This window comes from Drosophila miranda, chromosome 2 (assembly GCF_003369915.1).
Source record: "Drosophila miranda strain MSH22 chromosome 2, D.miranda_PacBio2.1, whole genome shotgun sequence".
NCBI lineage: Eukaryota > Metazoa > Arthropoda > Insecta > Diptera > Drosophilidae > Drosophila > Drosophila miranda.
In genome coordinates this window covers 33465553-33527823 of record NC_046675.1, presented here as the reverse complement: position 1 = coordinate 33527823, position 62271 = coordinate 33465553, and the positions used below count along the sequence as shown (strand labels likewise).

The window sequence follows — 62271 nt, the reverse complement described above, 5'->3', positions numbered from 1 at the left end:
TGTGCTCAAAGTCGCGAGTGGCGCCACTAAAGTGGCCACCACGATCTCCGTATTTTGGAGGGTTGTGGGAAGCGGCCGTGAAGACCGCAAAAATCACCTGTACCGCACAGTTGGACCATCTGTGCTTAGCTTCGACGAGCTGCGCACCCTGATCTGTCAGATCAGGGCGATTGTCAACTCTCGCCCTTTAGTCTCGCTTTCAGAAAATCCTGTTGACTTAGATGTTTTGACTCCTGCTGAGCAAATCCTCGAGCCTGTCCTGACGAAACTGACCGTCTGGATGGCTGGCAGCGGGTCATCCAACTACAACAAATATTTTGGAGGCGTGGGCGCGAAGAATAATAAGAATATTATTTACACTGGATCGGAAGCTGAACGCAGGAGTTAGCTCGGATCAAATTAAACCTTTGGAGAAGTAGGAGGCCACAACCGTTGGCAAAACGAGGTATGGTTTAATTTGGAGCTAGAGCGAGAAATAAATACATATGTATATACATATGTATGAACATATGCCACGGGAACTCGGACTGGGATGGAAAACTCGCACAAAATCACTGCACTGTTGTTAGGCACAATCGAAGAGTACTTATCTTGAACTTGGAGCGATCCGCCGATGCTGGCTGGGGTGAGCTTCTCCTTATGGGGAAGGCGAAGATCCGGCTCGAAGGACCAATGTCTGTAGTGGGGCGGATCGAGGTTCAATTATCCAACGGCGAGGTATATGTTCCAGTTTAAACTCCTAGCAGTCGTCACAGAAAGGAAAGGCCGATGGGTTTCGTTGTGTATATATATATATATTGTTCATGTAGTTATTGGGTATTCGCACGGTATGTCGACAGGTTGAAGCGGGGGTAAAAACGTAAACGTAATGCATTATGATGCTTTTGCTGCCGTGAGCTCCGAGTGGATCGTGGATTGTGGATCCGAGCGCCCCTCCGAGCGCGCGAGAGCGAGTTGGGACCGGGGCGCACGGAGTTGGCCTGAACACCATGAGACCCTATGGTGCGTGCGTCTATATACGTAGCAGAACTGCAGAAGGTTTAAAAAAATCGTTGTTGACTTCCAAATTCAAAGCTCAAGAACAAAACGCTCTAAAGCTTAATTTATGTGCCGCTCAGCTTCTCGCAGATCTCTGTCACAGAATAAAGCCCCTATTAAACGTGCCCATTGAACGAGTCGTTTATTGATCCGGTCTCATCCATCGTCGTTGTCGACTTTCGTTTCAAATAGAGTGGCTGAGATTCAAGAGTGGTCAGATGATGCTACGTGGCGGCATGTACCCACGAAACAGAACCCAGCAGATATTGTCTCAAGAGGTTGTGACGTCGACGAAATCGTTCAGTCAATTTGGTTCGAGGCAGCATAATTTCTGAAGGAGGAAGAAGAAAACTGGCCCAAGAACGCTAATTTCGAGCACTCCGATAATCTTCAGCTGGAAAAGAGGAAGACTGCGGTCGGTCTGATCGCTGCTGTGCGAAGTTCGGAGCTGTTAGATGTAATCGAGGGATTTTCGTCACAGCTCAAACTTTATAAGAAAATGTAAAGACCCAAGTCTAAATTTCTAAAAAGCTGAATCACTGACCGAATATAATGAAGCCATTTATAAAGTTATCGAGATCGTCCAGCATAATGAGAATCAAGGAGAAATCTAAAAGGTTAAGAAAGCATCTACAATTGGTCCTAGTCGTCAGCGGTTAAACCCATGCATCCATAAAGACACAGGGACTTTATGTAACTTTTCGTTGTTGGGGAGGCGACTAGCCAAAGCTCCTATATCATACGATGCCAAATTTCCTCAGCTTTTGACCAATCGCTCGCAGTTTGTGCGAAGCTATGTTCATCATCTGCAACATTCGAATTTTTATGTTGGCCTACGAGCACTTGTGAGCATCCTTTTGACAGAGTGTTTGGATACTGAACGGCCACAAGGTTTGCAGTCAAACAGAACGATCGTGTATGCACTGTTTTAAATGTGTTCGGGCCAGCCGGCGAAGAATGAATTGGGAAGTAAATTTAAGCATTGTAATTGTTATTGTATGAGCAGAGCCTATGTTTTGCAAACGTTGACTTTTTGCAGAGCTGCTGCGCTCTCCCACTAAAAGGGCTCTCTGCCGCCGCCTCTTCTGCAATCACTTTGATCTGCCGCCGTCGTTTATTTACTTCTATGCTAACCCATTTGCGCATTGGTTGCATATCGACCTCTCATAAAATTATCTGGCCATAGCAAGCAATCGGCTTCCGCTCAGCCATCAACAAAAGGTACCTATTATAAAGTTAAACCAAGTTCACTTTTTATTTTGGAACAAATAGGTGCCAAAAAGCTTAGCGTCTCAAATATTGGAGTCCCCTGACGTGATATAAAAACATTGCTTAATCGGGTTACGTTTAAAACTCTTATTAATTGTACAATATTTTACCTCTTTTATTATTAAAGGCTTTCAAGGTAACTTACAGACGGATGTTATTTACACCGACTTCGACCCTTCTAGCACATAAACTTGACCTTTTAGGGTTTCCGCCCAACCTCCTGAGATGGATTTCTAGCTATCTTTGATCCAGGTCTCAAAGAGTACTCTTCAAAAACTCCCTCTCTTCACCAGTAAAGGTTTCTTCGGGAGTACCACAGGGCAGCCATCTAAGCCCCCTACTCTTTACACTCTTTATTAATGACTTGCCTTCAGTATTAATATATTCTCGAGTACTTATGTATGCGGAGGATGTTAAACTCTGTGTCCAGTACAAGGACATTTCATTTCATCCTCGCTTGCAATCCGATCTCAATAACTTTCAGTCATGGTGGTAATGCCTCGAAATGCAAAGTTATGACATTTCATCGTTTTAGCCCTTTGTTGGCTCCCTACACCCTATTTGGTGGTTCTCTTGGGAGAATTACCCTAGTGGATGATCTGGGTGTTATGTTAGACCCCAAGTTAAAGTTTTCCGAACAAATTTGTACCACGGTAAATAAGGCCATGGGCGTGCTTGGGTTTATAAAGAGGTGGTCAAAGGAATTTGACGACCCCCTATATAACAAAGACTCTCTATACCTCGCTTGTTCGTCCGATCTTAGAATACGGCTCCTGTGTATGGTGCCCTCAGTACAAAGTACACCAGGACCGTATAGAATCTCTACCATATTATATCCAACACTAATTCTCTTCCTCTTATTAAATTATTAATCCTTACTCACCTTTCTATTAATTAGTAACTGTAGTGGTATTTGTATTTTGATTGCATGCTTAGTTTCTTAGTAAGTTTTGTGCTAATTTTTCTCGAATGTTAGTCTAATAGCTATCTTTCTTGCATGTTCGCGTTCGGTTCGGCTACGCACCGCGCGTCATGCGGCAGCGCCCCTCGGTCGGTTGGGCGGGAGGAGGGCTGCGTTTTGCCTGGGATCCGCGCGTAACAGCCTTCTGCTGGTGTCACACGGGCCACTTGACGGTGCAGTAACTGCATCGCCTCTTGAAAGATGCAGTCATTGCATGTCAACGTCCACAATTAAAAAAAAAAAAAAGAAAAAAGGGCTAGAACGATGAAATGTCATAACTTTGCATTTCGAGGCATTAAGGTGTAACAAGTTTGCACAACACCATGACTGAAAGCTATTGAGGTCGGATTGCAAAGCGAGAATAAAATGAAATTTCCTTATACTGGACACAGAGTTTAACATTCATCCGCATACATAAGTACTCGAGAGTATTTTTATACCGAAGGCAAGGCATTAATAAAGAATGTGAAGAGTAAGGGGCCTAGATGGCTGCCCTGTGGTACTCCCGAAGAAACCTTTACTGGTAAAGAGAGGGAGTTTTTGAAGAGGACTCTTTGAGACCTAGAACAAAGATAGCTAGAAATCCATCTCAGGAGGTTGGGCGGAAACCCTAAAAGGTCAAGTTTATGCGCTAAAAGGGAATGGTTTACAGAGTCGAATGCTTTACTAAAGTCGGTGTAAATAACATCCGTCTGTAAGTTACTTTGAAAGCCTTTAATAATGAAAGACGTAAACTCTAACAAGTTCGTGGTGGTTGTTCGCTGCCTTATAAATCCATGCTGAGTTGGAGATATAAGTGACTTGCAGAGATGTTGCAAGTGCGGAGTTAAAACCTTCTCAAACATTTTAGGAATAGCGGGTAACTTTGCTATACCTCTATAATTTTTTGCATCAGACTTGCTACCTTTTTTATGGAGAGGAATTATAAACGATTCCTTCCAGATCGGGGGGAAGCAAGAAGAATCAATGGATAGGGTGAATAGTTTAAGCAAGGGTCCACACAGAGCCTCGGCGCAGTACCTGAGTACACAACCTGGAACCCCGTCTGGACCCGGTGAAAACACCGGCTTAACTAGTCGAAGATCATGAAGTTTGTAACATTCATTTAACAAGGGAAACCGTATGGGTACGGATGACCAGAGTAGCTTTCCTCAGAATAGGTGGTTTGGAAGAATTGGGCAAAAAGATCGGCAATTGCCTGATCATTATTTGCCGACGTATTACAAAATGATAGCGAGGATGGGTGTGCGGACGTTCTACGCTTACTGTTTACGAAGCTGTAAAACTGTTTAGGGTCCAGAGAAAAACGTATCCTGCATCGAGATAGGTAGTTCTTATAGCATTGAGCATTAAGAACTGAAAAGTTTGACCGAGCTAATACATAGCGAGAGTGAGAAGTAGGAGAACCCACTTCTTGAAATTTTTTATAAAGTCTTGATTTTAAGTTTTTTAGACTGGATAACTCTTTGGTAAACCAAGGTGGTTTTCCAGATCTAGTCGGACAAGAAAGCGGGACACAAGAATCAAAAAATGTGCCAAGAGCATTGTAAAAAAGTTTGTGCCTTTTATGACATCAGTGCACAAGTACAAAGCGGACGAATCAAAATCCCTAATGAGGTTATTAAGCTTCGCAAACTCGGCTTTACGAAAGCAGCGGACACGTTCAGGTAGTCTACTCGACCGATCCAATACAGTTGGTCCTATATCTAGCAGCACCTCGAAAGTAGGGTGGTAGGCGTCTTCAGGTATAGTGAGCGGAAGGGCTCGGGTTAACAACACTATGGTCGGATCCGATACAAAGCACAGATCAAGCAATCGACCCAAGAAATGTTTCACATGGTTGACTTGAGACAGGGACAGGTCAAGCAAACCGTCAACAAAGTCATGTCGTGACATGGGCACTAGGATACTAGACTCGTTTACCGAAGACCAAACAGTTCCTGGCAAGTTGAAGTCACCACGAACTATCATACGATCTTTATCAGATAGCGAGGAAGAAACAGCGGTTAAAGCGGACAAGTGCTGCTCATAAATTGAAATATCCGAAGAAGGTGGGATATACGAGCAAGTAATGCATATAGCGAAAGCGGGAAGAATCAGTTTTACACACAGGAATTCCAGTTCCTGTTGAACTTGGACTGTGAAGTGTTCCGACATGAAGTAAGAGTCCACTGCAATTAGAAGCAATTAGCTTACTACGCAAGATTCTTACATACATACTAAGAGGTTACTAAGAGAAGTTAGTTTTTTGGAAGGGTGGAAGCAGGACGGGAAGATGAGGATGGCGCATTGGGATGATTTGTAAGTGTTATGGGGGGCCTATTTTTCTTCTTGGCCTTGAACTCCTTCGCCACCATATGCTCTGGCCAAAATTTTGGCAGAGCAAATGGTGTCAAAGTGAGTTGGGGAGACACTTATCTTGAACGAAGATAACTCCATGCCATAAGAGAAATTAAACTTCTCCACCTTTAAGCCAACGGCTTTCATTCTGCTTTGAATAAAAGCAATTACATAATTCGATGTGAGGTCAGGGGCCAGCCGTGAAACAAAAACTTGTCGTTTTGGTGGGACTCCCACCAGTGGTTTAGTCACCACAGGCCTAGTACCTGTGGTGGCAATATCCGGAGGTCCGGAACGTCTATTTACTGGTGGGATCGGGATAGACGGGATAACTAGCGAACTTGCGGACACGGACGCTGCAGACGTACTTGGCTGCACATTCTCCGAAGCGATGAATTCGGCAACCGAATCTGCATCGCCAGCAGCTGTCTTTGCCCTTGGGGTGGCAAACGAAATCAGCTGCTGTAGACTTTGAGTGGTCGGAGTCCGATTTTCGGCATCGAGCGGCTGAGCGACTATTGGCACTTGCAGATCCCGCGGAGTGACCTTTTTGCGCCTCGGAGACTCATTCAGCAGTTTTAAACCGCTAAACTGAGCCTCCAAGGCTAGGAGCCGATCGTATTGGTTTTTAAAACCAACGGTCAGCTCCTTAAAGCCACTCCGCGTCTGCCACATAAAAGCTACCATGTCTTTCTCCACCGCACGGCATGCCTCGCAACTGTAGTGTAAACCATTACGCTTTGAAATGGCATCACTCACAAGGCCAGAAAATCCAGCGCATTTTGCGTGCACTACGCTGTCGCAGAGCCAGCAGGGGATAATCGGCTGATCGTGGGTGATCTGCTTATTGCATGATTTTTTGGCACATACAACAGGAAACTCCATAATACAAATTTTGAACAAAATTAAAATCAAATAATATTTCAAAACAAATGGCTATCAAACCAGTGTGACAGACAAACGCTTATAGGAGGAGAGGAGAACAGTTGCAGCAGCAGCTAATGAGAGAGAGAGAGAGAGCTACTGAACAGAAAGTTACGAGAGCGAGAGAGAGAGAACAGTTATTTAAGTTTAGGTGATAGGGAGAGAGTGATAACACAACAAAAGCTACCAGACGAGAGCGGACTGCAATGCAATGTTATGCGTACTCACTCACTGCAACAACACCAACACGACAAGCCGACGCCGAAAAATAAAAAGTTAAATAATGTTTCAACACAAATCAAAAGACATGCACTCGCGGAATAAAACAGGTTTCCAGATTGTTGGCTGGTTAGGAAGTTAATTAATGTTCAAATATGAACATATTATCGTCAATACAATGCCACTTTCGGCCCCTTGCAGAATGTTTAAATATAAATAGATTATTGTACACATAAACTCATGTAACAACACCGATCTCTAAAGAAATAACATAAAGTAGACAAGTTATGACTGCACTGGTGTAAACAGAGATCTGTAACCCATTAATACGACAACAAAACACAAGTGGAGAAAACACTTAACAAATGCGGTCCTAAAATAAAACTAATGTAAGCATGTACTCAAAAAGACACCCTCAGTAAAGTGTATCCTCTGCGTAGGTCTAACGATAATTATAGACTACCAAATTGTACCTCCTACCTCATTGTCAAATCACATTTAAGGCTCTGATTTTAAGAATAAAATTCAGTTTGAATTTTCAACTCAACTCGCAAATGTCTAGACTTTTCTTTTAAGGTCTTAACATTTTGGTCCTTCGAGACTCTCCGTTGTTTCCCCCCTGTGGTAAGAGCACGGAGTTAAACCAGCTTCCTTGAGACTGAACAAGTGTCTAGTTCACTGACAGCTAAAGGTAGCAAAATAAAAAACTTTGATTTCCCTCCTATAGGAAGGAACAGAGTATAAAATAAATTAATGAAACGAGAGTTTCAATTAATAATTTGGAAAAATACGAGCTAAACAGGCTGTATTTTTAATAGATAACTGGGTATATCTATTGTGATCGGAGAATAAAACAAAAAAAAATAAATAAAAATAAATGAAACGGAAGTTTCAATTAATAATTTGGAAAATACGAGCTGGACAGGCTGTATTTTAATAGATAACGAAATATGTTTATCTATTGTAATTGAAAAATAAAAATTTTTCGCGACGGTGGCGTTTTCGAGGCCGGAACATCGAAAGAGAAAAAAATAATAATCCGAAACATCGAAAGTGCTTAATGGCTAGAATTGAAAAAAAAAAAAAAGTGGCAAATAACTGTGACTGTGAAAAAGAAATATATAAATGGGTTTGTGTGTGCCCACTGTGCCAGCAACAATAACTGCAGCGACAGGAAGATCAGCGACAGCGACTTAAGCAGAGGCAACACCAGCAGCAGCGACAGCGATATCAGCAGCAGCGACGTAAGCAGAGGCAACACCAGCAGCAGCAACAGCGGTATCAGCAGCAGCGACTTCAGAGGAAGCAGTAACAACAACAGCAGAAGCAGAATTCATTAGCTAAGTCTCATATTTCAAATTGTTTCTAAGCCTAATTAAGTAAAAGTAAAAAAAATTAAATTTTTAAACTAAGATGTTGTCGGAACAAATAATTAAGCTATTAGAGGCTCAAGCAGCGATAGCAAGGGAGATTAAAAAGATTGAAGCTGGTCATTTGACCAGCGATGTAATCCAAAGGTTAGGAGACCTTAAAAACAAAGTTACAGGCAATAATTCTGCACTGTTAACATATGGAGTAGTCGATCATGACTACTTTAAGAGACAGCAGTACGAAAAAATGATTAAAAATATAGAGGACATACATAAAAAGTATGTAGAGTCAAAAAATAAGGAAACATTAACGAAAGGGAAGGTAGAAAAAACAAAGTTACAGTCAGTGGAGACTGGAACTTTGAAGGAAGACATAGAGCCCAAAATTGACAATAGCATAGAAAAAGTATCTGAGGAAATCATCAGAATAGTGGAAAACCTAAGGACATATGCAGAGGTTTGATCAGGCTAAAATGGGAGAGTGTAGAATGAGAAAGGAAAAAATTGAGTTCCTCAGTAAAAAACTGAGCTAAAAAATTGAGTTTAATCATAGCTATGAAACAAACGACAGCTTCAACGAGCAGATCGTCGAGTTGGACTTTGATATTTAAAGCATGTTGAGCAACCTAGAAGTTAGGATGCAAGCCATAGCTGAAGAAAACAGCATGGATACTAAAGGGGCAACGGTAAAAAAAGAAGATATCGATTTGCCTGATCTTCCGAAAGTGGAAGTACCCACATTCTCGGGCGAAGAAAAAGAGTGGGACGGCTTTTCACAAATATTTTGTGAATTAATTCATAACAGAGATAGTCTGAGTACATCTCTAAAATTCAATTATTTGAAAATCGCGATAAAGGGTGAGGCACGGAGTATGGTAGCTCACCTTTTAACTGGGCCGCTGGAGAATTATAATGCCGCTTGGGAATTGCTGACCAAGCGGTATGAAAATAAGCGAAAAATTTTTTCGGATCAGCTGAATCGTTTACTAGACTTACCAATGCTAGATCACGATTCAGCGAAACATATTAAATGGTTTTCTGATTCTATAAACGAGTCAATACATTTAATTAAATTAAAGTCACACTTAACAGAAGAAGTTGATGTGATTTTCGCGCACATTGTGTTGAAAAAATTCAACAAAGATACCTTACAATTATATGAAAGTCATATAAAAAGGACAAAAGATATCCAAGCATTGCCAGATGTGATGGAATTTTTAGAACAACGGTACAGTTCTCTTTACACGTCGCAGGATAAAGAGTGGAAACCGTTGAAAAAAGGAGTACAATATGGTAAAATAAAAGAAAATTGTCCGTTATGTAAAATGGCAGGACATACCATAATTCACTGCTATAAGTTTAAGGGAATGAGTCCGATAGATAGAGGCCAGTTTATTAAAAAACAGCGCCTTTGCACAAAATGCTGTAGGCATGATATGTATAAGAAATGCTTTTCTGAAATTTTATGTGGGATTTGTAAAAAACCTCATCATACGATGCTCCATATTCCCTACGAAAAGAGGGAAAATGTTAACACTTGCTTGACAAAAGAACAAGCGTTCTTAGCTACAGCACTTATAAAAGTAAGGGCAAGGAATGGTGGCTATCAAAACCTTAGAGCTCTCATTGATTTTGGGTCGCAATGTACCATAATTTCAGAAGAAGCTGCGCAAATATTAAACTTAGTACGAAAAAGAGCGAACACCGAGGTAAGTGGAGTGTCTTCTACAGACTCTTGCACTTCAAAGTACAAAGTTACTTTATCGGTAAAAACTCGTGATTATAATAAAGGTCCTCTAAATATTGAAGCAATTATTCTTCCGAAACTGATGAAAGCTTTACCATTAAAGTCTTTCAATATTGATAAAACTAAGTGGCAAGATTATGTGTTGGCAGACCCAAACTTTAACAAACCAAGTAGGGTAGATGTAATAATTGGGATAGATTTGTATACCCATATTTTAAAAGACGGAGTAGTAAAAATAGACGGACTACTTGGACAAAATACAGAATTCGGATGGATTATATCCGGTTGCACCAAATCAAAAGGTGATAAATTTATTGTGGCGACAACAATTGAAGTTGGGGACTTAGAGCGGTTCTGGGAATTGGAAAGTGAAAAGAATGACGTAGAAGAAGATGTGTGCGAGGAGCATTTCTTGGAAACAACAAGAAGAGATGAGAATGGTAGGTATGTGGTTAAAATACCATTTAAAAAAGAAAATGATTTAGGAGATTCAAAACACCAAGCTATAGCGCGATTTTATAGTTTAGAAAGAAAGCTCAGCAATAATAAAACATTAAAAGAAAATTATGTAAAGTTCATGCATGAATATAAAAACTTAGGACATATGGTAGAGTCCAAAGAAGATGGGAAATATTATTTACCCCATCAAGGAGTCATAAGAGATTCCAGTCTAACGACAAAGCTGAGAGTGGTTTTCGATGCTTCAGCAAAAACCACAAACAATAAAAGTTTAAATGATATCATGTGGGTTGGACCAAGGGTCCAAAAAGATATCTTCGATATTATGGTGAAATGGCGTAAATGGCCATTTGTAATATCTGCGGACATTGAAAAAATGTACCGGCAAATTAATGTTGATAAAGACGATCAACAATATTTGCATATAATTTGGAGAGATAATCCAAACGAAAAGTTAAAAGATAATAAACTTACAACCGTTACGTACGGTACAGCTTCAGCACCCTACTTAGCAACCAGGGTGCTTGTTGCAATAGCAGATAATTGCAAAAATCAAGCAATTAGGGAAATCATAAAGAATGATTTTTATATGGACGACCTGATGACAGGTGCCGACACGATACTGGATGCTAAAAAGCATGTAAAGGAAGTTACCCGGGAGTTTAATAAGGTTGGGTTTAACTTAAGAAAGTGGATAACAAATATCCCAGAAATTATAGAAGGCATTAGAGATGACCAAGAAAATAAAGTATTAACCATTGAGGAGAATGAATCCGTCAAAACATTAGGACTACAATGGGAACCGGTTAAAGACGAGTTTAGGTTCAGTTTCCACTATGAACCAATTAGGAAAAATAACAAAAGAATAGTATTATCTACCTTAGCCAAGATATATGACCTCTTAGGCTGGTTGTCTCCAGTGACACTTGTCGGAAAATTGTTTATTCAAAAACTTTGGCTAGCAGAAAAAAATTGGGATGAAGAATTATTAGAACAGGATACTCGAGAATGGAATTCGTTTAAAAATAGTTTAACAGAGTTAGAGAGCATTCGGATACCGAGATGGCTAAATTCTCAGCACAATAAGACGATGCAAATTCATGGGTTTGCCGATGCATCCGAAAAGGCTTATGCTGCCGTAGTGTATGCCAAGGTAGATAGTTCTACAATTATAATAGCCAGCAAAACCAAAGTTAATCCAAAGAAGAATCGGAAAACTATTCCAAAATTATAACTTTGTGCAGCACATCTTCTGGCAAAATTAATTCAACGGGTGAAAGTAGCGGTTGGAAGTAATGTAGAGTGTTATGCCTGGAGTGATTCTACTATTACTCTAGCCTGGATAAAGAATGGAGACAATAAAGACAAGTTTATCAGGCTGTACGATTTCAACTAAAGTACAAAATCGTATGATTAGACCTAGACAAATAGCTAGCCATAAAAAAGGTTAAGATTTCCCAGCCACCTAAAGAAATAAACGATAATATGCTCTAAATATAAATATGTGACATGCACTACTGACCTAAATAAATATACAACGGACAGCTGCATGCATTTGTGTACATACACTGTTAAGATATTTACGGCACTATCATAAAACACATTCTGGATGACCTGCATGTGGTCAAATCTCACACCATCTGCATGATAACCATTGTGACCGTCATAAATATGACCCTTGGAATATTCCACTGTTGGATTTGTAGTAATTGCTTAGTCCTAAATAGATATAACACATTTCCCTAGCAATATTATACTCAGAACTAATTAAACATACCTAAGATCCTAAGTAAACAATCATACTCATAGAAATTGTATATAAACCTTGCATTTTACCAAATAAAATCAGTACGAAAGAAAACTCTGACGTATTCACATCTCCGAAGCCCAATGAACCGGTAGCATACAAATTTACATTTTCAGCATACGATTGTCATATTGACAATCACCAGAATCAAGTGAATCTACATCAACAGATTCATTTGATTTGTTCATTTGGTGACCCCGACGTGATGAATTGACATTCACCACAAAATCAAGTGAATCTACATCAACAGATTCATTTGATTTACTCATTTGGTGACCCCCGACTTTTTGGACACTTTACCGTTCATCTGGATTGTTGTTCCCGATTTGGAACTTGGATTTATTTGGAAAATCCTACATAATTGGTCAACTTGGCGACCAATTTACATACATACAACAACACTCACAGTTGTGATTTAAAACCTTCGGTGAAGGAAAACGTAATTGGAGTTATTTGGATCTAACTCAACCATCACAGTCAACTTGGCGACTAAGGTTGAATTGGAAATAAGAATTCCAGTGTCATAAATATTTATTGAGATACTTTGACCATCTTCGTGGTTACCTCCAAAAAACAAATTACCTCCATCGGGTCAAAGTATTAAAATAAATAAAATAAAATGGCATCATCAAGCATTAATGTTATGCTAGACAGGCAGCTTGCCACAGGCGAAGAGATTCAGAGCCTGGTACGAAATTATAAAAAGGATTCTGTTGAAAGGAAGCAGAAACCAGAATATTTTAAATCCCGCATTGAGAACCTATCAAAGCTCTGGGACGCATTTTCAAAGGAGGAATGTAACATCAAAAAAATAACTCAAAGCTCAAAAATTGAGCACAGTTATTTCTCTAACGAATATTTCAAACACACAAAAGAGTTGGTCGTCAGATATAAAGACGAATTTACAAAGCAGTTAGCTGCACTAGAAATGGATATAGATACAGGATCCATTACATCTATGGAGAGTGAGCCTGAAATAGAGCCCATGATCCGAGAACAAAAGGTGCTGCTTGAAAGTCTAGAGCGCATCATGAACAGAATGACGAATGAGACGCGAAAGGACTTCAAACCAATAATAATCAAATATTGGGATGAGATTAGAGCGATCCACGTTCAAATTTATAAAAAATGCATTGATCCTGTGAAAATGGGATATAACATTAACAGTTACATTGCAGCTGAAGATGCAGTAGTAACAGTCCAAACAATGACTGAAGCAGACGCTGTTCAACAAATTATCGCTGCTCCACATATGCATAATGCATTACCCCTGCCTAAGGTTGCTATCCCTAAATTTGATGGTGACTACTTAAAATGGCTATAATTTCATGACATTTTTAAACAAATGATTCATGAAGCATCGGTACCCGTCATTCAGAAGATGTGGTATTTAAAAACCAATGTTACGGGAGAAGCGGAAAATTTAATACGCCACCTTTCGCTAACAGAAAATAATTACACAACGGCATGGAACATGCTTCAAGAGCGTTTCAGCAACAAAAGAGTGCTTAGTAACGCATTAATTCAAAAATTATTGGATCAACCAAGCACTTCCAATGATGCAAAGTCCATTAAGGCTTTGCACGATAATGTAAAGGAAACATTATCAGCACTCAATAACATAAATATAGAGACAGCTGGATGGGATCCGATTCTTCTATGTGTTTTGACAAAAAAGTTAGATCGTCAGACTCACACTTTGTATGAACAATCCATACAAAGTACAAAGAAATTACAGCCTTTGAGCGAATTAATGAAATGTCTCGAACAAAGGTTCCTTACCTTGGAAGCCATTGGATGGGAAAAAACAAAGAAACCCATCACATGTGCCTCAGCAGGAACTGAAAGTCAGTATGTCTGCAACTTTTGTGAAAAGCCAAATCACGCTATTTACAAATGCACGCAGTTTTTAAAAAAAACTGTCGCAGAGCGGTTAAATTGGGTTCAAAAGAACCAACTTTGCGTCAAATGTTTCAAACGCGATCACACTGCAAAGAATTGCCAAAGAAGAGATTGTGTTAAGTGCAATAAAGGACACAACACTCTACTACATTTGGAAATCAAGTCTGAAGCCAAAACTGCAGCATCAGCAAATAGTAGTTGTGGAGATAATGTTTTTTATCCCCAATCGGCCGACTAATTATTTCGAATTAAATAAAACTCGGCGCAGAAATAAAATTACGATATGTTCTTTAATGCGTGACATCCAAATTGCAAGTGTGGCTTGCCTGCGCTTTACATTGCCGCTCCGATCGCTAAGCGCAGCTTCGCTCGGCCGACGTCGGTAGGCAGACGCAAAGCGGAGATAGCGAAGAGCGAGCAGGCAGAGAGCGTTTAGCAGGGCAAGCAAGCGCAAAGCTTTAACAAACAAATGAGTGACATAGGCATAAGTAACAAACAAAATAAGCGGCTGAGGGCCAAGAATTAGGTGCTATTTGGCAAGCAGCTAATCGGCTGGGCTCTGCTCCGAACATTCACCCCCCGTTGGAAGGCAAAGGCTTTCAACAGATCCATCCTGAAGGGGCAGAACCGCTATTTTTCCAACAGCCCTCTTGAAGATTCTTGCTTGGGCGCAGCTGGCGGCTACGCTGGGATGATCGTCGAACGCAGAAATCGGCGCTTCTTTACGAAGGCGGCTTGTCGTGATTACGTCTTGATCATCGGGAACCTCTGTAATTGCATAGAATGGCAGGAAATTTGGCAATGTAGAAACTGTTGAAAGTTGAATTTCATTTGGCGTGGATATGTAGGTTTTTAATATATGGAAAAGTTCGCGCTGCAGTTCCTGATTCTCCGATCGCAGTTTTTCCACTTGCACCTGGCACTCGAGCAGCTGCTTCCTGCATTGCTGCTCTAAGTTTTGGTACTCCAGCGTTGTGGGTCGAAAATCGTCAATAGAGATGCACGAGGAATTTTCAAAAGCGGCTAAAGCTGCACGCTTATTCTCCGAGCTATCAATGCTTCCTGATACTATCCAACCAAGTTTTGTCTCCTGCAATGTTGGCAATTGGGCTGATAGTCGAATCTGTCCGACGCACATTAAATCGAAGAACAAACCAGAACCTATCAACAGATCGATACGTTGGGGCTTGGAGAAATTAGGATCAGCTAGTTTTAGATTATTCGGCATTGGCCAATCCTTTGCGTCTACGCCGAAGTTAGGCTGCATTTCCGTAATTGAGTTGGTGACAATTGCAGCGAAGGAAGCTCGATAGCTTGCGTCCTGGGATTGTACAACTATATGTACAGACTTGCTCGAAGGTAGAATGGAATCTCCGATTCCAGAGATGTGAACATAAGACGAGCGATGATCCAACTGCAACTGATCAGCAAGTCTAGATGTTACAAAGTTTGCCTGTGATGCAGAATCCAAAATGGCACGACATGGGATAAGTGCTCCATAACGATCTGTTACATGGACGAGGGCAGTAGGTAGCAACACGTTCTGGCTAGGCTGAGATTTCTGGATCGAGGGGGGAGGGCTGGAACACCCGCTTGCTAGAAGCACAGTCGCGGCCTCTTGCTGGATCGATTCCTCGGCCGGTGAAGAGGAAGATGAAGCACCAGTTCCCGATGGAATGTGGAGTAGCGTGTGATGTTTGGCCTGGCAATGCCTGCAAAGTCCTGACCTGCACCTCTGCAATTCATGGCCTTTGTTGAGGCAGTTCAAACACAAGCGGCTCTTCTTTGCTTCTTTGTATCGTTCAAACGCAGAGAGATTCAGGAATGCCTGACATCTAGATATGTAATGCTCGGAGGAATTGCAATGGTTACATATGGGGTTAGGATGGTCGTTACTGGAGGTGATAAGGGTGACAGGTTTGTCTTCTCCCACCTGTTGACTAGGACTTGTTGCCATGGCTGATCCCAAATTCTCCAGCATCCGACATCTCGCTTCCAAAAATGAGGCCATGCTTGACCACCGAGGCAATCCTGACGTCGGCAAGTTCTCTTCCCATTTCTCCTTTGTTTTGTGGTCCAGTTTCGTGCCTATGATGAAAATCAGCAACCCATCCGAAATCTCCTGCGGGGTCGCCAAGGTCTGAAGTGCACGCAAGTGCGAATTGATTTTGTCGCTGAGCGCGCGCAAGCCGATAGCTGAGCCCTTCTCCACCCCTTGCAGCCCGAAAATAGCCTTGACGTGTGCCTGAAAATGTAACAGTTTATTATCGAATCGCAACATTAGCAAATTCAACGCCTTGTCGTAATTCTCCTTAGAAAGTTCCAAGGAACGAATCGTATCCAGCGCAGCACCATCTAGACATCCACGAAGATATTGGAATTTTTCGATGATTGGTATACGATGGTCTTTGTGCACCATTGTCGAGAACATCGAGTGGAATTCTGGCCAATCCATGTAGTTCCCCCCGAATCGCGGAAGCTGCAACTCGGGCATTCGAGAACGGCCTATACTATTATAGGCGAACAACGACGAATTCCCCTCGAGAGTATGCCGAGCCGTTGAATTGGCAACATTTACCGTGCGAGCAGCCATCAACTCCCGCGACAGCCTGGACCTAACCTTCACATAAACATTCGAAAAGTCCAGTCGGGCATCATGGGCTAACTGCAGGAAATCCAGCCTTTCAAGGCTCGTTTGAGCGGCATCGAAATCCGCATTCATTCGTTCGATTTGCTCTAAGCGAGCTTGAAGTTCTGCCTCATCTAACTCGGCAAGCTCTTCCTTGGTGAGAAAGCGATCCATGGCCTTTAGTTGGCGCGCGATGGACTCGGCCTTGTGCTTGTAGAAATCTACATCACTCGGCATTGCTGCGTTCGCGACATTGGTAGGCTCAGGTGCTGCCATGTTGAGGTTTTAAAAGAGTCACTCAGCACGACCGAAAAAGACACCCTGTATACGTATAAACGTGGGAACCGAAAGCAAAGGGATTACAGCTAATGCCTTTAGCTGTGCGGCTGTGCGAGCTGTCCGATTCCGCTTTGTACTCCGCTTGTGTGTATTAGTGAGTTCGCTGCACTGCCTACCGCACTGCACTGACCGAATTGTCGCGACAGAGAAATTAATAGCCAGCAATGCGTGTATGTAGGTGTATGTAAGTGTGTTTTAGCACCGAATTGTGCTTAACCGCCGAAAATTTGCTAGGGCTAACGAATGTCGATCGCGAATGATTATTAATTGACACTGCAACTCAGAGATCACGTCGGGGTCACCAAATTTTATGTGGAGATAATGTTTTTTATCCCCAATCGGCCGACTAATTATTTCGAATTAAATAAAACTCGGCGCAGAAATAAAATTACGATATGTTCTTTAATGCGTGACATCCAAATTGCAAGTGTGGCTTGCCTGCGCTTTACATTGCCGCTCCGATCGCTAAGCGCAGCTTCGCTCGGCCGACGTCGGTAGGCAGACGCAAAGCGGAGATAGCGAAGAGCGAGCAGGCAGAGAGCGTTTAGCAGGGCAAGCAAGCGCAAAGCTTTAACAAACAAATGAGTGACATAGGCATAAGTAACAAACAAAATAAGCGGCTGAGGGCCAAGAATTAGGTGCTATTTGGCAAGCAGCTAATCGGCTGGGCTCTGCTCCGAACAGTAGTCAAAACACTTATGTATTACTAGCTACTGCTCTTGTTACAATAAAAGGCAACAATGGACAAATGGGTGAATTTAGAGCCCTACTTGATTCAGGCTCTCAAGTCAATGTGATTTCTGAAAGAGCATTGAAAATATTAGATCTGAAAGTCACAAAATCAGAACTACAAATAAATGGAATTGGCGGACGAACACAAACGTCAAAAGCAAGAGTCAATGTTATGCTTACTTCACAAGATAACAAGTTTAATACAAGACTAGAAGCAATAGTATTGACACACATAGTGGCAGATCAACCAGCACAGTCAATTGATACGTCTCGTTGGAAGCTTCCGAAAAATATCACTTTGGCGGATCCCAACTTTGACAAGACTGGAAGAATAGACATACTGTTGGGAGCAGAACATTACTTCGAAATCATGCAAGACAAGCATGTATCAATTGGAAAAGGATTGCCCAGGCTACAGGAAACAAAACTAGGCTGGATAGTGGCTGGCAAGTTAAGACAGGAGTCAAAGAGCCAAAGCACGTGTGCAGTTTTGACTGAGGAGGACAAGGTGGATCAGCAAATCTCCAAGTTTTGGGAATTGGATTCATTCCCGAGCAACACACCATGCTTATCCCCTCTAGAGAAGCGATGTGAGCAATATTTTGTTCAAAATATTCAAATGGCATGTGACAAGAAATTCATTGTCAGAATCCCATTTTTGGAAGATGCTTCTTCCCTAGGGGAGAGCCGTGATTTGGCTACACGTCGACTTTTTTGCCTGGAAAAACGACTGTCACGAGATCCGGAAACCAAGGCAAGCTATGTGCAATTCATGAAAGAATATGAGGCACTTGGGCATATGAAGGAAATGCACACTAAGGAAATAGCACGATCACGTTATTTTATTCCACATCACTGTGTGATGAAACCTGACAGCTCTACAACAAAATTGAGAGTTGTCTTTGATGCTTCTGCTGTTACGTCGTCCGGCAAATCACTCAACGATTTGATGCATAAAGGTCCGACTGTGCAAAGTTCGATATTTTCAATATTGCTTCGATTCCGGATGCACAAATATGTATTTACGGCAGACATCGAAAAAATGTATCGTCAGATCTGGGTCAATCCTGAGGACCAGTACTATCAAACAATTGTATGGCGAAATGATCCATCAGAAGATCTGAGAAATTACAGACTCAAAACTGTAACATACGGAGCTAAGGCAGCTCCATATTTAGCCACAAAATGCCTACAATATCTTGCTCAAAAGGGCAAGAGAGAATACCCGGCTGGAGCTGATGCCGAAGGAAGACATGATTCCAAATGTACAACTGGAGGATACCACTTATGAAGACTGCAGCGTGAAGACCCTGGGAATAACGTGGATGCCTAAATCCGACCATTTCTGTGGAAAAACGGAGATTGCCACTAAGGAAACAATATCCAGAAGAGATGTCGTATCCGAAATTTTTAGGATCTTCGATCCGCTTGGATTGTTTTCACCCGTTGTTATGAAAGCAAAAATCTTTATGCAGCATCTCACAAAGGAAGGTTTTGACTACAAAGAAGCGCTTCCAGTTCATCTCCAGGAGGAATGGAAAAGAACAGGGAGGAGTTAAAATTATTAAACTCCATACAAGTACCACGTCATATATTCCAAGGACAAATTCCGATATCATCGGAGATACATACCTTTGTTGACGCATCGGAGAAAGCATTTGGAGCTGCAGTATATATCCGAGCCATACATAAGGATAAGCGGGCAACGATTCAATTGTTATGTGCCAAATCACATTTAGCGCCCATCAATGCATTAACATTACCCCGTTTGGAACTAAAAGCGGCGGTGTTAGGTGCTCAATTGACAGCAAAAGTAAAGGAAGAGTTATCAATGGAAGATGCATCAACCTTCTTTTGGTCTGACTCAAGGATCGTATTGTCATGGATTAACTGCTCGTCATCCATCCGAGACAAATTCGTAGCTACAAGAATAGCTACGATTCAAGAATTGACGATACAAAGACAGTGGAGGCATGTCTCATCCGAAAATAATGCAGCAGATGTACTCTCCAGCGTTTCAGCAACAAAAGAGTGCTTAGTAACGCATTAATTCAAAAATTATTGGATCAACCAAGCACTTCCAATGATGCAAAGTCCATTAAGGCTTTGCACGATAATGTAAAGGAAACATTATCAGCACTCAATAACATAAATATAGAGACAGCTGGATGGGATCCGATTCTTCTATGTGTTTTGACAAAAAAGTTAGATCGTCAGACTCACACTTTGTATGAACAATCCATACAAAGTACAAAGAAATTACAGCCTTTGAGCGAATTAATGAAATGTCTCGAACAAAGGTTCCTTACCTTGGAAGCCATTGGATGGGAAAAAACAAAGAAACCCATCACATGTGCCTCAGCAGGAACTGAAAGTCAGTATGTCTGCAACTTTTGTGAAAAGCCAAATCACGCTATTTACAAATGCACGCAGTTTTTAAAAAAAACTGTCGCAGAGCGGTTAAATTGGGTTCAAAAGAACCAACTTTGCGTCAAATGTTTCAAACGCGATCACACTGCAAAGAATTGCCAAAGAAGAGATTGTGTTAAGTGCAATAAAGGACACAACACTCTACTACATTTGGAAATCAAGTCTGAAGCCAAAACTGCAGCATCAGCAAATAGTAGTTGTGGAGATAATGTTTTTTATCCCCAATCGGCCGACTAATTATTTCGAATTAAATAAAACTCGGCGCAGAAATAAAATTACGATATGTTCTTTAATGCGTGACATCCAAATTGCAAGTGTGGCTTGCCTGCGCTTTACATTGCCGCTCCGATCGCTAAGCGCAGCTTCGCTCGGCCGACGTCGGTAGGCAGACGCAAAGCGGAGATAGCGAAGAGCGAGCAGGCAGAGAGCGTTTAGCAGGGCAAGCAAGCGCAAAGCTTTAACAAACAAATGAGTGACATAGGCATAAGTAACAAACAAAATAAGCGGCTGAGGGCCAAGAATTAGGTGCTATTTGGCAAGCAGCTAATCGGCTGGGCTCTGCTCCGAACATTCACCCCCCGTTGGAAGGCAAAGGCTTTCAACAGATCCATCCTGAAGGGGCAGAACCGCTATTTTTCCAACAGCCCTCTTGAAGATTCTTGCTTGGGCGCAGCTGGCGGCTACGCTGGGATGATCGTCGAACGCAGAAATCGGCGCTTCTTTACGAAGGCGGCTTGTCGTGATTACGTCTTGATCATCGGGAACCTCTGTAATTGCATAGAATGGCAGGAAATTTGGCAATGTAGAAACTGTTGAAAGTTGAATTTCATTTGGCGTGGATATGTAGGTTTTTAATATATGGAAAAGTTCGCGCTGCAGTTCCTGATTCTCCGATCGCAGTTTTTCCACTTGCACCTGGCACTCGAGCAGCTGCTTCCTGCATTGCTGCTCTAAGTTTTGGTACTCCAGCGTTGTGGGTCGAAAATCGTCAATAGAGATGCACGAGGAATTTTCAAAAGCGGCTAAAGCTGCACGCTTATTCTCCGAGCTATCAATGCTTCCTGATACTATCCAACCAAGTTTTGTCTCCTGCAATGTTGGCAATTGGGCTGATAGTCGAATCTGTCCGACGCACATTAAATCGAAGAACAAACCAGAACCTATCAACAGATCGATACGTTGGGGCTTGGAGAAATTAGGATCAGCTAGTTTTAGATTATTCGGCATTGGCCAATCCTTTGCGTCTACGCCGAAGTTAGGCTGCATTTCCGTAATTGAGTTGGTGACAATTGCAGCGAAGGAAGCTCGATAGCTTGCGTCCTGGGATTGTACAACTATATGTACAGACTTGCTCGAAGGTAGAATGGAATCTCCGATTCCAGAGATGTGAACATAAGACGAGCGATGATCCAACTGCAACTGATCAGCAAGTCTAGATGTTACAAAGTTTGCCTGTGATGCAGAATCCAAAATGGCACGACATGGGATAAGTGCTCCATAACGATCTGTTACATGGACGAGGGCAGTAGGTAGCAACACGTTCTGGCTAGGCTGAGATTTCTGGATCGAGGGGGAGGGCTGGAACACCCGCTTGCTAGAAGCACAGTCGCGGCCTCTTGCTGGATCGATTCCTCGGCCGGTGAAGAGGAAGATGAAGCACCAGTTCCCGATGGAATGTGGAGTAGCGTGTGATGTTTGGCCTGGCAATGCCTGCAAAGTCCTGACCTGCACCTCTGCAATTCATGGCCTTTGTTGAGGCAGTTCAAACACAAGCGGCTCTTCTTTGCTTCTTTGTATCGTTCAAACGCAGAGAGATTCAGGAATGCCTGACATCTAGATATGTAATGCTCGGAGGAATTGCAATGGTTACATATGGGGTTAGGATGGTCGTTACTGGAGGTGATAAGGGTGACAGGTTTGTCTTCTCCCACCTGTTGACTAGGACTTGTTGCCATGGCTGATCCCAAATTCTCCAGCATCCGACATCTCGCTTCCAAAAATGAGGCCATGCTTGACCACCGAGGCAATCCTGACGTCGGCAAGTTCTCTTCCCATTTCTCCTTTGTTTTGTGGTCCAGTTTCGTGCCTATGATGAAAATCAGCAACCCATCCGAAATCTCCTGCGGGGTCGCCAAGGTCTGAAGTGCACGCAAGTGCGAATTGATTTTGTCGCTGAGCGCGCGCAAGCCGATAGCTGAGCCCTTCTCCACCCCTTGCAGCCCGAAAATAGCCTTGACGTGTGCCTGAAAATGTAACAGTTTATTATCGAATCGCAACATTAGCAAATTCAACGCCTTGTCGTAATTCTCCTTAGAAAGTTCCAAGGAACGAATCGTATCCAGCGCAGCACCATCTAGACATCCACGAAGATATTGGAATTTTTCGATGATTGGTATACGATGGTCTTTGTGCACCATTGTCGAGAACATCGAGTGGAATTCTGGCCAATCCATGTAGTTCCCCCCTAATCGCGGAAGCTGCAACTCGGGCATTCGAGAACGGCCTATACTATTATAGGCGAACAACGACGAATTCCCCTCGAGAGTATGCCGAGCCGTTGAATTGGCAACATTTACCGTGCGAGCAGCCATCAACTCCCGCGACAGCCTGGACCTAACCTTCACATAAACATTCGAAAAGTCCAGTCGGGCATCATGGGCTAACTGCAGGAAATCCAGCCTTTCAAGGCTCGTTTGAGCGGCATCGAAATCCGCATTCATTCGTTCGATTTGCTCTAAGCGAGCTTGAAGTTCTGCCTCATCTAACTCGGCAAGCTCTTCCTTGGTGAGAAAGCGATCCATGGCCTTTAGTTGGCGCGCGATGGACTCGGCCTTGTGCTTGTAGAAATCTACATCACTCGGCATTGCTGCGTTCGCGACATTGGTAGGCTCAGGTGCTGCCATGTTGAGGTTTTAAAAGAGTCACTCAGCACGACCGAAAAAGACACCCTGTATACGTATAAACGTGGGAACCGAAAGCAAAGGGATTACAGCTAATGCCTTTAGCTGTGCGGCTGTGCGAGCTGTCCGATTCCGCTTTGTACTCCGCTTGTGTGTATTAGTGAGTTCGCTGCACTGCCTACCGCACTGCACTGACCGAATTGTCGCGACAGAGAAATTAATAGCCAGCAATGCGTGTATGTAGGTGTATGTAAGTGTGTTTTAGCACCGAATTGTGCTTAACCGCCGAAAATTTGCTAGGGCTAACGAATGTCGATCGCGAATGATTATTAATTGACACTGCAACTCAGAGATCACGTCGGGGTCACCAAATTTTATGTGGAGATAATGTTTTTTATCCCCAATCGGCCGACTAATTATTTCGAATTAAATAAAACTCGGCGCAGAAATAAAATTACGATATGTTCTTTAATGCGTGACATCCAAATTGCAAGTGTGGCTTGCCTGCGCTTTACATTGCCGCTCCGATCGCTAAGCGCAGCTTCGCTCGGCCGACGTCGGTAGGCAGACGCAAAGCGGAGATAGCGAAGAGCGAGCAGGCAGAGAGCGTTTAGCAGGGCAAGCAAGCGCAAAGCTTTAACAAACAAATGAGTGACATAGGCATAAGTAACAAACAAAATAAGCGGCTGAGGGCCAAGAATTAGGTGCTATTTGGCAAGCAGCTAATCGGCTGGGCTCTGCTCCGAACAGTAGTCAAAACACTTATGTATTACTAGCTACTGCTCTTGTTACAATAAAAGGCAACAATGGACAAATGGGTGAATTTAGAGCCCTACTTGATTCAGGCTCTCAAGTCAATGTGATTTCTGAAAGAGCATTGAAAATATTAGATCTGAAAGTCACAAAATCAGAACTACAAATAAATGGAATTGGCGGACGAACACAAACGTCAAAAGCAAGAGTCAATGTTATGCTTACTTCACAAGATAACAAGTTTAATACAAGACTAGAAGCAATAGTATTGACACACATAGTGGCAGATCAACCAGCACAGTCAATTGATACGTCTCGTTGGAAGCTTCCGAAAAATATCACTTTGGCGGATCCCAACTTTGACAAGACTGGAAGAATAGACATACTGTTGGGAGCAGAACATTACTTCGAAATCATGCAAGACAAGCATGTATCAATTGGAAAAGGATTGCCCAGGCTACAGGAAACAAAACTAGGCTGGATAGTGGCTGGCAAGTTAAGACAGGAGTCAAAGAGCCAAAGCACGTGTGCAGTTTTGACTGAGGAGGACAAGGTGGATCAGCAAATCTCCAAGTTTTGGGAATTGGATTCATTCCCGAGCAACACACCATGCTTATCCCCTCTAGAGAAGCGATGTGAGCAATATTTTGTTCAAAATATTCAAATGGCATGTGACAAGAAATTCATTGTCAGAATCCCATTTTTGGAAGATGCTTCTTCCCTAGGGGAGAGCCGTGATTTGGCTACACGTCGACTTTTTTGCCTGGAAAAACGACTGTCACGAGATCCGGAAACCAAGGCAAGCTATGTGCAATTCATGAAAGAATATGAGGCACTTGGGCATATGAAGGAAATGCACACTAAGGAAATAGCACGATCACGTTATTTTATTCCACATCACTGTGTGATGAAACCTGACAGCTCTACAACAAAATTGAGAGTTGTCTTTGATGCTTCTGCTGTTACGTCGTCCGGCAAATCACTCAACGATTTGATGCATAAAGGTCCGACTGTGCAAAGTTCGATATTTTCAATATTGCTTCGATTCCGGATGCACAAATATGTATTTACGGCAGACATCGAAAAAATGTATCGTCAGATCTGGGTCAATCCTGAGGACCAGTACTATCAAACAATTGTATGGCGAAATGATCCATCAGAAGATCTGAGAAATTACAGACTCAAAACTGTAACATACGGAGCTAAGGCAGCTCCATATTTAGCCACAAAATGCCTACAATATCTTGCTCAAAAGGGCAAGAGAGAATACCCGGCTGGAGCTGATGCCGAAGGAAGACATGATTCCAAATGTACAACTGGAGGATACCACTTATGAAGACTGCAGCGTGAAGACCCTGGGAATAACGTGGATGCCTAAATCCGACCATTTCTGTGGAAAAACGGAGATTGCCACTAAGGAAACAATATCCAGAAGAGATGTCGTATCCGAAATTTTTAGGATCTTCGATCCGCTTGGATTGTTTTCACCCGTTGTTATGAAAGCAAAAATCTTTATGCAGAATCTCACAAAGGAAGGTTTTGACTACAAAGAAGCGCTTCCAGTTCATCTCCAGGAGGAATGGAAAAGAACAGGGAGGAGTTAAAATTATTAAACTCCATACAAGTACCACGTCATATATTCCAAGGACAAATTCCGATATCATCGGAGATACATACCTTTGTTGACGCATCGGAGAAAGCATTTGGAGCTGCAGTATATATCCGAGCCATACATAAGGATAAGCGGGCAACGATTCAATTGTTATGTGCCAAATCACATTTAGCGCCCATCAATGCATTAACATTACCCCGTTTGGAACTAAAAGCGGCGGTGTTAGGTGCTCAATTGACAGCAAAAGTAAAGGAAGAGTTATCAATGGAAGATGCATCAACCTTCTTTTGGTCTGACTCAAGGATCGTATTGTCATGGATTAACTGCTCGTCATCCATCCGAGACAAATTCGTAGCTACAAGAATAGCTACGATTCAAGAATTGACGATACAAAGACAGTGGAGGCATGTCTCATCCGAAAATAATGCAGCAGATGTACTCTCCAGAGGAATGACGGCGACGACGTTCATAAAACATAGCATGTGGTTTTATGGACCACTGTTTTTACACGGCCCAACATCTACATGGCCACCACCATTTGTGGCTACAAAAGAGGATTTGATCAGTGCAAATCCCCAAAAGATTGGTCAGTCATCAATTATGACTATCACTCTGGAGGATGACCTAATCTACAAAATAAAGCACAACAACTCATACAACAAGCTATTGAGAATAGTAGCTTACATGATGCGTTTTCGAGGAAAGAAAACGCACAATTCAATTCAATGAGATGAAAGAAGCTCAGAAAATTGTCATTCGTTACATACAACAGAATGACTTCAAAGAAGACATACGTCACTTAACAAAACATAAGGAAACACAAAAGGGAAGTTCGATTAACTCTCTAACACCATTCATGGATCAGGAGGGAATCTTACGAGTAGGTGGTCGACTGGAAGCGGCAAACATTTCATTTGACGCCAAACACCCAATGCTCCTGCCCTACAACGATCCAATTGTGAAGTTGATCCTTGGTAAGATACACAAGGAAAACATGCATTGCGGCCCCCAGGCATTGCTGACAGCATCACGACAACAGTACTGGATACTCAAAGGAAAAAACATGGCCAGAAGTATTGTGCAGAACTGCGTGAAATGCACTAGAGCCAAGCCTAAACTACTAGAACAAATCATGGGAAATCTGCCACCTCTTCGAGTCACCCAAGCACGGCCATTCCTCAATTCTGGTGTTGACTACTGTGGACCATTCAAAATCCACTATAAAATTCGAGGAAGGAAGCCTAATACAGCGTACATAGCTATATTTTGTTGTTTCGCGACTAAAGCAGTACATCTGGAGCTTGTCAGTGATCTCACCACAGAAGCATTTTTAGCGGCACTTCGGCGGTTCATCTCTCGTCGAGGAAAATGTCAAGTGCTCTATTGCGACAATGCTACGAATTTCGTAGGAGCCAGGAACAAACTTCAAGAGTTAGAAGAGGCCATATTCTCGGAAAAGGCAAAAGAACACATTGTACGAGAGTGCAACAACAAAGGGGTACAGTTTAAATTTATACCTCCTCGCGCACCACACTTCGGCGGCTTATGGGAAGCTGCAGTAAAATCTGCCAAACATCTCCTCTTAAAAAATGTGACGACGGCAAATCTAACTTATGAGGAGTTAGAAACGGTTATAGTCGAAATAGAGGCCATACTAAACTCTCGACCATTAACACCGATATCTGACAACCCAAACGACGTAACAGCACTAACGCCAGGGCATTTCCTGATAGGAGAGCCGTTAACCGCACAAGCTGACAGTGAGCCATCCCAGCAGCCAAAGACGCTAGGAAATCGATGGCAAGCAGTTTCAAAGTTGAAGCACTCATTCTGGACACAATGGTCCAATGAATATCTTCAGCAGTTGCAACAGCGTCAAAAGTGGAGGAAGTCTTCGGCTAACATTAAGGAAGGAACATTAGTAATACTAAAGGAAGACAATACACCAGTATTACAATGGCCACTAGGAAGAATCATTCGATTGTTTCATGGCAAGGACAATTTTGTAAGAGTGGTGGAAGTAAAAACGGCAAGGGGGATTTTCAAACGAGAGATCCAACATGTAGCTCCACTATTCAACGAAGAGGAACCCACACATAAACATCCGATAGATGATCCATCAGAAAACGAAGAATCATCCGAGGACAGACAGCCTAGGAAAAGGACACAGCCGAATAAATTGTCGTTAACCATGACAATGCTTGTAATGTTGTTGCTGGTACCGTTAGCGATGGCACAGTCAATCAACATAACCCAGTTTGGATCAAAACCGGGTATATACTTTGAAAGAGTAGGAACCAGCCAACTTGCGACAACTGACTGGACCATCATTGTCTACTACAATTTAAAGCCCTATTGGAAAGACATGAACACATTCACCATGGGGACTACAAAAATTGGACATCTATGCACACAACTTCAACTAGTAGACGCATGCACCAGTATGTATCAGCACTTCAAACATATAGAAGAGGACCTGCAAGCTGAAAATACACTAATAGCAAGAACACGGAGGCAAAGGGCACCGCTGGACATCATTGGAAACATCGCAAGCAGTCTATTTGGCGTATTAGATTCAACATATGCCCGAGAAATGTCGGAAACTATAGCAAAGGTTAAGGATAACGAAGATCACCTATTAACCTTGCTTAAAAATCAAACATCATTGGTTGACTCTACAATCAATGTGATAAAACGAATTGAGGATTTTATCACCGAGTCAAAGGGAAGGGCTGATCATTTTAGCGCCTTTCAATGGTACACTACGTTGTCTACTCAGTTGACTCTATTATCTGCAAATCTTCAACGAATGCAAGCAGAGATCATCAATGTCTTGACAGATATCCGACACAATACAATTAGCCCTATGCTAATATCCCCCCGACAACTTAAGGAACAACTGGAGCAGATACGGGATCATTTAAGGCCAGGACAAGCACTTCCAGTAACTCCCGACAATATGCTCATGGTGTACCAGATGATGAAAGCAGAAGGCACTATAATAGAGGATCATGCAATTATCAAGGTTACATTTCCATTAGTCTCAGTAAACGAACTGGAAATATACAAATTGACAGCGATTCCGGTGCCAAATAAAAATGGGATAAGCATGTTTGAAATAAAAACACCATATATGGCAATCAATAGTCACCGAGACGAATTCGTTGAACTATCAGAGACTGAATTCAAAAACTGTCATCAAAGAGCAAACAATGACTTTGTTTGCTATAATAAACAAACAATGTTCTCAGCCGAAACAAGTTGTGAATTACAAATGTTTCACAATAAAACGGACTCATCATGTCACCTAGTCAACACAAAAAAATCATTTTTATGGTTGAGCATGCATAAAAGAATTCGATGGATTTTTGCAACAAAGTCATCATTAAAGCTATCAGCGGTATGTGCAGATGGCATTTCGGATATTAAGCTACAACACTCAGGAATATTGATCGCCGAACCTGGATGCATCATTCGGAGTTCGCTAATGACTGTCACAAGTCAGAGCACATTGGAAACTACTCTGCAGTTATCATACGCTCGTTTCGGAGATAGTGACCTCAACGAAACATCAACTGAACGGTCTACAAATAAAGTTTCAAGGAACGATGAAAAGCTGAACTACGAGGAGCTGTATCAAATGGAAACGAATCTGCTACCACCTAAAAATTTCAAGTTACCCCACAATCTTGAAACCATTGATCATCATCATATTGCCATATACATTGCACTGCTCTTCATCATGATCATTGTAATGATTCATCTGGTTAAAAGGTGGTACACAACAAGACTCCCTTCTCAGCAGAGACATACACTTAGCTCATCAGCTAGTGAAGAAAACGCACCAAGGCATCCGTTCACAATCAATATTGATGATGGTTGAGCATACTATGTTCAACGGCCGGGAGGATGTACGATTTCAACTAAAGTACAAAATCGTATGATTAGACCTAGACAAATAGCTAGCCATAAAAAAGGTTAAGATTTCCCAGCCACCTAAAGAAATAAACGATAATATGCTCTAAATATAAATATGTGACATGCACTACTGACCTAAATAAATATACAACGGACAGCTGCATGCATTTGTGTACATACACTGTTTAGATATTTACGGCACTATCATAAAACACATTCTGGATGACCTGCATGTGGTCAAATCTCACACCATCTGCATGATAACCATTGTGACCGTCATAAATATGACCCTTGGAATATTCCACTGTTGGATTTGTAGTAATTGCTTAGTCCTAAATAGATATAAAACATTTCCCTAGCAATATTATACTCAGAACTAATTAAACATACCTAAGATCCTAAGTAAACAATCATACTCATAGAAATTGTATATAAACCTTGCATTTTACCAAATAAAATCAGTACGAAAGAAAACTCTGACGTATTCACATCTCCGAAGCCCAATTTGTTCAAGTACCGATTGCGGCGACCATTTGTTACTGGTACATGAACCGGTAGCATACAAATTTACATTTTCAGCATACGATTGTCATATTGACAATCACCAGAATCAAGTGAATCTACATCAACAGATTCATTTGATTTGTTCACAGGCGTCGAACTGACGAAGTAAGAAAGATTAAGGAAATTAAATGGCGACACGTTAGAACTGAAGACAATCCAGCAGATGTAGCATCAAGGGGCATTAGTGCAGATAAGCTACAAGATTTTAAGATTTGGTGGAAAGGGCCTAAATGGTTGGCGAAATCTAAGGAACATTGGCCAAAAGAGGAAATTGAAGAAAAATTAGTTGTGAGCACAACAATGGTAATAGCAAAAAATAACATTTTTTGTAAATTATTACAAAAATATTCGTGTATGCATAAACTAGAAAGTGTCATTGCATATGTATTGAGGTTTATTAAAATCAAAACCAAAAAGAAAGAATTTCCTTCATTTTTGACAGTGAAGGAGATTAAGAGCGCCAAAGTATTAATAGTAAAACAACAACAAGCTATCCAATTCGGTTCCGAAATAGCTAGCCTAATTAATAAAAAGGAAATAGAAACAAAAAATAAACTATTAAGCTTAAATCCGTTCTTAGATAAAGACGGATTGTTACGAGTTGGAGGTAGATTGCAAAACTCCAACGCGGAATTTGAGGTTAAACATCCCTTGATTTTAGATAAGTGTCACTTGACGTCTTTAATTATCAAGAATGCACATAAAGAAACATTGCACGGTGGAATTAATCTGATGCGAAACTATATCCAGCGAAAGTTTTGGATATTCGGGCTAAAAAATTGCTTAAAGAAAAAACTTAAAGAGTGTGTCACCTGTGCTAGGTATAGACAGAATACTGCAGAACAAATTATGGGAAATCTGCCGAAACACAGAGCTACAATGTCGCACCCGTTTACAAATACAGGGGTAGACTTCGCCGGGCCTTACCATATCCGATGCTCTAAAAACCGGGGGCAGAAATCCTATAAGGGATATATTGCCGTATTCGTATGCATGGCGACAAAAGCTATTCATTTGGAAGTAGTCAGCGATCTTACTTCAGATGCATTTCTAGCTGCACTTAGAAGATTTTTTTCAAGAAGAGGAAAATGTGCAAAAATTTTTTTCGATAATGGAACTAACTTTGTGGGAGCTTCGCGCAAATTAGACGAGGAATACCAAAAAGCCCTCAAAGACAACATAAAAGTGGTTCCAATATTAGAAAGAGAACAGATCGAGTGGCATTTTATTCCCCCGGCAGGACCTCACTTCGGAGGTATTTGGGAAGCTGGGGTAAAATCAGTAAAATATCACTTAAAAAGGGTAATTGGGGACAATAATTTAACTCTATTATGTCAAATTGAAGCGGTACTAAATTCACGCCCTTTGTATACAGCTACAAATGATATTGACGATCTGAATGTATTAACACCAGGTCATTTTATAATTGGAAGGCCAATATTTGGCCCGATGGAGACAATTTCAGAGGAAACGAGGTGGAACGTTGTGAGTTGCTGCGGACACCGCAACTCTACAGTTATACCCGATACTAAGTCAGTATGGCTCTCCTGCGGCAGACGCCGCTAATATTGAACCACACGACAAAGAGTGCGTGCGAGAGAGACAGAAAATCAGTCTGAGCGTGACGTCGGGCGCTGCGTAGCCACTGAAAATTGATTTCTTGCTTTTGGCTACAAAAATGATCCGATCTAATCCAGATTCAGCAATCTGATAGATATGGTCATTATCTATGATTCTGCGTTTTTAGTTTTCTCGAATGTGCAATATTGTGGATGCAACAGATTTTCGTCTTTTGTGGGGGCGGAAGGGGGTGGGGCGAAATTCTGAGATATACGTTTTATAGTAAGATCTAGTAAAAACAGAAGTGCGGATACCAAATTTGGTTACTCTAGCCTTAATAGTCTCTGAGATTTGTGGATGCCCCAGATTTTCGTCCTTTGCGGGGGCGGAAGGGGGTGTGGCGAAATTTGGACACAAAACGGTCAAGGTCCGATATCACAGGAGTGTGGATACCAAATTTGGTTGCTCTGGCTCTTATAGGTTCTGAGATCCTTGAACTCATATTTTGCAATTGGCAAAACCGACCATGAAAACTGTGTGTTAGAGAGAGACAGATCGAAAAAGAATGAAATTGTTTTCTTGATTCTGGCTATAATAATTATACGATCTGGTTGAGATCTTACATTCTAAGACAAATAGTCATCTTCTACGATTCTGCGTTTTTGGTTTTATCGTATCTTTAAAAATGTGGATGCCACAGATTTTCGTCCTTTGTGGGGGCGGAAGTGGGCGGGGCGAAGTTTTGAAATATTTTTGTAGCAGTGACATATCACAGAAATCTGGATACAAAACATCGTTGCTCTAGCTCTTATAGTCTTTGAGCACTAGGCGCTGAAGGGGACGGACAGACGGACAGACGGACGGACGGACAGACGGACAGACAGACATGGCTCAATCGACTCGGCTATTGATGCTGATCAAGAATATATATACTTTATGGGGTCGGAAACGATTCCTTCTGGACGTTACACACATCCACTTTTACCACAAATCTAATATACCCCAATACTCATTTTGAGTATCGGGTATAAAAATCGGGAATCTGGATAGATGGAGATTAATTCAGAAAATGAAAAGAGAATTTTGGATTAGATGGAAAGAAGATTATTTGCACACACTGCAACAAAGAAATAAATGGAAAATAGGAATGCAGAATATTAAAACAGGACAGATTGTATTAATAAAAGATGAATCCTGCACCCAACTAGATGGCCCTTGGGAAAAATAGAAGAAATACATAAAGGTAGGGACGATAGAGTCAGAGTAGTAACTATAAAACATCAAGACGGTTTGATAAAACGACCTATAACTAAAATTTGTCCATTAGCTGGAATTGAGTCAGAAGAGCAAGACTCAGGAATGACTCCAAAAGAGACCAGAAGTACGCGTAGTAGACCTCGAATGCCCAAGCTAGGACTGATGGCAGCATTGTTAATGCTTGTCTTATGTTGCCAAGTTTCAAATGCAAACATTGCTGCTAGAGGAACGGCGAAGTGGTCAATTGAAAAAATGAACAGTTCCACTTCGATATATTTGGACCCGATGGGGGATGTTGAAATAGTCGCCTCATCCTGGGATTTAATTGTTTATTATAACATTTCCAAATGTTAAACGAGGGGGAACGTTGTGAGTTGCTGCGGAGACCGCAACTCTACATTTATACCCGATACTTAGTCAGTATGGCTCTCCTCCGGCAGACGCCGCTAATATTAAACGGCACGACAAAGAGTGCGTGCGAGAGAGACAGAAAATCAGTCTGAGCGAGACGTCGGGCGCTGCGTAGCCACTGCAAATTGATTTCTTGCTTTTGGCTATAAAAATTATCTGATCTGATCCAGATTCAGCAATCTGATTCAATATCTATGATTCTGCGTTTTTAGTTTTCTCGAATGTGCAATATTGTGGATGCAACAGACTTTCGTCCTTTGTGGGGGCGGAAGGGGATGGGGCGAAATTCTGAGATATACGTTTTATACTGAGATCTAACAGAAGTGCGGATACCAAATTTGGTTACTCTAGCCTTAATAGTCTCTGAGATTTGTGGATGCCCCAGATTTTCGTCCTTTGCGGGGGCGGAAGGGGGTGTGGCGAAATTTGGACACGAAACGGTCAAGGTCCGATATCACAGGAGTGTGAATACCAAATTTGGTTGCTCTGGCTCTTATAGGCTCTGAGATCTTTGAACTCATATTTTGCAATTGGCAAAACCGACCATGAAACCTGTGTGTTAGAGAGAGACAGAGCGAGAAAGAATAAAATTGTTTTCTTGATTCTGGCTATAATAATTATATGATCTGGTTGAGATCTTACATTCTAGAACATATAGTCATCCTCTACGATTCTGCGTATTTGGTTTTATCGTATTTTTAAAAATGTGGATGCCACAGATTTTCGTCCTTTGTGGGGGCGGAAGTGGGCGGGGCGAAGTTTTGAAATATTTTTGTAGCAGTGACATATCACAGAAGTCTGGGTCCAAAACATCGTTGCTCTAGCTCTTATAGTCTTTGAGCACTAGGCGCTGAAGGGGACGGACGGACGGACGGACGGACGGACGGACGGACGGACGGACAGACGGACAGACAGACAGGGCTCAATCGACTCGGCTATTGATGCTGATCAAGAATATATATACTTTATGGGGTCGGAAACGATTCCTTCTGGACGTTACACACATCCACTTTTACCACAAATCTAATATACCCCAATACTCATTTTGAGTATCGGGTATAAAAAGGGGAAAGAGTTGATTGGGAAAATGAGAGTTGTGTGTGGTAAACTTTATACTTTTGAAGATCAATGCAATAATGTCTTAGATAATACGGAAAGACAAATTGCAGACCTGGAGGAAAATTATAAACTTTTCATGACTCAGGATAATAAAAGAAAGAAGCGAGCACCATTTGAGTTTATGGGCTCACTTTATCATATATTATTTGGGATAATGGACGCCGAAGATAGGGAAACGTTGGAAGGAAATATGAAAAATTTATTAGAAAACCAACATAACCTTGATGATGTAATTAAAAAACAAACATCGGTGGGAGAATCAACGGTAAATATTCTCAAAAGAACTACCGAGGAAATAAATTTGAACTTTAGAAGTATGAGCACTAGAGTAGAAAACATAACGGAAGCATTAAAGGAAAGTTTCTATGTGTACAAAGAATCCATAAATTTCTTTATGGTAACAAAGCAACTAAGCTCCTTGATTGAAGAGTGCGATAAAATTCAATCAGCAGTTATTAATCTACTGATAGATATTAATCATGGTAGACTAAATCCAAACATTTTAAAACCTATACAATTAAAGGGAGAAATAGCAAAAATAAAAGATTAGACTTATTAGAAACATTGGTGCTTCCAGGAAAAAGAACAGGAACAGAATTGAAGGAAATTTACAGCCTATTAACAGCGAAAGGAATTTTTGTTGATAACAAATTAATTCTATACGTGAAGATTCCCCTGTTTGGTAGACACGCATCCCATTTGTTTAGGATAATTCCAATGCCAGTTGAGCATGAACAAGAATTAGTCAAGGTAGATTTGAGCTCCAGGTATTTAGTATATAATTTCGAAATATATTCCTATCATTCGATGACTGAAGCTACCTTGAACAAATGCCAAAAATGGAAAACGAATAGAAGAGTATGCGAAGGTAATTGCTTGTGAGATAGCTCCTTTCAAACCAAAGGGTAATTCAAATTGCGTTTATAGGAAGATAGCAGAGACAAGGTCATTTTGGGTCGAATTAGAAAGACAGGGTAGTTGGATCTTCAAATTTCCAGTAAACACTAATGCTAGAATTCAATGTAGTAACTCAAATCAAGAACTAATAGATCTTCCGCAACAAGGAATTTTAACAATAATACATGGTTGTACTGTGCGAACCGATGATAAAATACTAGTACCTCATCACAGTATTCAAACAGAAAGCTACGAGCCAATTTCATCCTTTTATATAAGTAATATAAGCAAAATACCAAAAATTGTTTGGAATCCATTAACAGTACCATTAATTAACCATACAGAAGAAATGGATAAGTTAAGAAACGAAATAAAATTGTTAACAGAAGGTCATCATGACTTAAAAGGACTTAAGTTCCATCATGTATCTGGACATGCGGCCTTGATTATCGGAATCATAATAATGATAATATTAATAATCTATGCCATAAGAAGAATTAAAGTAGCACGAAGACTGCAAACGATAGCACTTCCCTACCCACTGTAATTGACTGTAAATGATTATCTGTACTTGTAATTATAGCTATAAAGAAAATGTACACAAAAAGGTTCACAAGAATCCAAATACAAGCAATGCCACTTTCGGCCCTTTGCAGAATGTTCAAACATGAACATATTATCGTCAATACAATGCCACTTTCGGCCCCTTGCAGAATGTTTAAATATAAATAGATTATTGTACACATAAACTCATGTAACAACACCGATCTCTAAAGAAATAACATAAAGTAGACAAGTTATGACTGCACTGGTGTAAACAGAGATCTGTAACCCATTAATACGACAACAAAACACAAGTGGAGAAAACACTTAACAAATGCGGTCCTAAAATAAAACTAATGTAAGCATGTACTCAAAAAGACACCCTCAGTAAAGTGTATCCTCTGCGTAGGTCTAACGATAATTATAGACTACCAAATTGTACCTCCTACCTCATTGTCAAATCACATATAAGGCTCTGATTTTAAGAATAAAATTCAATTTGAATTTACAACTCAACTCGCAAATGTCTAGACTTTTCTTTTAAGGTCTTAACATGCTGCTTTCCCTGATTTTCTTGTTCTTTTTCTTTATTTCTCTTCGTTACGTTACTTTCGGTTGGCTTAGCCAAGACACACAAAAGAGAAGAACCAAAAATGCAAGTAGGCTTCCGTTGTCGAGTTGACTACGTACTACTCTTTCCTCGAGGCGTAGTCACTCAACCCGTGCAGTAGCTACTCTCAGCCGATTTGTCTAAGGAATTGAAACATTTACTTCGGGGCCACCCGACTGCTGTCGGCGGATGGTCCCCTTCTGAAGTTTTCCGACTTTTTCAAGCAAACGGAACATTGTGGTTTATAGACGTTTTTGGCTGCGCAGCCATAGCAAAATATGCTTCGAGGCTGTAAGCACAAGTCCCACCCGTGACCTTCCTGATCGCAGTCCCAACAGGTAAGCTTCTTAGACGAAAAGTTAAGGGCCTGTATCTCGTCCTCCTTTTCGTCCTTTCCTGTCTCAGAGGCCGCTTCCTCTAAGCCTGCTATTGTTCGCTTGTAAGTTTTCTGAACTGTGAACTGAACTTCCTCGGAAGCCCTGCTCTTTCCAAAGATTCTCTCGCATGTGCACTAACTGCCTTAGATGCGCTACTGACGATACAGTTACATACAATAGAGCCTGACGCAACTCGGGTACTAAATTTATTTTTAATTGCTGTATTAACCTGTACTCATCTAGAGGAATAATCATTCGAGACACAAGAGTCACTATGTCGTCGTAAAATACATCGAACAGTTCGCCCTCTTTTTGCTTCCTCGCTCGCACTTCTTCCATAATGATATCATCATCCTTGTGATCGTGATATTGACTCTTTAGCTCTTCCCAACTCTTCTCTACACTACCAATCTCTTTCCGATAGCGCCAATACCACTCTCTGGCTTTACCACATAAGACGATGTGCAAATTCTTGCATAAAGAACTGAAATTGTTGTTCAAACTATCCTCCGTCAGTGCTCGGAGTCGATAAAGAAACTCATGCACTGTGGGACCTTTGATTGAACCATCAAACTTTACGGTCCAACTTTGGACAATTTGTGCTACTTTCTCAGGACGCAGGACCCCTCCGGTATTCGTTTGGGATCGTGTCGTAGACTGTACTCGCACTATTGGGGACTGCGCGCTTCCAACTGAACTTTGATTTCTCAAATTTACAAATTGTTCGTTTCCCTCTAAATTGGTTTGTACCTGTAAGGTAGCAAACTTTCTGTCTATTAAATTTTCCATCATACTAAGTATCTGCTCATAATCCAAACGGTTCTGGATCGGAGATCTATTGGAACTGTTCGAAAAATTTACCAAACCGGATCTTGCTTGGGTCTGTTTTCTTGGAGGCCGCCCTTTTTGCGTGGTATTAATACTACTGGTCATAGCTGGGCTATGAGTAACAGTTGTATTTAAGGCTGGACCTTTGCGGCCGGTTGGTGGACCTGCCACTTCATTTCCCAGTCTCGATTTGCTACGCGTATGATGTGCTTTCGGAGTGGCCCGCTTGGTGACTGAACCTGTTGCTGGTTGTGGACGTTGACCTACCATTGCACCAGACATCGTAATTAAATCTTTCGGATGACATAATTGTTTGCATACAGGACACTCCTTTTTGGTTTCGATGTAGGTTCGCAGACATGTTTAATGAAATTGATGCTTACAGTTGGTAATAGTTAGGTTTTTGATAGCGAGCATCTCAAACACACAAATTCTGCATTGCTCGGGAGCCAAAGCTCCTGCGTTTTCGCGCAAATCTTCTTTGCTGCGTGCGACAAACGTTTTGTTTATACCCGATACTCAAAATGGAGTTGGGGTATATTAGATTTGTGGTGAAAATGGATGTGTGTAACGTCCAGAAGGAATCGTTTCCGACCCCATAAAGTATATATATTCTTGATCAGCATCAATAGTCGAGTCGATTAAGCCCTGTCTGTCTGTCCGTCCGTCCGTCTGTCCGTCCCTATCAGCGCCTAGTGCTCAAAGACTATAGGATCTAGAGCAACGACGTTTTATATCCGGACTTCTGTGATATTTCATTCTCGCTTGCAATCCGATCTCAATAGCTTTCAGTCATGTTGTTGTGCAAACTTGTTACACTTTAATGCCTCGAAATGCAAAGTTATGACATTTCATCGTTCTAGCCCTTTGTTGGCTCCCTATACCCTATATATGGTGCCCTCAGTACAAAGTACACCAGGACCGTATAGAATCAGTACAGAAAAACTTTTTACTCTTTGCTCTGCGGGGCCTTAACTGGGATGCGGGTGTAAGACTCCCATCTTACTCTAGTAGACTATTATTAGTAAACCTCCCATCCTTAGTTAACCGTAGAAAAATGCTTGGTGTGATATTTATGCACAACTTGTTCAGGGATGACATAGACAGCCCTGATCTGTTGAGCCGCATAAACTTCACGATACCTATTAGACTTTCTAGAAATTGTATACCGTTGTTCCTTCCACTTTGTAGATCGAATTATTCCTTGCATGAACCGTTTAGGGTATTATGCTCGAATTATAATTCCTTATACCAGAATATATCCACCACAAATTCCCTTCCTCTTATTAAATAACTAATCCTCACTCACCTTTCTAGTAATTAGTAAGTGTAGTTTAATTTTTAATGTTTAATGTTTAGAGTTCAACTATGGACAGTTAAACTGTGTAAAAATAGGAATGTACAAATCATAAAATTATCTGCTACTGGAAAGTACGGTAACACAATACAAGGCCGAAAAAAGTTAACTTAAATTATTCATTAAAGAAGATTTTACTTTGGAAGCGCAAGTATCAAAGGAAAAAAGATGAAAAAATTTATTGTAATCGCGGCAAAGGCTACGGAAAGATTCATGGTCAGAGTAGTTTGAAGGACAGAGAGGAAGACGGAGAGGAAAGTAATGCCTAGTCGGGCGGGATGGGACAGCAATTCTGATAAGGCTAATGAGGGCCGAAGATTCAACCTCGCCTAGGAGAAGTTTATGGAGAAAGAGAATTAATTGACAAGTTCTACGGCTTTCAAGAGAGTGCAAGTTAATGAGACGCAGCCGACTTTCATAAGAAGGAAGATGACGAGAGGGGTCCCAATTAAGTCCGCGCAGGACAAAGATAATTAATTGTTTTTTAACGGACTCAAGCATATCTTGATATTTTTAGTAATGGGGAGACCAGATACAGGAACCATATTCCAAGATAGGCCATACAAGAGAAACGTAGAGTAGTTTAGTGGTATAGGGGTCAGAAAATTCCTTCGACCATCTTTTGATAAAGCCAAGGACTCCTTTGGCTTTATTCGAAATAGCGGATATATGAGAATTAAAACATAAGTTCGTAACGAAGATAATGCCTAAGTCATTAACTTTGGACAGGCGTTCCAAGGAAATGTTATTAATTGTGAAGTCAAAAAGGTAAGGCTTGTTGCGATGGAAGGTCATGACGTTACATTTGGAAATGTTAAGAGGAAGAGCGTTAATAGTAAACCAATTGTTGAGAGCGTCGAGATCCGATTGAAGAAATAACGGAGACACCGGATCGCTGTAGGAAAAACATAGCTTGACATCGTCAGCATACATTAGGACTCGTGAATTAGTTAAAACTTGGGGAAGATCATTGATAGAGGTTAAATAATAAGGGCCCGAGATGGCTACCTTGCGGCACGCCCGAAGAGACAAAAACTGGTTTAGAAAGAGAAGATTGAAAGCAGACACGCTTAGAACGATTGCAAAGGTACGCATTAGTCCAGTGAAGAAGTTTAGTCGGAAATCCTAGTAGAGATAGTTTGTGGATGAGGAGATTGTGATTAACTGAATCGAAAGCTTTACTAAAATCAGTATAAACTACGTCAGTTTGACATTGCTTTGCAAATCCGGCAGTTACAAAGGAGGAAAATTCAAGGAAGTTAGACGAAACTGAGCGACGTTTTACAAATCCGTGCTGTGATTCTGATAACAGGGAACTACAAAAGTGTTGGAGCTGAGAAGTAATAATTTTTTCGAAGAGTTTAGGAATGGCAGCTAAATTGGAGATACAACGGTAGTTTGAGACGTCTGATTTAGACCCCTTTTTATGAATAGGAATTATGTAGTATTCTTTCCAGACGGTGGGAAAATCACCAAGCTCGAGAGAGAGGTTGAACAGTTTCAAGAGGGGCACGCAAAGAGAATCCGCACAGAGTTTGAGCACGGCACTGGGAACCAAATCTGGACCAGTGGAGAAAGAAAATTTACATGATTTTAAATTAGTTAGAAGGCCATCATAATCAATAAAGGGGGGGTGGATACAACTTGAACTATTAAAAAGGATAGGATATGAGTGCGCGGCAGGATAGTCGTGGGGTGAGGCGAGAATAGAGGGCATGTTATTAGAAGGAGCAGGGTAGCAAAGTTGGAAAAATGAAGCAAATAGGGCTTAGCGATATCGGAATTGTTATCTGCGTAAGTACCATCAAAGTGTAAAGAAGAGGGAGATTGTGAAGAACTACGTTTAGAGTTAACAAACTTAAAGAAGTGTTTAGGATCTCGTTTAAAGTTGATTTTGCAATTGAATACTTAGAGAAATCTGACTGCGAACCAGACAGTTTAAACCTCTTATATAAACGAGATTTTATATTCCTTAGGTTTACTAGCCGCGGAGTGAACCAAATAGGGCCAGAAAGATTTCTGAGAGGGGAAACTAATGGAACAAAGGTAGGAAAGATGGAAAAAACAGTGCTATAGAAAGCGTTAGTGGCGGGCTCGATCTCACGAAAGTCGTCGAGGAATGACCAATCTATCAGAGAAAGTGCGCTATTCAAAGAGATAAAATCAGCCCTCTTGAAGCAAAATATAGCTGAAGGCTTTATGCAGGATTTGGTGGGACCAGGAGAAGACAGCTGGACATCTATTTCCAGGGTAGGATGGTAAAGATAGAGGGGAACCTCTGTGTACTAAAGTGTTCGTAGAGTCGGTAGTAAAGACAAGGTCTAAAATCCTACCAATGCTATTGCATATGCCGTTTTTCTGACCCAATGATGAGTCGGACAGAGAATCAACGAAATCGTGCTGCATGATTGGGAACATCTGGTTGGAGTCTTTGGATGGAGACCAGGAAATATTTGGAAGATTGAAATCTCCGAGGACGATAAGAAAATCGGACTCATTAAGTTTTGACGAAACGGTTTGAAAAAGGGCTGCGTGAAGCATGTAGGTTGAAAATTCAGAGGACTGTGGGATGTAAGAGCACGATATAAATAGATTTATCGAGGAGAGTCGAAGCTTAACTACTATAATTTCAATATTGTTGTTATGTAAGAACGGACAGCAATCAGGACACCACCACCACGAGATGGACGATCCGATCTATAAATGTTAAATTTGTCAATAAGAATTTCAGAATCAGAGATTGAGGGATGAAGCCAGGTTTCGGAGAAAGCGATAATGACGGCCTCAAAAGTTGCACTATCAGTATGTAACTTGTTGAGCATGCTGCCCAAGCCACGAACGTTCTGATAGGCAATCTTTAACGTACTAGGGGAAGCTAGTTTTTTGCTACAGAAGATGTAGCAGACGGAGTTGCAGATGGAGCAGATGGAGTTGGAAGAATACCTACTCGATGATCCGGGCTGTGTAGCATATCACATACAACGATTGTTGTGTGTGGCGGTGCCACTCGAGCTGGTCGTGGGTGTATGGGGCAGGACTGGTGCACGCGCTGGCTCCGGCTGTATGGTCGGTAGTATGGGGGGGTTCCTATACTGGGTTCCTTTACGTGCTCGCGTCGATGCCTTATCTTATTATTTTTGTTCGCGTGCAATACCCTGCGTATGACCGTATGACTAGTGTCAGGGGTTGGGGAAGGTGGATGAGGAGGCTGGGGGAATTAGAAGGGACAAAGGAATTAAGGGGAAGCTGTGCTGGTGTTGGATGCAACAGCCATGGCCCTCCCAACCTTGATCATCCTAATTCCGGAGAAAATATGGCTTATGGATGATCCCTTTTCTCGCCTGGGGTCATACTCCACTCTCCCTCATCGATCCCTGCATGGCTCCTAAACAAAAATCTTCTAACAAATCATTTCCAAATCATTAACAATATTTATTTTTAACGATAGGGCCTGAAGCTAAATACATGGGTAGAAAGAAAATTATATATAGTTAAGGGTTGAGTATAAGCTAGGGCAATAAGAGAATTAAAAATATAGGAATAATAATTTTAAATAATATGAATAATATGTATGATCTCAAAAACAGATGGTAGGGTACTGGGAATAATTTCATGAATATTTAACTAGGAACTTTAGTAATTTAAGATTTCTTCATTTTCGTTATTTTCGTATTAATGCAAAAAGTAAGTGTAACTAATCACAGTCGCATAGGTGTAAAGCACCTGCTGCCGCTGATCTGCGCTAAAGCTTAAAGCTTCCAAAGCTCTTGAGCTTTTCGTGGGCTTAAAGCCTCTTTACAACAAAAACGAGGGGGAACATTGTGAGTTGCTGCGGAGACCGCAACTCTACAGTTATACCCGATACTAAGTCAGTATGGCTCTCCTCCGGCAGACGCCGCTAATATTAAACGACACGACAAGGAGTGCGTGCGAGAGAGACAGAAAATCAGTCTGAGCGTGACGTCGGGCGCTGCGTAGCCACTGCAAATTGATTTGTTCCTATTGGCTATAAAAATGATCTGATCTGATCGAGATTCAGCAATCTGATAGATATGGTCATATGCGTTTTTAGTTTTCTCGAATGTGCCATATTGTGGATGCAACAGATTTTCGTCTTTTGTGTGGGCGGAAGGGGGTGGGGCGAAATTTGGAGATACACGTTTTATAGTGAGATCTAACAGAAGTGCGGATACCAAGTTTGGTTACTCTAGCCTTAATAGTCTCTGAGATTTGTGGATGCCCCAGATTTTCGTCCTTTGCGGGGTCGGAAGGGAGTGTGGCGAAATTTGGACACGAAACGGTCAAGGTCCGATATCACAGGAGTGTGGATACCAAATTTGGTTGCTCTGGCTCTTATAGGTTCTGAGATCCTTGAACTCATATTTTGCAATTGGCAAAACCGACCATGAAACCTGTGTGTTAGAGAGAGACAGAGCGAGAAAGAATGAAATTGTTTTCTTGATTCTGTCTATAATAATTATACGATCTGGTTGAGATTTTACACTCTAGAACATATAGTCATCCTCTACGATTCTGCGTTTTTGGTTTTATCGTATCTTTAAAAATGTGGATGCCACAGATTTTCGTCCTTTGTGGGGGCGGAAGTGGGCGGGGCGAAGTTTTGAAATATTTCTGTAGCAGTGACATATCACAGAAGTCTGGATCCAAAACAACGTTGCTCTAGCTCTTATAGTCTTTGAGCACTAGGCGCTGAAGGGGACGGACAGACGGACAGACGGACGGACGGACAGACAGACAGGGCTCAATCGACTCGGCTATTGATGCTGATCAAGAATATATATATTTTTTATGGGGTCGGAAACGATTCCTTCTGGACGTTACACACATCCACTTTTACCACAAATCTAATATACCCCAATACTCATTTTGAGTTCCCCCTCGTTTTTTTTTTGAGAGCTGGATAAGTACGTCCGTACTGTTCGGATACCACGAGGAGAGAGAGAGCTGCTTCTCCCGGAAATCAAGGCCTCATCCAATCTTTCTTCCCTTTTTCTTTTGGATTTGTCAAAATGACAGTGGGAGGAAGAGGCCGATTAAAACGTCAGCCAAAAGAAATAACATGGGCAGCCTACGGTGACGAAGCGCACCCAATAGATGGCGTGTTAAAAGCTTAGCTTTCTTTAACCCAAAAGAAGGCTTAGCCAATTCGGGTAGCATAATTTTAGGGAAAATTAAGACGTCGATGCAAACAATTTTTTTTTCTTACAACAAGCGCACTACATAATCCCCCCCACTTCAATCACGCTTGGGGTGGGACACCCAAAGTGGGATCCGCGCTTGTAACAATTCATGTCAAGGTTTTATATCCTTGGTATGAAATTTGCCTACAAGGCGGCCTTGAAGATCTTCAAGTTCGTAATAGCAGTTTCCTAGCTTCCTGCGCACTCGGGACTTTATAAAGGTTGGTGCTAACTTTGCGCTTAAGCCCTTAGCGAAATTGCTTTGCTGAAAGTTACGTCTATATACTTCTTGTCCATCCCTATAGGAAATTTGTCTCGTTCGTAAGATATAGGATCTGGCATTTCGAAAGTGCTGGGCCTGTATAGAGCCTTTTGCTTTGCTGCGAATTATGTCGAAGGAATCTTCTCGCGAAAATTGGACACCGCGATCTTCTAACATGTCTAGGTTACGCATCAGTGTATAGCTACTTGCATCGGTTACCATATGCTGTCCAAAAGCAAGCCGATACGGGGTAGTGCTTATGGCTTAATGATAACTAGACCGAAGTGCACAGCAAATGCTGCTTAATTTCTCATCCCAATTACGTTGATCTGGGTCAACATAACTTTTGATGGCCGCCAGAACGGATCTATTTACTCTCTCCGAAGCATTGGCTTGAGGAGAATAAAAGGCAGTATAGACATGAGAGATATTATATTTGTCAAGCAAGTACCCCATTATCGCTTACGATGGTTTCGGGGACCCCGAAACAGTGAAAGAGGTCATCTTCCAGGAAGCGTTTTATGGAATCTGCTGTAAATTTTCGTACCGGCTTCAAAAATGGAAATTTTGACAGATGGTCTAAGACGACAAAGATGCCAATATTTCCTGACTTGCTTCTCGGATAAGGTCCTAAAAAGTCTACAAATAATTTTTGAAAGAATCGAGAAGGTAATCCCGTATTTCCCATTGGTGGCTTTAAGGGTTGATTTGGATGCTTCGTGGTTTTACAGATATGGCAATTATTTATGAGTTCTTTGACATCCACCACTAAGTTTGGCCAATAATAAGATCGCCTGAGTCTTTCAAGGGTTTTATTTACCCACTGTGGGCACACAAGGGATCCTCATGTGCAGCTTTGAGGACGGGTTTTACAAGGGATGGGGGTATCCAAAGCTTCCAGCAGGAATCGTCTGTGATCTTGGTTCCATCGGCATGTTCCGCACGCCGAAAGATGCGTTCATCTTTGATTTTTAGATCAGGCAATCGGGAACTGTTCAACCTAATCTTCTCTTTAATTGACTGATATTCTGGTGATTTGAACTCAGGAGAATCAGGGTCGACCAACATGCTATCAATCGCCAAGAAGGACAAGTCTTCTGAGTGCGTACGGGACAAGGCATCGGGGACTATGTTATCACTCCCTTTTCGGTGTAAGATTTTAAATTCAAATCCCTGCAACTTTAAGGACCAGCGAGCCAATCGGGAGCTAAGATCAGCCTGCGACATTAGATACTTTAAGGAGGCATGATCTGTAATGATTGTGAATTCTTGGCCCGCAACGTATGCCCTGAACTTTTTTACGGCTAAAACCGCAGCCTAACACTCTTTTTCAGTTACAGTGTATTGCTTCTGGCATTTGTTAAGCTTTTTCGACATAAAAGCAATTGGTACGTCTGCGCCCTCGTTGTTTTCCTGCATTAGAACTGCCCCTACGCCTGTATGACTGGCGTCACAGTGTATTGAGAATGGTATGGAGAAATTTGGGCTATGTAGAACTGGAGCGGAACACATTTGAGACTTTAATGACTCGAAAGCAAGCTGAGCCTCGTCAGTCCAAATAAACTTGCGCTTAGATTTCAGAGTATCTGATATGGGTGAACTAATAGCTGCATAATTGTGGATGAGCTTGTGGTACCAGCCTGTCATTCCAAGAAATCGACGAACTTGTTTGATAGACTGGGGAGCTGGAAGCGGCTATTTTGTCAGGATCAGTGCGAATATTTCCACAACCAATCACGTGGCCTAAATATTTAACCTCTTTCCGGCAAAATTTGCTTTTCTCCACATTTATTGTAAGATTGGCCTTGGAAAGTTGGGATGCGACCAGGGACAACACCTCCAGATGGTGCTCAAAATTATCGAATATAACTAAGAGGTCGTCAAGATATATGAATATTTCATTCCGTAGATGGGCTGGTATGATTTTATCCATAAGTCACGACAAGGTACAAGGTGCGTTGGTTAAGCCGAATGGCATGACGACAAACTCATATAAGGGACGGCCAGGCACGGTAAACGCTGTCTTATCACGAGATTTTGGATCGAGAGGAATTTGCCAAAACGCGTCCTTTAGATCGATGCTTGTGATGAACTCTGCTTTCGGTAGTCTACTCAGGATTCCGTCTATAAGGGGCATGGGATATGCATCCTTTACCGTGACCGAGTTTACTTTCCTACAATCGATACACAATCTAACCTTGCCAGGCTTTTTAACCAGCACTACGGGCGAAGACCACGAACTAACCGATTCTTGTATAACCCCAAGCTTAAGCATTCGGTCTAATTCCTCGTACATTAGCTTCTCCGTTGCCGGTGACACCGCATAGTGGCGTTGTTTAATAGGCTTTGCGTCGGCTACCTCTATCGTGTAAGTGATTACAGAGGTCTTTCCTAGACCTTGCTTTGAGTAAGATGGGAAGAGAGTTATTACCTCCTGTAGTAATACTTGCTGTGAAGGCCGAAGCGCCCTCATTGTGGGGTCTTCTAAGGTTTCAATACGTAAATTTTGTGTCATCAAGTGCAACGGTAAAAGTTCAAAAGCCGTCCAAAAATCGATTCCTAAATAGAGATTACCCGTCAAGGAAGGTACAATATAAAAACAAAGTTCCTTGGATTCCCCTCTATACGTGACTTTTGCTGAAATTTTGCCGACTATACTTTGGCTCTTTCCGTCGGCAGTTCTAACTTTTAGGGACAGCGGCTTATATTTGACTTTATTCCGAATAACGTCGGACGCGCAACTTCCCCCTATGCAGCTAACTGAAGCTCCAGTATCCATTAGTCCTATGACTGGTTTACCAAAAAGCATAATCTGAGCATGGGGTGTAAATCATTTGGTTTTCCAACTACAGAAGCTAAGAGCAGTCTTTTCTCAAGTTTGCATTGTTTCTTAAAATCGCTTCTTCGGCGCTGGGATCGATTTGGAGGGCTAGCAAGGTGGTCAGCGTATACGCTGTTTGACACATCTGGTATAATAAGGTCAGTGGAAGGAGAAGAATTGTTCACTCGGTATTGGTCGCATGGTTGACCAGTTGTTTGCGTGCACTTTTCGGTAGTGCACGCGACAACGAGTTTTTTGCCGTGTGGGGGTTGCACTTTCTGCAACTAGGCTTATAAGTATCGGCCCTGCCACAACCATAGCAAAATACCCTATCTGGGGTAATAGATTCGTCTAATATAGCATTGACTTGGCGGCGTGGTAAAGTTCGGGGGGCCACCAGGGGAGGCTTGGTTTTAGCTACGGACTGCATGAATATTTCTCGCGTTCGGACAAGGTGACGTAAGGATTTCACAGTCGCAGCCGACTCATCCAATATTTCATGCTGTATATCAGCCAAAAGGTTTGCTCGCAGTGTCTCAACCAAGGCTGCCTCAGACATGGGCTCAGACAGTTTATCTGCCAATGCGGCAATTACGCCATAAAAATCATCAAAGGATTCGTTTGGTCGCTGTTTCCTTAATTCGATCTCTGTTCTGATATTCCTATCCGTTCTATCGTCTTTAAATTGGCCACGCAATGCTAGGCATAGATCTTCCCAACAGACTTCAGGGACACTTTTATGATACCGCCAAAACCACTCGCTGGCGCCTCCATCAAAGAGGTTACTGGCGTATCGAGCTGTTATTTCAAAGTTACCGTCCAAAGTTTGCTTTGTAAGTGCTTCAATACGGTAAATGAAGTCCTCAATCGACATACCAGCCTTTCCCGTAAACCGCAGTTTCCAATTAGACATTATCTGGCTAACACGATCTGCCCGAAGAGATGAAGCGGAGGAACCTGTGGAAACTCCTGAGCCAACATTACGGGTTTGCCCCAAATTCGAGGGTGACGAACTATTTCCCGATTGATTAATCCCCGGCACTGGTACCTGTTCACTAGTGGACAGCCGAAAAAGTTGCTCGATCGTTTGCTGTTCTAGTTCTGCTACCGGTGGCATCCGAGCTGCATTTATGTTCGGGGAGGGTACAGAAGCCGTACTTTGAAGTCCATCGGAAATGGCTCGAACTAGCCGGTTAGTTTGATCAGCCATGCTGGTCGCCAAAATTCGGGTTTGCTCTACCATAGCTACTCTAATCGCGTCCACTATGGACTGCTGTATAGTTTCCGCCATAGTGGCCTGACTCTGTTGAGGGTCGACGGAGATTGGAGACCTGTTGGCATTCTCTGAGTTAGCCATCTCAAGAGGGCTTAACGCTTCAACTCTTTTGCTTTGACTTCTAGTCTGAAGGGACTGAGTAACAGATGGCATTCGTGCTCTAGACGAAGACGGACCAATGGGACTAAGATTCTCAGCTGAGGCCGATGTGATGTTCAGGTCTTGCTGACAAGTGGGACACTTCCGTTCGTTGCCACTTTTAGCGGTGACGCACACTCTGTGAAAGGTGTTCCCACAACTGGCCGACAATAGTTGTACCTGGTAAACGATTACTTCGGAGCAAATTTGGCAATGTTTCCCCGTGTCTTCTGAGAGGGTTAAATTCTCCGTACTACGAGACACCACCATTTCGGTTTGGGCACCACCAAATATGAATATATTAGATATATACATATATATAGCAAATGCAACAAAAATATAATACAAAAAAAGTCAAAGTCAATAGATATAGATATAGATATCAAAACAGTTTAGGAGCCATGCAATCGTTTTTGGGTAAGAATAGAGTAAAGCGGATTGCATTGTTTTCGGGTAGGGAAGGGACAGGAATGGGGTAACCTACTTATAACTGAAATCTGCCTCACAAGTTAGGTCCGTGGCAGGTTAAATACTCCCTCATCCAGCGAAATCTAAAAGGTCAGATCAGAAGTATTGGGGCTGATGAAGGTGCTGGATTAGTTCCACTAATCATTAGGTAGTATGGGAGTCCGAAGTCACCTAGGCTTACCGAGGCTTGCAACCTCAGTAATCTTCTCAGGGGTTCCTCGGGACAGCCACAACCAAATTAATTAGGGGCAATCTCCGTAGGATTTCATCCTAAACGATTTGGAATGCGCTCTCCTTTCCTGCAGTAGTGTTCTCGCTTAGCTCCTATAACAATCTTCAACTAGTTGATAGGCTAAGCTCGACCCACGGAGTTATACCCAATATAAGTTATAACACTTCCAGTGTATCAGACCTACTGCACGCCAATATACCCTGCACGATACTAGGCCCTGTAGGCCATGATGAGCTTACACGGATCCACAGTATCCACTGGATAAGTTGCAGAGGAAAGACGAGCAAAAAACAACAAAAAAACGAGGGGGAACGTTGTGAGTTGCTGCGGACACCGCAACTCTACAGTTATACCCGATACTAAGTCAGTATGGCTCTCCTCCGGCAGACGCCGCTAATATTAAACGACACGACAAGGAGTGCGTGCGAGAGAGACAGAAAATCAGTCTGAGCGTGACGTCGGGTGCTGCGTAGCCAGTGCAAATTGATTTGTTCCTTTTGGCTATAAAAATGATCTGATCCAGATTCAGCAATCTGATATATATGATCATTATCTATGATTCTGCGTTTTTAGTTTTCTCGTATCCTTAATATTGTGGATGCAACAGATTTTCGTCCTTTGTGGGGGCGGAAGGGGGTGGGGCGAAATTTTGAGATATACGTTTTATAGTGAGATCTAACAGGAGTGCGGATACCAAATTTGGTTACTCTAGCCTTAATAGTCTCTGAGATTTGTGAATATCCCCAGATTTTCATCCTTTGCGGGGGCGGAAGGGGGTGTGGCGAAATTTGGACACGAAACGGTCAAGGTCCGATATGACAGGAGTGTGGATACCAAATTTGGTTGCTCTAGCTTTTATAGTCTCTGAGATCTAGGCGCTAATGTTTTACTCTAAGCAAAGCCGGCTATGCTACGTGTGTGTTAGAGAGAGACAGGGCGAGAAAAAATAAAATTGTTTTCTTGATGTTGGCTATAATAATAATACGATCCAATTCAGATTCCGCAGTCTTAAAGATATGGTCATTCTCTGCAATTCTACGTTTTTGGTTTTCTCATATCTTTAAAATTGTGGATGCCACAGATTTTCGTCTTCAGCGCCTAGTGCTCAAAGACTAGAGTAAAAAAAGCTTAGAGTAAAACATTAGCGCCTAGATCTCAGAGACTATAAAAGCTAGAGCAACCAAATTTGGTATCCACACTCCTAATATATCGGACCGAGACGAGTTTGATTCAAAATTTCGCCACACCCCCTTCCGCCCCCGCAAAGGACGAAAATCTGGGGATATTCAAAAATCTCAGAGACTATTAAGGCTAGAGTAACCAAATTTAGTATCCGCACTCCTGTTCGATCTAACTATAAAACGTGTACCTCAAAATTTCGCCCCACCCCCTTTAGCCCACACAAAAGACGAAAATCTGTTGCATCCACAGTATTGCAGATTCGAGAAAACTAAAAACGCAGAATCATAGATAATGACCATATCTATCAGATTGCTGAATCTGGATCAGATCAGATCATTTTTATAGCCAATAGGAACAAATCAATTTGCAGTGGATCCGCAGCGCCCGACGTCATGCTCAGACTGATTTTCTGTCTCTCTCGCACGCACTCTTTGTCGTGTCGTTTAATATTAGCGGCGTCTGCCGGAGGAGAGCCATACTGACTTAGTATCGGGTATAACCGTAGAGTAGCGGTGTCCGCAGCAACTCACAACGTTCCCCCTCGTTCGTGTTCGTTTTGTGTTTGTGATTTTGCGACGGCCCTTTGTTCGTTGTTGTTGTTGTATTGATCTGCGTAATTGTTTGTGCTACTTGATCATTATTAGTTTCGACTTAAAGTCATCGCTCAAGCATTTTCCTCGATTAATCTCACCTTTCTCATATTTATTTTCCTCATCTTTTCATAATGAGTATTTGTTGTGCTAAACGCTGCCGCTTAGCTGCCACACGGCAAACATTCACCTTCTGCTGGTTGTGTGATAACATGGCACACACTGTTTGCGCCGACTTTGGGCAAATTGGAGGACGCGTTGTCGACCTCATAAAGACTCGCTGTGGTCTCAACTGGACCTGTTGGGACTGCTGAGCTATTCAGAACGACATGCGGGTTTTTATGAGACAGACTCATACTGAATTCGCTGCGCTCAATTCCGGATTCAAAATGCTACAGGATAAGTTTCTAGCGATGGAGTCTCATTTCAAAAATCTATAAATTTTGACTGAGTCGCCAAAGCGAAAGAAGGTTAACACTTATTTGCCAAACTCTAATCCGGTCGTTTCTCTTCCAGTCCCGGGATCACCTGCACCCCAATCTCGATCACCGTCACTAACAAATTTTGACGACATGGACCTTTGTTCCAATGGTTCCATTGCACCGACTACGACGGTGGCCTCATCTGCAGTCTCTCCTGCAGTCGCACCTCCTGCAGTCGCCCCTCCCGCGCCCGTGTCTAACCAGGATGTCGGCCCGAAAGTCATCGAGGAAGCCGTCGCAAGCGCTTCCGTGGTCCTACTTGAAGCCGCTAACGCTGCCGTCCGGAGGGATGTTGAGGCGCCCTCAACCTCAACTCCCATAACTACTGCTATCCCAAATAACACCTCTACGTCCACTGCTCCCGTCTCAACAAATAATTCTGTGACCCCTCTATCTGTTCTTACTGCGGTTGCTCCTTTAAAACCTATTTTCGTCTCTCCACTCATGGCATCGGCTACGGAGGTCATGGTGCGAAACTTTATATTGTCTCAACTCAACATAGATAGTTCTGCGGGTCTCGTAGTTACCAAATTTAACTTCAAGGTCAAGCGAAATATCTCCTCTTTTAAAATTCTCATCCCTGATAAGCATGTTAATAGTTTGCTCGACCCCTCTTTCTGGCCGGTGCATACGATTTGTCACCTCTTTACAAATCGTCCCACCAGCTGTAGTGCGCTTGTTGTAAGAAAAAAAAATTGTTTGCATCGACGTCTTAATTTTCCCTAAAATTATGCTACCCGAATTGGCTAAGCCTTCTTTTGGGTTAAAGAAAGCTAAGCTTTTAACACGCCATCTATTGGGTGCGCTTCGTCACCGTGGGCTGCCCATATTATTTCTTTTGGCTTTTTAATCGGCCTCTTCCTCCCACTGTCATTTTGACAAATCCAAAAGAAAAAGGGAAGAAAGATTGGATGAGGCCTTGATTTCCGGGAGAAGCAGCTCTCTCTCTCCTCGTGGTATCCGAACAGTACGGACGTACTTATCCAGCTCTCAAAAAAAAAAAATTTAATAAAAGTTAAAAATCAAATAAAAGTTCTCGGGAGATCAGCACCCGGCCCTCCACCAAAGCGGTCCACCGTAGAGTTGGGAAGCTCCACCTAAAGCCCCAACGCCATCCACCACAGCGAGCCCTTCAGCAGTTCCCGAGCTTCAGCGCTGACAGAGGGCGGCCCCTCAGCCGTTTCCGAGCTTTAGCGCCGGCCGCAGCGAGCTCTTCGCCGCCCCAACGCGAGCCGTCGCGACCGAGAGTGGGCCACCCAGCCACCGGGCCAAGAGCCCTAAACAGAGAGTGCCAAGTGATCTTCCTTGCTAATGACAAGGAATAACCAGACTCTCCAAGGAAAAAGAGACCCTGACCTTTTGGACGTGGCCGGAACATGAAAGTACGTAAGTGAACGAACCTATGCTTCACACCTATGCGACTGTGATTAGTTACACTTACTTTTTGCATTAATACGAAAATAACGAAAATGAAGAAATCTTAAATTACAAAAGTTCCTAGTTAAATATTCATGAAATTATTCCCAGTACCCTACCATCTGTTTTTGAGATCATACATATTATTCATATTATTTAAAATTATTATTCCTATATTTTTAATTCTCTTATTGCCCTAGCTTATACTCAACCCTTAACTATATATAATTTTCTTTCTACCCATGTATTTAGCTTTAGGCCCTATCGTTAAAAATAAATATTGTTAATGATTTGGAAATGATTTGTTAGAAGATTTTTGTTTAGGAGCCATGCAGGGATCGATGAGGGAGAGTGGAGTATGACCCCAGGCGAGAAAAGGGATCATCCATAAGCCATATTTTCTCCGGAATTAGGATGATCAAGGTTGGGAGGGCCATGGCTGTTGCATCCAACACCAGCACAGCTACCCGTCGGCTCGGATATGCATGGCGGAAGCCAACTTCCCTTTCCCCTTAATTCCATTGTCCCTTCTAATTCCCCCAGCCTCCTCATCCTCCTTCCCCAACCCCCTGACACTAGTCATACGGTCATACGCAGGGTATTGCACGCGAACAAAAATAATAAGATAAGGCATCGACGCGAGCACGTAAAGGAAAGGACCAGTATAGGAACCCCCCCCACACTACCGACCATACAGCCGGAGCAAGCGCGTGCACCAGTCCTGCCCGATACACCCCCGACCAGCTCGAGTGGCACCGCCACACACAACAATCGTTGTATGTGATATGCTACATTTATCTTATTTTGGCGCCCAACGTGGGGCCCGATCCGGCCTGCCCCATTTAAAAAAATACCTTGGTCAAAAGTAACACCTGACTTTTATCCGTGCTAGACCGTTTTTATACCCGATACTCAAAATGAGTATTGGGGTATATTAGATTTGTGGTAAAAGTGGATGTGTGTAACGTCCAAAAGGAATCGTTTCCGACCCCATAAAGTATATATATTCTTGATCAGCATCAATAGCCGAGTCGATTGAGCCATGTCTGTCTGTCCGTCTGTCCGTCTGTCCGTCCGTCCGTCTGTCCGTCTGTCCGTCCCCTTCAGCGCCTAGTGCTCAAAGACTATAAGAGCGAGAGCAACGATGTTTTGGATCCAGACTTCTGTGATATGTCACTGCTACAAGAATATTTCAAAACTTTGCCCCGCCCACTTCCGCCCCCACAAAGGGCGAAAATCTGTGGCATCCACAATTTCGACGATACGAGAAAACTAAAAAAACAGAATCGTAGAAGATGACTATATCTTCTAGAGTGCAAAATCTGAACCAGATCGTATAATTATTATAGCCAGAATCAAGAAAACAATTTCATTTTTTCTCGCCCTGTCTCTCTCTAACACACACGTAGCATAGCCGGCTTTGCTTAGAGTAAAACATTAGCGCCTAGATCTCAGAGACTATAAAAGCTAGAGCAACCAAATTTGGTATCCACACTCCTGTGATATCGGACCTTGACCGTTTCGTGTCCAAATTTCGCCACACCCCCTTCCGCCCCCGCAAAGGATGAAAATCTGGGGATATTCACAAATCTCAGAGACTATTAAGGCTAGAGTAACCAAATTTGGTATCCGCACTCTCACTATAAAACGTATATCTCAAAATTTCGCCCCACCCCCTTCCGCCCCCACAAAGGACGAAAATCTGTTGCATCCACAATATTAACGATACGAGAAAGCTAAAAACGCAGAATCATAGATAATGATCATATATATCAGATTGCTGAATCTGGATCAGATCAGATCAGATCATTTTTATAGCCAAAAGGAACAAATCAATTTGCACTGGCTACGCAGCACCCGACGTCACGCTCAGACTGATTTTCTGTCTCTCTCGCACGCACTCCTTGTCGTGTCGTTTAATATTAGCGGCGTCTGCCGGAGGAGAGCCATACTGACTTAGTATCGGGTATAACTGTAGAGTTGCGGTGTCCGCAGCAACTCACAACGTTCCCCCTCGTTTTTTTGTTGTTTTTTGCTCGTCTTTCCTCTGCAACTTATCCAGTGGATACTGTGGATCCGTGTAAGCTCATCATGGCCTACAGGGCCTAGTATCGTGCAGGGTATATTGGCGTGCAGTAGGTCCGATACACTGGAAGTGTTATAACTTATATTGGGTATAACTCCGTGGGTCGAGCTTAGCCTATCAACTAGTTGAAGATTGTTATAGGAGCTAAGCGAGAACACTACTGCAGGAAAGGAGAGCGCATTCCAAATCGTTTAGGATGAAATCCTACGGAGATTGCCCCTAATTAATTTGGTTGTGGCTGTCCCGAGGAACCCCTGAGAAGATTACTGAGGTTGCAAGCCTCGGTAAGCCTAGGTGACTTCGGACTCCCATACTACCTAATGATTAGTGGAACTAATCCAGCACCTTCATCAGCCCCAATACTTCTGATCTGACCTTTTAGATTTCGCTGGATGAGGGAGTATTTAACCTGCCACGGACCTAACTTGTGAGGCAGATTTCAGTTATAAGTAGGTTACCCCATTCCTGTCCCTTCCCTACCCGAAAACAATGCAATCCGCTTTACTCTATTCTTACCCAAAAACGATTGCATGGCTCCTAAACTGTTTTGATATCTATATCTATATCTATTGACTTTGACTTTTTTTGTATTATTTTTTTGTTGCATTTGCTATATATATGTATATATATAATATATTCATATTTGGTGGTGCCCAAACCGAAATGGTGGTGTCTCGTAGTACGGAGAATTTAACCCTCTCAGAAGACACGGGGAAACATTGCCAAATTTGCTCCGAAGTAATCGTTTACCAGGTACAACTATTGTCGGCCAGTTGTGGGCACACCTTTCACAGAGTGTGCGTCACCGCTAAAAGTGGCAACGAACGGAAGTGTCCCACTTGTCAGCAAGACCTGAACATCACATCGGCCTCAGCTGAGAATCTTAGTCCCATTGGTCCGTCTTCGTCTAGAGCACGAATGCCATCTGTTACTCAGTCCCTTCAGACTAGAAGTCAAAGCAAAAGAGTTGAAGCGTTAAGCCCTCTTGAGATGGCTAACTCAGAGAATGCCAACAGGTCTCCAATCTCCGTCGACCCTCAACAGAGTCAGGCCACTATGGCGGAAACTATACAGCAGTCCATAGTGGACGCGATTAGAGTAGCTATGGTAGAGCAAACCCGAATTTTGGCGACCAGCATGGCTGATCAAACTAACCGGCTAGTTCGAGCCATTTCCGATGGACTTCAAAGTACGGCTTCTGTACCCTCCCCGAACATAAATGCAGCTCGGATGCCACCGGTAGCAGAACTAGAACAGCAAACGATCGAGCAACTTTTTCGGCTGTCCACTAGTGAACAGGTACCAGTGCCGGGGATTAATCAATCGGGAAATAGTTCGTCACCCTCGAATTTGGGGCAAACCCGTAATGTTGGCTCAGGAGTTTCCACAGGTTCCTCCGCTTCATCTCTTCGGGCAGATCGTGTTAGCCAGATAATGTCTAATTGGAAACTGCGGTTTACGGGAAAGGCTGGTATGTCGATTGAGGACTTCATTTACCGTATTGAAGCACTTACAAAGCAAACCTTGGACGGTAACTTTGAAATAACAGTTTGATACGCCAGTAACCTCTTTGATGGAGGCGCCAGCGAGTGGTTTTGGCGGTATCATAAAAGTGTCCCTGAAGTCTGTTGGGAAGATCTATGCCTAGCCTTGCGTGGCCAATTTAAAGACGATAGAACGGATAGGAATATCAGAACAGAGATCGAATTAAGGAAACAGCGACCAAACGAATCCTTTGATGATTTTTATGGCGTAATTGCCGCATTGGCAGATAAACTGTCTGAGCCCATGTCTGAGGCAGCCTTGGTTGAGACACTGCGAGCAAACCTTTTGGCTGATATACAGCATGAAATATTGGATGAGTCGGCTGCGACTGTGAAATCCTTACGTCACCTTGTCCGAACGCGAGAAATATTCATGCAGTCCGTAGCTAAAACCAAGCCTCCCCTGGCGGCCCCCCGAACTTTACCACGCCGCCAAGTCAATGCTATATTAGACGAATCTATTACCCCAGATAGGGTATTTTGCTATGGTTGTGGCAGGGCCGATACTTATAAGCCTAGTTGCAGAAAGTGCAACCCCCACACGGCAAAAAACTCGTTGTCGCGTGCACTACCGAAAAGTGCACGCAAACAACTGGTCAACCATGCGACCAATACCGAGTGAACAATTCTTCTCCTTCCACTGACCTTATTATACCAGATGTGTCAAACAGCGTATACGCTGACCACCTTGCTAGCCCTCCAAATCGATCCCAGCGCCGAAGAAGCGATTTTAAGAAACAATGCAAACTTGAGAAAAGACTGCTCTTAGCTTCTGTAGTTGGAAAACCAAATGATTTACACCCCATGCTCAGATTATGCTTTTTGGTAAACCAGTCATAGGACTAATGGATACTGGAGCTTCAGTTAGCTGCATAGGGGGAAGTTGCGCGTCCGACGTTATTCGGAATAAAGTCAAATATAAGCCGCTGTCCCTAAAAGTTAGAACTGCCGACGGAAAGAGCCAAAGTATAGTCGGCAAAATTTCAGCAAAAGTCACGTATAGAGGGGAATCCAAGGAACTTTGTTTTTATATTGTACCTTCCTTGACGGGTAATCTCTATTTAGGAATCGATTTTTGGACGGCTTTTGAACTTTTACCGTTGCACTTGATGACACAAAATTTACGTATTGAAACCTTAGAAGACCCCACAATGAGGGCGCTTCGGCCTTCACAGCAAGTATTACTACAGGAGGTAATAACTCTCTTCTCATCTTACTCAAAGCAAGGTCTAGGAAAGACCTCTGTAATCACTCACACGATAGAGGTAGCCGACGCAAAGCCTATTAAACAACGCCACTATGCGGTGTCACCGGCAACGGAGAAGCTAATGTACGAGCTAGTGGCCGTCCCTTATATGAGTTTGTCGTCATGCCATTCGGCTTAACCAACGCACCTTGTACCTTGTCGCGACTTATGGATAAAATCATACCAGCCCATCTACGGAATGAAATATTCATATATCTTGACGACCTCTTAGTTATATCCGATAATTTTGAGCACCATCTGGAGGTGTTGTCCCTGGTCGCATCCCAACTTTCCAAGGCCAATCTTACAATAAATGTGGATGGTTATGAATTAGTGGACTGTATAATCGTTTATATCTTGAGCTTATTTATTATTTATTGATTATTTAATATTGGTGGTTATAGTACAATTATATTACAAGAATAGCGGGGGGTTCGATTCTGCGGCGGTACAAACTATGTGTGCGGGCGGCTTCGTCTCGAAGTTTCTACTGCATCAACTCCGCGAAAAGAAGTCGAGCAAAAGGGAATTGAAAGATCACGCGATAAGACTCGACGCGACGGTTTCAATGCAAAACAACGGAACGCATCGCTGTGTGCGTGTGCAGCTGCGGGTCTGGCCATGCGTGTGAGAACATTACAGCTATGTTCTGGACCCGAGTAAACAACAACACAGCTATGCGCGTAAAAATAGTTACTTAGGCGGTGTACTACAATCATGAGCGTATAAATAGGTCAATCGCAATATACATGTAAAAACTACGAGGCTCATTTCTCATCATACCGGCCCCCCTGAACGACTGTTCAGAACAAGGGAAGCACAGCAAGTTTGGTAATAGGCCTCTTGTACACTCCTCGGGCGGTTTTGACGGTGACCACTCGAACCCTCTCGTCTTGGCCAGGATGAACTTCGGTGATTCGCCCAAGCAGCCACTTGCTAGGCGGTTGATTTGGCTCCTTCAGTACCACAAGAGTGTCCACGGTTATGTCGTTGGACTCCTGCTGCCATTTCGTGCGAGGTTGCAAGGAAGTAAGGTATTCCAGATTCCAACGTTTCCAGAATCCTTGAACCTTGGCTTGCAGTTGTCTCCAACGCTGCAGTCTGTTAATGTTGACGTCTAACAAGGACGGCTCCGGCACCGACATGTGAGGTTGACCTGTAAGAAAATGAGCGGGGGTAAGGGGATCCAAGCTGTGATCGCTGGGCGCGCACAGTGGGCGAGAGTTGAGTAACCCTTCAATCTGAGTTAAAATTGTTGAATATTCCTCGAAGGTTAACGCACTGCTACCAATTACTCGGCGAAGGTGGAGTTTGATAGATCGTACGCCTGTTTCCCAAAGACCTCCAAAGTGCGGGGCAGATGGCGGAATGAAGTGCCAGTTGATGTCCTGACTCGTCAGAAAATTAGCAATTTCCTCGTCTTGACTTTGAGATACAGCTATCCGTTGCATCTCCGTTAGTTCCTTTCTGGCTCCATGGAATGTTGTGCCATTGTCCGAGTACAAGTCGGATATAGGGCCACGTCGAGACCAAAAACGTTTGAAAGCGGCGATAAATGCAGGAGTCGTCAAATCACTGACGAGCTCGATATGAATTGCTTTGGTGGACAGACAAACAAAGATGGCAAACCAAGCTTTGCCAAACTTCGGTGTCCGACCTGCTGATGTCTTGATGGTAACTGGTCCAGCGTAATCCAATCCAGAATGTAGAAAGCAGCGGGTGGGCTGAACGCGAAAGGCGGGAAGATCAGCCATGAGTTGTGTACTCGTTCCTTTGCGCTGGAGGAAGCATATCTTGCAGTTGAATACAATTTTGCGGACTATGTTACGGGCTCCCAGGATCCAATACTTCTGTCTCAACGTGTGAAACATAAATTCGACTCCAGCGTGTAACGATGTGACGTGCTGGTGTCTAGCTATTAAAACAGCGACTGGTGATTCCTTTGGAAGAAGTATGGGATGTTTTGCGTCATAGGTTGTCATCGAGTTTCCAATGCGTCCTCCTACGCGCAGAATTCCTTGGTCGTCAACAAATGGAGTGTAGTGAATCAACTTGGACTTTTGAGAAAGGGCTTGTCCAGTGCTCAGCTGTCTGTACTCCACTTGGAAGAACTCCATCTGGACATGTTTGATTACCCTAGAGCGGGCATATTGAAGCTCCCATGACGATAAAAATGATGACAGGCGGTCCTTGCAACGAAGACGATGTACGAACCGAAAGCAATAGCTAAGTGTCCGCAAGAGATGTGACCAGGAGGAAGCTTTGTTGATCATACAGTTAAGATCATTTCCTTCATTGGAAATGTGTAGACTAACTTGGGGCTTGACCTTTACTTCCATCCGCTCAGCGTCCTCAGTCGACAGTGCGAACTTGGCCTTAACAGGTGGCCAAGTGCGATGTGATTGGGAAAGCCACGGTGGTCCGATGTGTAGTCGTGAATTAAGTGAAGATCCATTGCAGTCCTCCCCAGAGCCATCGAATACAACTCGGCATTTCGTGGTGGTGCTATCTGGTTTAAATACTGCGTGATGTGCTAAGTAATTGTGATTGGCGGGACCGTTTTCTACGGTACTAGAAGGAATCACCTCCATGTGTCCTCGTTGTATATAATCCTCCATAAACTCGACATACTGTTGTTTGAGCGCAGGAAATTTTCGAAATTTCCGCTCGAGAGAAGAAAAGCGTCGTAGTGCTTGTGGCAGTGTGGACCCCATCGGAGGGGCAGATTCCTTGAACGGGTATTGGACGATGTACACGCCATCGTTTCTGCGGGCGTGCGTATGAACGAAGTGTTGCTCAGCGGGATCACTAGCATCAATGGTAGCGTCACTTGGTTGAACTCGTTCCATGTCCATGAACGATCGAACCAAAGTGTCCAGATCCTCGTGCGCGTGATGTGCTAGTGCGTGGTTGTGAGCATCACTACTGAGATGGTAGCTGCCTGTAATGACCCAACCAAAATTAGTATGAAGTGCAATAGGATATTCAGAACCAAACTCTTTGCGTTGTCCAGTGTACAGGTTCCAAAGCTGATCAGCTCCTAAGATCACGTCGATTTCGCCTGGTTTACCAAATGTAGGGTCCGCTAAGGGTAGATCACGAATCCTTTTCCACATCGGTGTGTTAGACTCGATCCTCTGGGCTGGAATCGAGGATGTTAAAGTGTTCATAATCAGACCTGTTACCACCACTGAGGCCGAGCTTGTGCGGGAGAGCAGCGTGAATGTGGCGCGACCTCTAGTAACCCCAGCAGGATTTGCGCCTAGACCAACCACTGGTATACGAGCGTGGGTGCGCGGCAAACCAATTCGTTGAATAAATGATTCGGCGACCATCGTTATAGTCGAACCAGTATCCAACAGTATCCTGCAGGTGGTCTCGTTGCCCCAGGAGTCGACTATAGTGGCCAAAATCGTTGGCAATATGGCCTGACTCTTGGCCACGAATTTCCTCTCCAATGTATGATGGCTGACCACGGCAGGATCAGCGTCATCAGGGAAACTGGACGAGCGGACGGGTGAGTCAGCGGAGTTATTGACATCAGTGGAAGCCGTGACAGAGCGTATGTCCTCTGGATGAACAAGAGTGTGGTGCCTCAGCTTACACAGACGGCACGTGTTTGTGGAATTACACTCCTTGACTTGATGAGATCGGCTTAGACAATTGAAGCACAAATGACCATCCCTTGCGAACTTGCGGCGGTCCACAACATCCAGAGCCTTGAATTGAGTGCACGCATAAAGGCTGTGTTGCTCGTGACAATATACACAATCACGAGCAGACGTATTTGGCACGTCCACATGATGAGAAATTGCACGACGTTTATTCAGCACCGTGTGTGTATCCTGGATTAGCTTTGGATCTTGACAAGACTCAAGTGCATCGCAACGGGCGAAGACAAAGCCGAACAGGTCATTTATGGTCACATTTTCCTTGCACGATTCACTGGAGGTGGCCCACGCTTCCTTGCATTCCGGGTCTAACTTTGAGAGCAAGATATGGATTAGCCACACATCGCGGCTGTCGCAGCTCAGCGCATGTAGACCACGTATACTTTCGTCAGCGGTGTCGACTATCTTACGCAACTCGGCGATGTTTGAACCCTTTGCGGTTGGCAACGAAAGAAAGTTTTGAATGAACGAACGAGCAATCAGTGACTTCTTGTTGTAGCGATTTTCGAGCCTCTCCCATGCGTCCTGGTAATTGGCATCCGATACGGGAATATGTTTTATCAGAGACAACGCTTCACCATCCAGATAGGATTTCAAATAATGAAACTTTTGGCACTTGGACAGACTACTCTTCTTGTCGACTGAGCCTAAGAACAAGTCACTAAACTGACACCAATCCTCGTATCTGCCCGAAAACGTCGGAATGCGTATTTTCTCGAACTGCAGCTCTGTGGTTCCCGATGAGTCCCGAATCCTCTCCAGAAGTTGAGTTTGTCCCTCAAAT

The 62271-nt window shown here is 42.7% G+C and overlaps 2 protein-coding genes across 2 annotated transcripts; both read left to right on the top strand.

The window, feature by feature from the left end:
- The first annotated feature begins 12231 nt into the window (after positions 1-12231).
- LOC117187188 lies at positions 12232-19762 on the top strand. Its single transcript, XM_033389322.1, has 2 exons — positions 12232-14234; positions 17692-19762. The coding sequence occupies exons 1-2, from the start codon at positions 13480-13482 to the stop codon at positions 19025-19027; spliced, it is 2091 nt and encodes a 696-aa protein (XP_033245213.1). The 5' UTR covers positions 12232-13479; the 3' UTR covers positions 19028-19762.
- LOC117187189 lies at positions 19754-26613 on the top strand. The gene is made up of 2 exons (XM_033389323.1): positions 19754-20363; positions 23820-26613. Exons 1-2 carry the CDS (start codon positions 20017-20019, stop codon positions 25153-25155), a joined length of 1683 nt encoding a protein of 560 aa, XP_033245214.1. The 5' UTR covers positions 19754-20016; the 3' UTR covers positions 25156-26613.
- The last annotated feature ends 35658 nt before the right edge of the window (positions 26614-62271 follow it).

What these genes read in the sequence shown, in the direction of transcription:
- LOC117187189 (XM_033389323.1), top strand. Translation starts at nt 20,017, where the DNA reads ATGAAATGTCTCGAACAAAGGTTCCTTACCTTGGAAGCCATTGGATGG. An exon ending in GCAGCATCAGCAAATAGTAG is followed by an intron (nt 20,364 to 23,819) that starts TTGTGGAGATAA and finishes TCCGAACAGTAG; the next exon opens with TCAAAACACTTATGTATTAC.
- LOC117187188 (XM_033389322.1), top strand. Translation starts at nt 13,480, where the DNA reads ATGATTCATGAAGCATCGGTACCCGTCATTCAGAAGATGTGGTATTTA. An exon ending in GCAGCATCAGCAAATAGTAG is followed by an intron (nt 14,235 to 17,691) that starts TTGTGGAGATAA and finishes TCCGAACAGTAG; the next exon opens with TCAAAACACTTATGTATTAC.